The sequence below is a fragment of the Coregonus lavaretus genome (assembly GCF_964263955.1).
Source record: "Coregonus lavaretus genome assembly, chromosome: 4".
NCBI classification, from domain to species: domain Eukaryota; kingdom Metazoa; phylum Chordata; class Actinopteri; order Salmoniformes; family Salmonidae; genus Coregonus; species Coregonus lavaretus.
Window position 1 is genome coordinate 76,820,351 of NC_139991.1, and position 72,089 is coordinate 76,892,439.

A 72,089-nucleotide genomic window follows, 5' to 3' on the forward strand; every position below is an offset into this window, starting at 1 on the left:
CCCCCTCCCTCTCCCTCCTCTAATAGCCTATCCCCCTCCCTCCTCTAATAGCCCACCCCCCTCCCTCTCCCTCCTCTAATAGCCTATCCCCCTCCCTCCTCTAATAGCCCACCCCCCTCCCTCCCTCCTCTAATAGCCCACCCCCCTCCCTCCCTCCTCTAATAGCCCATCCCCCTTCCTCCCCCCTCTAATAGCCCATCCCCCCTCCCCCCCTCCTCTAATAGCCCATCCCCCTCCCTCTCCCTCCTCTAATAGCCCACCCCCCTCCCTCCCTCCTCTAATAGCCCATCCCCCTCCCTCCTCTAATAGCCCACCCCCCTCCCTCCCTCCTCTAATAGCCCACCCCCCTCCCTCCCTCCTCTAATAGCCCATCCCCCTCCCTCCCCCCTCTAATAGCCCATCCCCCCTCCCCCCCTCCTCTAATAGCCCATCCCCCTCCCTCTCCCTCCTCTAATAGCCCACCCCCCCCCCCCCCTCCTCTGATAGCCCATCCCCCCCTCCCTCCTCTAATAGCCCACCCCCCTCCCTCCCTCCTCTAATAGCCCATCCCCCCCCCCCTCCTCTAATAGCCCACCCCCCTCCCTCCCTCCTCTAATAGCCCATCCCTCCCCCCCTCCTCTAATAGCCCACCCCCTCCCTCCTCTAATAGCCCATCCCCCCTCCCTCCTCTAATAGCCCACCCCCCTCCCTCCTCTAATAGCCCATCCCCCCTCCCTCCTCTAATAGCCCATCCCCCCTCCCTCCTCTAATAGCCCATCCCCCCCCCTCCTCCTCCTCTAATAGCCCATCCCCCCTCCCTCCTCTAATAGCCCATCCCCCCTCCCTCCTCTAATAGCCCATCCCCCCCCCCTCCTCCTCCTCTAATAGCCCATCCCCCCCCCCCTCGCTCCCTCTATTAGCCCATCCCCCCCTCCCTTCCTCCCTCTAATAGCCCACCCCCCTCCCTCCTCTAATAGCCCACCCCCCTCCCTCCTCTAATAGCCCATCCCCCCATCCTCCTCCTCTAATAGCCCATCCCCCCTCCCTCCTCTAATAGCCCATCCCCCCCCCTCTAATAGCCCATCCCCCTCCCTCCTCTAATAGCCCATCCCCCCTCCCTCCTCTAATAGCCCATCCCCCCCCCTCCTCTAATAGCCCATCCCCCCCCACCTCTAATAGCCCATCCCCCCCCCCTCCTCTAATAGCCCACCCCCCCCCCCTCCTCTAATAGCCCATCCCCCCCTCCCCCCTCTAATAGCCCACCCCCCCTCCCTCCTCTAATAGCCCATCCCCCTCCCTCCTCTAATAGCCCATCCCCCCCTCCCTCCTCTAATAGCCCATCCCCCCCTCCCTCCTCTAATAGCCCATCCCCCCCTCCCTCCTCTAATAGCCCACCCCCCTCCCTCCTCTAATAGCCCATCCCCCCTCCCTCCTCTAATAGCCCATCCCCTCCAGATGTAGGACTGGGTTGCTGAAGATCTTTGATGAAATGATGCAAATGTTTTCATGTTGTCCATTTTATTAGATTTGATGGAAGACTTGTGGTTAATGTTGTATTCCAGTAAAAATATATGACAAATAAATAAAACAACCACAAAAAAAATGACAATGATGTAACATGAAGTGGCATCTCATACATATACACATCATATCTGTAAGGGATAATCAACGAGGGCTAAGCGATCTACGGAAAATAACGACGTGGAAGGTGTGTTCCACGACATGCTAGCAGAGTGGAATTAACCTTCAACAGAGTAGCATTATTTCTCAGAGAACGCAGAGAGCCGAGTTGATTATCCCTTTTATACCATGGCTCAAATTTAACACATTTGCCAGTAGAAATGTGTTCAACGTCCACCGACATAGCTAGCAGGTTTACTGGATAGCTACAGTAGTTGCCGTGGTAACCAAACAAACAGATTTCCTCCTTTAGCTAACCAAACCATCAGTTCTAACTTGCTATTATGAAAATAGAATTCAACACTGCCAATGTTTTAAAATCGACTTTTGCTTTCAAAAGCAAACTCAAACATATAGAACATGTAAGAATGAACTAAAGCCATTGAATTCTACCGTGCTGATACGCCATGCGTTATAGGGAAATAATGCACGCTCTAGAATGTCCTTCAAGCCAAATCAGACACGAGTATTCAACAATGCCATTGTATAATGTCTTATTACACTATGGTATCCACACATCTAAAAACAAACCTCAATTCGTATACATCAAGATTCTTCAACATGGCTGATGACTTCTTAAATACATTAGAATCTGGATTGTGTTCAGCAGGCACGTTAACGGAAGAATATGCCCGAAACAGAGGCGTACTCTCCGAACTTGCCCAATATGAAACACTCATTTTCTTGTTTAGTTACGGTGTGCCCTGATGAACACGACCCTGGTAATTATCACATTTTAGTAAATTACATATAAAGCACAGAGTTGAATCCATAATGTTCAAAGAGAAAGTGTAAAAAAGGCACGTTATGACATGTTACTCTGAGTGCTTGACCGACCGAGGACAAAGGAGAAGCATGCTAGTCGCTAAGCGTCTGTCTGTGTCTGTCTAAACAGCAGCCGCTATAACACAGTGCTATCAGCTCAGGTTAGGTGGACAAGGCCATGGAGACCATAGTTAGACTTTGACCGGTAGCAGGTTCAGAGCTGAGAGGCGAGGTGAGAGGCCGGCCGGGGAGAGACAGGGATGGAGGACTCTGCAGGACCGAAGCAGGGAGGTGAGAGGCCGGCCGGGGGGAGACAGGGATGGGGGACCCTGCAGCACCGAAGCAGGGAGGTGAGAGGCTGGCCGGGGAGAGACAGGGATGGGGGACTCTGCAGCACCGAAGCAGGGAGGTGAGAGGCCGGCCGGGGAGAGACAGGAATGGGGGACTCTGCAGGACCGAAGCAGGGAGGTGAGAGGCCGGCCGGGGGGAGACAGGGATGGGGGACTCTGCAGCACCGAAGCAGGGAGGTGAGAGGCCGGCCGGGGAGAGACAGGGATGGGGGACTCTGTAGCACCGAAGCAGGGAGGTGAGAGGCCGGCCGGGGAGAGACAGGGATGGGGGACTCTGCAGCACCGAAGCAGGGAGGTGAGAGGCCGGCCGGGGAGAGACAGGGATGGGGGACTCTGCAGCACCGAAGCAGGGAGGTGAGAGGCTGGCCGGGGAGAGACAGGAATGGAGGACCCTGCAGCACCGAAGCAGGGAGGTGAGAGGCCGGCCGGGGAGAGACAGGGACTCATGCAGGGGCAAGATGTGCAGCAGCACTTTGTAGAAGTGGTGCCAGGGGTGATGGTGCCCTATAAGAGATTAGAGGTCAGAGGAGGTTGCTGGGTGGGAGAGGTAAGAGCATCGACTCTGGATGAGAGGCTCTACAAGGATGGATGCAGGGATACTCTAAAGACAGAGAGGAGATACTAGAGGGTCTCAAATCAGGGGACAGTCCTCCAGACACCAGAGAGGGTCTCAAATCAGGGGACAGTCCTCCAGACACCAGAGAGGGTCTCAAATCAGGGGACAGTCCTCCAGACACCAGAGAGGGTCTCAAATCAGGGGACAGTCCTCCAGACACCAGAGAGGGTCTCAAAGAGACACTGGATGACATACCAGAATGGAGGGGGAGCACGCTTCACAACTGTCCCAGAGCATTGGCGTACAACCAACTGGACAAGCACCAGGTGAGAAAGGATACAGTTTCTCTTCATCTTTGAAAGGATTCTAGTTTTCCAGGGATTCAACGGATGGAATGTAAGCGAGCGGCGGGGGGACAAAATAAGTGCAACTCCTCTTCTCGTCACTGTGCGTACTGACAGCTTGTTTACTAGTTTGTCTGCTTCTTCTTATGGTGGTTCCTTAGAAATGTGTGCTCTGTCCCGTAGTAACAGTTGGATAGAGAGTAGGGTGCCACAATTCTGGTGACTTTCTCAGAACTCCCAGCTTTCCCAGAAATCCCGGTTGGAAGAATCCAGGAATCAGGAAGAAATAAACAGGAAATTCAGAATCATCCAAGTAGGATTTCAGGGAAACCAGGACTTTTGAGATAGTAACCTGCAGTTTGCAACACTAGTAGATGGTTTGAGGAGGAGGAGGGTCATTTCTGATTGGCGAAGAAGGCTTTGGTTGCTCCGCAGGTGGGGTTGATACACAGTGGGCAGCGCAGGGTGAGCTGACGGGAGCAGGACTCGCCTGACTTCAGGTGGGTTTGGACCAGGTCAGCAAGAGCCTGAGAGAGGAAAGCAAGGGTCAATGTTTGGTTTATTTGTCATATATATATATATATATATATATATATATATATACAGTGAGGGAAAAAAGTATTTGATCCCCTGCTGATTTTGTACGTTTGCCCGCTGACAAAGACATGATCAGTCTATAATTTTAATGGTAGGTTTATTTGAACAGGGAGAGACAGAATAACAACAGAAAAATCCAGAAAAACGCATGTCAAAAATGTTATAAATTGATTTGTATTTTAATGAGGGAAATAAGTATTTGACCCCTCTGCAAAACATGACTTAGTACTTGGTGGCAAAACCCTTGTTGGCAATCACAAAGGTCAGACTTTTCTTGTAGTTGGCCACCAGGTTTGCTCACATCTCAGGAGGGATTTTGTCCCACTCCTCTTTGCAGATCTTCTCCAAGTCATTAAGGTTTCGAGGCTGACGTTTGGCAACTCGAACCTTCAGCTCCCTCCACAGATTTTCTATGGGATTAAGGTCTGGAGACTGGCTAGGCCACTCCAGGACCTTAATGTGCTTCTTCTTGAGCCACTCCTTTGTTGCCTTGGCCGTGTGTTTTGGGTCATTGTCATGCTGGAATACCCAGCCTTGATTGATTGCCTTCATTGACAAGATCCTCCCGTGTAGTTCTGGGCTGATTCCTCACCGTTCTCATGATCATTGCAACTCCACGAGGTGAGATCTTGCATGGAGCCCCAGGCCGAGGGAGATTGACAGTTCGTTTGTGTTTCTTCCATTTGCGAATAATCACACCAACTGTTGTCACCTTCTCACCAAGCTGCTTGCCGATGGTCTTGTAGCCCATTCCAGCCTTGTGTAGGTCTAAAATCTTGTCCCTGACATCCTTGGAGAGCTCTTTGGTCTTGGCCATGGTGGAGAGTTTGGAATCTGATTGATTGATTGCTTCTGTGGACAGGTGTCTTTTATACAGGTAACAAGCTGAGATTAGGTGCACTCCCTTTAAGAGTGTGCTCCTAATTTCAGCTCGTTACCTGTATAAAAGACACCTGGGAGCCAGAAATCTTTCTGATTGAGAATTAAATTAAAATGCAAATCAATTTATAACATTTTTGACATGCGTTTTTCTGGATTTTGTTGTTGTTATTCTGTCTCTCACTGTTCAAATAAACCTACCATTAAAATTATAGAGTGATCATGTCTTTGTCAGTTGGCAAATGTACAAAATCAGCAGGGGATCAAATACTTTTTTCCCTCACTGTATATAAAAAAAATACATTGAATTGCTTACCCATAAGCAACTTCACCATAAACAAAATGAAAAAATAAATACACATTATAAAAACATAGTACACAGAGTAGCCTAGAGAGTACACAGAGTAGCCTAGAGAGTACGCAGAGTAGCCTAGAGAGTACACAGAGTAGCCTAGAGAGTACACAGAGTAGCCTAGAGAGTACACAGAGTAGCCTAGAGAGTACACAGAGTAGCCTAGAGAGTACGCAGAGTAGCCTAGAGAGTACACAGAGTAGCCTAGAGAGTACGCAGAGTAGCCTAGAGAGTACACAGAGTAGCCTAGAGAGTACGCAGAGTAGCCTAGAGAGTACACAGAGTAGCCTAGAGAGTACGCAGAGTAGCCTAGAGAGTACACAGAGTAGCCTAGGGAGTACACAGAGTAGCCTAGAGAGTACACAGAGTAGCCTAGAGAGTACACAGAGTAGCCTAGAGAGTACACAGAGTAGCCTAGAGAGTACACAGAGTAGCCTAGAGAGTACACAGAGTAGCCTAGGGAGTACACAGAGTAGCCTAGAGAGTACACAGAGTAGCCTAGAGAGTACACAGAGTAGCCTAGAGAGTACGCAGAGTAGCCTAGAGAGTACGCAGAGTAGCCTAGAGAGTACACAGAGTAGCCTAGAGAGTACACAGAGTAGCCTAGAGAGTACACAGAGTAGCCTAGAGTACGAAGAGTAGCCTAGAGAGTACACAGAGTAGCCTAGAGTACGAAGAGTAGCCTAGAGAGTACACAGAGTAGCCTAGAGAGTACGCAGAGTAGCCTAGAGTACACAGAGTAGCCTAGAGAGTACGCAGAGTAGCCTAGAGAGTACACAGAGTAGCCTAGAGTACACAGAGTAGCCTAGAGAGTACGCAGAGTAGCCTAGAGTACACAGAGTAGCCTAGAGAGTACGCAGAGTAGCCGAGACAGTACGTAGAGTAGCCTAGAGAGTACACAGAGTAGCCTAGAGTACGAAGAGTAGCCTAGAGAGTACACAGAGTAGCCTAGAGAGTACGCAGAGTAGCCTAGAGTACACAGAGTAGCCTAGAGAGTACGCAGAGTAGCCTAGAGAGTACACAGAGTAGCCTAGAGTACACAGAGTAGCCTAGAGAGTACGCAGAGTAGCCTAGAGTACACAGAGTAGCCTAGAGAGTACGCAGAGTAGCCGAGACAGTACGTAGAGTAGCCTAGAGAGTACGCAGAGTAGCCTAGAGAGTACGCAGAGTAGCCTAGAGAGTACACAGAGTAGCCTAGAGAGTACGCAGAGTAGCCTAGAGAGTACACAGAGTAGCCTAGAGTACGAAGAGTAGCCTAGAGAGTACACAGAGTAGCCGAGAGAGTACGTAGAGTAGCCTAGAGAGTACGCAGAGTAGCCTAGAGAGTACACAGAGTAGCCTAGAGAGTACACAGAGTAGCCTAGAGAGTACACAGAGTAGCCTAGAGTACGAAGAGTAGCCTAGAGAGTACACAGAGTAGCCTAGAGTACGAAGAGTAGCCTAGAGAGTACACAGAGTAGCCTAGAGAGTACGCAGAGTAGCCTAGAGTACACAGAGTAGCCTAGAGAGTACGCAGAGTAGCCTAGAGAGTACACAGAGTAGCCTAGAGTACACAGAGTAGCCTAGAGAGTACGCAGAGTAGCCTAGAGTACACAGAGTAGCCTAGAGAGTACGCAGAGTAGCCGAGACAGTACGTAGAGTAGCCTAGAGAGTACACAGAGTAGCCTAGAGTACGAAGAGTAGCCTAGAGAGTACACAGAGTAGCCTAGAGAGTACGCAGAGTAGCCTAGAGTACACAGAGTAGCCTAGAGAGTACGCAGAGTAGCCTAGAGAGTACACAGAGTAGCCTAGAGTACACAGAGTAGCCTAGAGAGTACGCAGAGTAGCCTAGAGTACACAGAGTAGCCTAGAGAGTACGCAGAGTAGCCGAGACAGTACGTAGAGTAGCCTAGAGAGTACGCAGAGTAGCCTAGAGAGTACGCAGAGTAGCCTAGAGAGTACACAGAGTAGCCTAGAGAGTACGCAGAGTAGCCTAGAGAGTACACAGAGTAGCCTAGAGTACGAAGAGTAGCCTAGAGAGTACACAGAGTAGCCGAGAGAGTACGTAGAGTAGCCTAGAGAGTACGCAGAGTAGCCTAGAGTACACAGAGTAGCCTAGAGAGTACACAGAGTAGCCTAGAGTACACAGAGTAGCCTAGAGAGTACACAGAGTAGCCTAGAGAGTACGTAGAGTAGCCTAGAGAGTACGCAGAGTAGCCTAGAGTACACAGAGTAGCCTAGAGAGTACACAGAGTAGCCTAGAGTACACAGAGTAGCCTAGAGAGTACACAGAGTAGCCTAGAGTACGCAGAGTAGCCTAGAGAGTACGCAGAGTAGCCTAGAGAGTACACAGAGTAGCCTAGAGAGTACGCAGAGTAGCCTAGAGAGTACACAGAGTAGCCTAGGGAGTACACAGAGTAGCCTAGAGAGTACGCAGAGTAGCCTAGAGAGTACGCAGAGTAGCCTAGAGAGTACGCAGAGTAGCCTAGAGTACACAGAGTAGCCTAGAGAGTACACAGAGTAGCCTAGAGAGTACGCAGAGTAGCCTAGAGAGTACACAGAGTAGCCTAGAGAGTACACAGAGTAGCCTAGAGAGTTCGCAGAGTAGCCGAGACAGTACGTAGAGTAGCCTAGAGAGTACACAGAGTAGCCTAGAGAGTACGCAGAGTAGCCTAGAGTACACAGTGTAGCCTAGAGAGTACGCAGAGTAGCCTAGAGAGTACGCAGAGTAGCCTAGAGAGTACGCAGAGTAGCCTAGAGTACACAGAGTAGCCTAGAGAGTACACAGAGTAGCCTAGAGAGTACGCAGAGTAGCCTAGAGAGTACGCAGAGTAGCCTAGAGAGTACACAGAGTAGCCTAGAGTACACAGAGTAGCCTAGAGAGTACGCAGAGTAGCCTAGAGAGTACGCAGAGTAGCCTAGGGAGTACACAGAGTAGCCTAGAGAGTACACAGAGTAGCCTAGAGAGTACACAGAGTAGCCTAGAGAGTACACAGAGTAGCCTAGAGAGTACACAGAGTAGCCGAGAGAGTACGCAGAGTAGCCTAGAGAGTACGCAGAGTAGCCTAGAGAGTACGCAGAGTAGCCTAGAGAGAAAGAAAGAGGGGGAGAGACAGAAAGAGAGCGAGACGGCCTTGTAGGAGCACTGAGTGGGGATGGAGAGAGGGATGGAGAGGAGGGCTAGGGCAATCCCTTTCTTAAACAGCTGTTCCCCGGGGCTTTCTTCCCAGCTCAGCTAGCTAGCTGGGGTCTGGTAGTGCTGCTCAGACCAACCACCCACAGTCCCCCTCTCTAAACGAACCCCTCACAGAGAGTTAGAAGTCAGAGATCAAGGAGGGGCTGCTGCGTCAAACGGCTCTCCGAACTGAACATCTTTGATCCCAGCACCAATGTTTAAGTCTCACCATCTCTCCGAGTCAGAAGCGAGAAGCAGCACATGCCTCGTATTTGCTTGGATCTTACACTGGGGATATTGAATGAGCAACACTGCAACACTGACTGACTGCTTTATCCCATGCTTGGGCTGTCTAGCCATCCATTTTAAAACACACGTCGCTAGAGCCATTTTGATGTAAGAAATAAACTGTATTCACCTTATTTTGGCTGATTTATGAGAGATATAGAAATGTATAGAAAATTATTATTATTGTAGAGGAATGTATGTATGTAAACTTCATTATGTTAAATATGTATATTAGAAGGCTTTTACAGATGCTATTGTGACACCCGGTGGAAACCTATGGTTTACCTGTAAGAATATAGAATGAAGGGTTTTGGGTAAAGATGGTGTCAGTAACGCATGAGGACAGCTGATTGACCTGATGGAAGACACCTAGCAGAGCAACAGTTTTCTACCATTTCTTTTGGATTTAATTTGCACGTTGCTACTTATCATTTTGTACTTTGGGATTTGACCCTTTTGCCGTTCATACCACTTGGAACCCGTTTAACATTTTACATTTACATTTTAGTCATTTAGCAGACGCTCTTATCCAGAGCGACTTACAGTTAGTGAATACATATATTTTTTATTTTTTTTATACTGGCCCCCCCCTGGGAAACGAACCCACAACCCTGGCGTTGCAAACGCCATGCTCTATCAACTGAGCTACATCCCTGCCGGCCATTCCCTCCCCTACCCTGGACGACGCTGGGCCAATTGTGCGCCGCCCATGAGTCTCCCGGTCGCGGCCGGCTGCGACAGAGCCTGGATTCGAACCAGGATCTCTAGTGGCACAGTTAGCACTGCAATGCAGTGCCTTAGACCACTGCGCCACTCAGGAGTACAATGGATTACAATGCAGTCTTTTACCACTTACCAACCTGGAATCTGTGTGACACACAACGGACAATTAACTTGAGTGAGTAATAAATACATTTGAACTGCAACAGCAAATCTCCTTTCATCTATGGAAACGTGTAAAGGAACCAAACCTGTATTAAGGCGTTTACAGAAGAGGCCTTTCAGCATCTGGACCCTCAGTCACTACGTTAGATAACGCTACAAATCCTTTAACAGCTTCTAATTGAAGGCGGCAGCGGTTAACGGAATTAACAATCTGAGAATGACCAAGACTAAAACCACCTGGAGTAGTTTCCACAGAAGAAGATTTACATGTAGGACCAGGCAGGGCTGGGCAAGTTCACAAAATGTAAGTTGGTGCTTTTGATAAGGACGCTTAGGCCCCCCTATGTACTGTGAAGAAAGCATTTCAAATATGTCAGTTTCCTCTCTTACCTGGAAAAAGATTGGGTTTCCATTCAGAGATTCAGCCCTTCGGATGTTTTCCACACCACACTGTGAGAGAACATAGGACTTGGTTAACTCAGCACCACAACAAGCAGGAAGGTAAAACAACAGTCAGACATTGAATTCTCCTGTACAGTCAGTAATATTCTTGAGACTTTAGCCTGGTGGACGGGACAGTCTACTTTAAACTTCTATAGTGGTAGAATAAGGGTCCACAGACAAACACAACTCAATTCAACCTACAGAAACCATGTCCTCCTTTAATGACTCGGAAGAGTACCGTATTTTCCGCACCGGAGTATAAGCCGCAGCAGCTAAATTGAATGATATTGAATGATGTTGACATATATAAGCCACAGTGGACTATAAGCCGCAGGTGTTTTAATGTTTAATTACCATATGTAAGGGTTCGTGCACAGAGGGGATTGTCGGGAAAGAGACAAACTGTCTCGCTCTCGTAATGTCTGTCTGTCTTGCTCTCGTTCTGTCTCTCGTACCACTCTTGGTTCCACTTTTACTTTTGCGCGCGCTACCTGTCTCACTCTTTTCCGGCCTCCAGCTTTTCCTGCTGGAGCCCGCCGCTTAAAGGTGGGGGGCGCGGACCGGTCATAGAGCCCATAGAGTTAAAGTTGGTGGACTGTAACCTGTAAAATCCATAGATTTAGGAGGTCTTCTAGTGGCCGTTAGCTGTAAAAATCCATAGATTAGCCGCACCGTTATATAAGCCGCAGGGTCGAAAATTTTGAAAAAAGGCGCGGATTATAGTCCGAAAATTACGGTACACAGTCTACTGTAATATCAGTGACAGGTCTGGGATCAGTCTACTGTAATATTAGTGACAGGTCTGGGATGAGTCTACTGTAATATCAGTGACAGGTCTGGGATCAGTCTACTGTAATATCAGTGACAGGTCTGGGATCAGTCTACTGTAATATCAGTGACAGGTCTGGCTACATCCAGGGGCTCTGAGATCAGAAGCAGAGATAAACAACAAGTGGCTCCAGCTTTAGGGTTGGCCCTCAGGGAGGATGGGGTTCAAAAACCACTAGCTAGTCAAAGGAGAAGAGAGCCCTAGCAGGGACATCGCAGAGACTGATGACGGGGAGAGAGAGAGACGGGGAGAGACGAGAGACGAGACAGAGAGAGACGAGAGAGAGAGAGAGACGGGGAGAGACGAGAGACGGGGAGAGACGAGGAGAGACGAGACAGAGAGAGACGAGACAGAGAGAGACGGGGAGAGACGAGACAGAGAGAGACGAGACAGAGAGAGACGAGGAGAGACGAGACAGAGAGAGACGAGACAGAGAGAGACGGGGAGAGACGAGACAGAGCGAGACGAGACAGAGAGAGACGGGGAGAGACGAGACAGAGAGAGACGAGACAGAGAGAGACGAGACAGAGAGAGACGAGACAGAGAGAGACGAGACAGACGAGACAGAGAGAGACGGGGAGAGACGAGACAGAGAGAGACGGGGAGAGACGAGACAGAGAGAGACGGAGAGAGACGGGGAGAGACGAGACAGAGAGAGAGAGACGGGGAGAGACGAGACAGAGAGAGAGAGACGGGGAGAGACGAGACAGAGAGAGACGGGGAGAGACGAGACAGAGAGAGACGAGACAGAGAGAGACAGAGAGAGACGGGGAGAGACGAGACAGACGGGGAGAGACGAGACACAGAGAGACGAGACAGAGAGAGACGAGACAGAGAGAGACGGAGAGAGACGAGACAGAGAGAGAGACGGGGAGAGACGAGAGACGGGGAGAGAGACACGGGGAGAGACGAGACAGAGAGAGAGACACGGGGAGAGAGAGGAGAGAAAGCCTAAAATGAACACCCGCCAAATGCAGGTAGATTTTGGCATTGGCAACGTCTAATTCACCAGTGGTCACACTAAGGGCTCTACAGTACCAGCATTTTATAAAAATAGTCAAAAGTCAAGTATGGGCACATGCGCGAGTAGTGATTTATACCTAAATAAATCCCGCAGTAGCTGTTTTCAAAGTATTTCTGCCATTTTGTTTCATATCTGGTAATGCACAAAGAAATAGCAATCCTAACGTTATAGCTACCTACCCCACCTCCCCGCAGCAACACTGACTGGCTGGCTGACTGGCTGGCTGGCTGGCTAGGGGGCTGGCTAGGGGGCTGGCTGGGGGGCTGGCTGACTGGGGGGCTGGCTGGCTGGGGGGCTGGCTGACTGGGGGGCTGGCTGACTGGGGGGCTGGCTGACTGGGGGGCTGGCTGACTGGGGGGCTGACTGGGGGGCTGGCTGACTGGGGGGCTGGCTGGCTGGGGGGGGGGCTGGCTGACTGGGGGGCTGGCTGACTGGGGGGCTGGCTGACTGGGGGGCTGGCTGACTGGGGGGCTGGCTGGCTGGCTAGGGGGCTGGCTGACTGGGGGGCTGGCTGGGGGGCTGGCTGGCTGGGGGGCTGGCTGACTGGGGGGCTGGCTAGGGGGCTGGCTGGCTGGGGGGCTGGCTTGCTGAAGTAATGTGCACAGGCATAAAAGTTGGTCAAACGAAGAGACTTTATTGTCCTGTTTATTGAATAAGTTATAGGTTGTTTTTCAATGTTTGAGTTTCCTTCCACTGCTAGTGAAGAGAAGCGACGTCGTCGGCCTCTACTGTTAATATTATACCAGTTATACCTCAGGGGCCTCTACTGTTAATATTATACCAGTTATACCTCAGGGGCCTCTACTGTTAATATTATACCAGTTATACCTCAGGGGCCTCTACTGTTAATATTATACCAGTTATACCTCAGGGGCCTCTACTGTTAATATTATACCAGTTATACCTCAGGGGCCTCTACTGTTAATATTATACCAGTTATACCTCAGGGGCCTCTACTAGTCAGACTCTCACAGGCACAGTGGCCCCATTACCACAGTAACCTTGAAAAGGGGGCAGCTGAAAATATGGGTCTTATATTTTGATTAAAAAGACTCGGGATACAAAATATGAAATTGAGAAATATACCACATGACTTCTTACTAGTAATATATTCCTTGTTTTAGAAACATTACTAAGCATGCTAGGCACCACTCCTAACTGATCTGTTGTTAGTATGGTGGCTATAGTCCTCCTGTCGCACGCGCACACACACACACACACACTCTTCAGGACACTCTACTATTCTGCTTATATGTCAGAATCTTTGATGTAAGGACACTCTTTTCTAGATAACATCCGTCACGTATAATCTTCACTTCTCAGTTTTCCACATCATAATAACGCGGCGGCAGGTAGCTTAGTGGTTAAGAGAGTTGTACCAGTAACCGAAAGGTCGCTGGTTCTAATCCCCAAGCCGACTAGGTGAAAAATCTGTCGATGTGCCCTTGAGCAAGGCACTTAACCCTAATTGCTCCTGTAAGTCGCTCTGGATAAGAGCGTCTGCTAAATGACCAATTAATTAAAAATTAATTAAAATTTAATTAATTAACTGACCTCAAGAGGGAGTCTAGCTCACACATACCTCCTCTCCCAGCACCTGAGAGTACTCGATGTCCAGTTCACTCACACCTCAGTACAGTACCACATACCTCCTCTCCCAGCACCTGAGAGTACTCGATGTCCAGTTCATGCAGCGTCTCGATGTGGTCGCTGGTGAAGGCGATGGGGACCAGCAGAAGGTTCTTCTTCCCCCGCTCACACAGACCCTTGATGACATCGTCTGTCTGAGGGCCCAGCCATGGCATAGGACCCACCTAGGGAGGACAGAGACACAATCAAGTCAGATTTATTTGAAAAGGGTTGCGACACCTAGAATTTCTCACGTATGTGGAAGCTAGGTGAATTTGCAACAGCACTAGGCTGCATTCAAAACATAATCTCCCCCTCGCCCACTTCTCTGTAACATGGTGGAGACTGACGCTCGAGCCTTTAACTTTCGGTTTTGGTCCACCAGCTTCAAACAGCAGGAAAAACTATATTTTGTGTTATTGAAAATATATTTCACAGCAATTTAGATGGTACAATGATTCCATATACTATTCAGTGTTTGTTTTCTCACAAACTGAAATTGAGCGAACAGTGAAACATTTTCACAACCAGGAAATGACAGAGCGATTTCTACATTGGCCACTTGACCCGATTTCTACTAGATAAACACAGCTAAAGTTGAAACATCTTTTCCATTATGACAACAGACACCGCTCCGGCATCTGTTGTCATAGAAATCAATAGGCGAATATTACAGCCAATCACAACACTGGTGGGTAAGTAATACTGTGAAACACTATCATTCCACTATCACTGCAGATATATTACAGACATTTTCTGAAATGACAACGCAAAAATTAAAAATTCACCTAAGTGCATTTCACATGGGTCACAACACACTTTCCATAATTAAAAAGGAATTAAATAATTCAGGCTTTTCAATTAAGACAGAGCATTATATCTGTGAATACATTAAGAGTTCTAATCAAATTGATAATATAGTATTTAGAAGATCCTTGCTGTTAAACTGCTGTGGCTGACCTAATTATTATGTGATGTGTCAGTTATGAAACCTGGTGAGGCCCAGGGTTAGGGTTAGGGCCAGGGCCAGGGTTAGGGCCAGCGTTAGGGCCAGCGTTAGGGCCAGCGTTAGGGCCAGCGTTAGGGCCAGCGTTAGGGCCAGGGCTAGGGTTAGGGCCAGGGCCACCACATATAGACTGGCATTACGTACTGATCACCACAGGTTCGGGTCTACATGTATCACTTCAGATGCTTTCGGTCTGCTCTGTCTCAGCCCTGCGTTTAAACATCAATATCAATGATCTCAGCCCTGCGTTTAAACATCAATAATATCAATGATCTCAGCCCTGCGTTTAAACATCAATAATATCAATGATCTCAGCCCTGCGTTTAAACATCAATAATATCAATGATCTCAGCCCTGCGTTTAAACATCAATAATATCAATGATCTCAGCCCTGCGTTTATACATCAATATCAATGATCTCAGCCCTGCGTTTATACATCAATAATATCAATGATCTCAGCCCTGCGTTTATACATCAATAATATCAATGATCTCAGCCCCGCGTTTATACATCAATAATATCAATGATCTCAGCCCCGCGTTTAAACATCAATAATATCAATGATCTCAGCCCTGCGTTTAAACATCAATAATATCAATGATCTCAGCCCCGCGTTTAAACATCAATAATATCAATGATCACTACCCGGGTCTGTAGTGACGCCTCTATGGAGACTGCTTTTGAGACGACATGTAGCATTTTCATATTTTAGTACACGCTTTTCATACCAATTCAAAACTCCTGTTCTTTTTTCGAAGATTCCTCACAAAAACAAGCGCATCTCTGAAAATGTCAACGGAGCACTGAGCGTATAACCAAGCTTTTATTTTCAAAGCCTTTTACGTTTAATTCAGCTTGTGTCATGCTCATTTCGCTTTTTACGACCCGCGGAAACAACTTTGAAGACGACGACCGCAAAACGTAACATTCGTCTTGGTAAAATGTATTTCATAACAAAAGGAAGTACGACTTCATCACCAAAGCGCCTTTTCACTCATTCTGGGTTGAGTGGACACCCTACACAGTGTTGTATCATGGATGGAGATGCCTTTTCACCACAAGATCACTACAGCACAACAATACAGTCCTGAGCCATTGGCTCCGTGTGGTAGAGGTAACCATGAGGGTAGAAGTCATCTTAGCTTTGGGGCTGTAATTCTCTGCACCACAGATGAAAGACAGCATAGTGTGTGTGTGTGTGTGTGTGTGTGTGTGTGTGTGTGGGGTCCTTACCCTGGACTGCCAGACCAGACGGTAGGGGTTACAGTGTGTGGGGTCCTTACCCTGGACTGCCAGACCAGACGGTAGGGGTTACAGTGTGTGGGGTCCTTACCCTGGACTGCCAGACCAGACGGTAGGGGTTACAGTGTGGGGTCCTTACCCTGGACTGCCAGACCAGACGGTAGGGGTTACAGTGTGTGGGGTCCTTACCCTGGACTGCCAGACCAGACGGTAGGGGTTACAGTGTGTGGTCCTTACCCTGGACTGCCAGACCAGACGGTAGGGGTTACAGTGTGTGGTCCTTACCCTGGACTGCCAGACCAGACGGTAGGGGTTACAGTGTGGGGTCCTTACCCTGGACTGCCAGACCAGACGGTAGGGGTTACAGTGTGGGGTCCTTACCCTGGACTGCCAGACCAGACGGTAGGGGTTACAGTGTGGGGTCCTTACCCTGGACTGCCAGACCAGACGGTAGGGGTTACAGTGTGTGGTCCTTACCCTGGACTGCCAGACCAGACGGTAGGGGTTACAGTGCTGTAGTCCTTACCCTGGACTGCCAGACCAGACGGTAGGGGTTACAGTGCTGTAGTCTTTCCATGACTCTCTGCACCGTGGCTCCAACCTCCTGAGGGTACGGATCTCCCCTGTTCACCACCTAGAGAGAGACAAGAATGAGACGGAAAACTAGCCTGGTTGACCATCTACACAGACAACTAGCCTGGTTGACAATCTATACAGACAACACTGAAAACTAGCCTGGTTGACCATCTACACAGACAACACTGAAAACTAGCCTGGTTGACAATCTATACAGACAACACTGAAAACTAGCCTGGTTGACCATCTACACAGAAAACTAGCCTGGTTGACAATCTATACGGACAACACTGAAAACTAGCCTGGTTGACCATCTACACAGACAACTAGCCTGGTTGACAATCTACACAGACAACACTGAAAACTAGCCTGGTTGACAATCTATACAGACAACACTGAAAACTAGCCTGGTTGACCATCTACACAGAAAACTAGCCTGGTTGACAATCTATACGGACAACACTGAAAACTAGCCTGGTTGACCATCTACACAGACAACTAGCCTGGTTGACAATCTACACAGACAACACTGAAAACTAGCCTGGTTGACCATCTACACAGACAACACTGAAAACTAGCCTGGTTGACCATCTACACAGACATTTACATTTACATTTTAGTCATTTAGCAGACGCTCTTATCCAGAGCGACTTACAGTTAGTGAGTGCATACATTTTCATATTGGCCCCCCCCCCGTGGGAAAGGAACCCACAACCCTGGCGTTGCAAGCGCCATGCTCTACCAACTGAGCTACAGGGGAGTACAGACAACAACACTTCTTTCTCAAGGAAAAGTTGAAAGGAAAATGTATCAAATAAAATAAAATATATTTATGCATCCTTTTTCACGTCAACATAAAGTGCTTTTACTTAATGTTAATTTTTAGTAAAACACGTATCATGAGTCTTCAATGAAATCCTCAATTAGTACTGTCCTGATAACGTCTTAGAGGAATATGTATTCTACGAATGGTCAGTACTGTACTCACGAATACAGAGAGTACAACAAGACTGAACCATCAGACCTTTCTACTACAAAAAGTATCCATGTTTAATCTCCACTGATAACGTCTTGCATAAGAGTAGCTCCTCCCCCCTAGTAGGTCTAGCGTACAACAAATGGTGATGTCATGAGTAATGCTGATGTCATGTGGAATGCTGATGTCATGTGTAATGCTGATGTCATGTGGAATGCTGATGTCATGAGTAATGCTGATGTCATGTGTAATGCTGATGTCATGAGTAATGCTGATGTCATGAGTAATGCTGATGTCATGAGTAATGCTGATGTCATGTATAATGCTGATGTCATGTGTAATGCTGATGTCATGAGTAATGCTGATGTCATGAGTAATGCTGATGTCATGTATAATGCTGATGTCATGTGTAATGCTGATGTCATGAGTAATGCTGATGTCATGTGTAATGCTGATGTCATGTGTAATGCTGATGTCATGAGTAATGCTGATGTCATGTGGAATGCTGATGTCATGATTAGATGTCTGTCCTTAGCATGTAGAAAACAGGATTCTTTTTTCTAATTCACTTGAACATGAATGGTCAGTAGTCCTGTACTCACAGACATGGGTAGTGAGTGAGCTGAGAACAGGATCACCACATCGTCCCTCTTCTCTGGGGGAAACTTCTTCAGCTCGTTGAGGACATGCTGGGAGAAACACTGCAGGAGACAATACAGATACATTATTAGATATTTATATGTCGTCATCAATAAAAAAGGTGCAGCGTGTTCAAATTGGCTGCTGAGGTGCAAGGAGACCCCCAGCTCCGCTAAACCATTGACAACTACGTGCCGTTTTTCAAGGGATTGTTAAATAAATGTTATAACTATTTGGTTTTAATATCATCACCTCTTTAAGAGTATAGTCAGAACTACACATTTCAGATTATTCCACATTTAGCTCTAACATCAGAATTATACAGAAAGTAACAGCATGCTTTTCATGACCAGTAAACATCAATTGATCATGTATTTTCAGACACGTGAGGGAAGCCAGATCCATTTGGCATGTACAGTGCCTTACGAAAGTATTCGTAGCCCTTGACCTATTCCACATTGAACCTGAATTCAAAATTGATTAAATATGTCCCCCCCACCTCCCCTCCCCCATCTACAAACAATAACCCATGATACCAATGTGAAAACATGTTTTTAGAAAATGTGGGGAATTGAAATACAGAAATCTCATTTACATAAGTATTCACACCCAAGTCAATACTTTGGAAGCGATTACAGCCGTTAGTCTTTCTGGGTAAGTCTATAAGAGCTTTCAACAACTGGATTGTGCAACATTTGCCCATTATTATTATTTTCAAAATTAACCAAGCTCTGTCAAATTGGTTGTTGATGATTGCTAGACAACCATTTTCAAGTCATTCCATAGATTTTCAAGTATATTTAAGTCAAAACTGTAACTCGGCCACTCAGTAACATTCACCGTCTTCTTGCTAAGCAACTCCAGTGTAGATTTGGCCTTGTGTTTTAGGTTATTGTCCTGCTGAAAGGTGAATTCATCTCCCAGTGTCTGGTGGAAAGCAGAGTGTAGCAGGTTTTCCTCTAGAATTTTGCCTGTGCTTAGCTCCATTTAGTTTATTTTTCATCCTGAAAAAACTCCCCAGTCGTTAATGATTACAAGCATACCCATAACATGATGCAGCCACCACTATGCATGAAAATATGGAGAGTGGTCCTAAGTAACGTGTTGTATTGGATTTGCCCGAAACATAACACTTTGGTATTCAGGACGAAAAGTGAATTGCTTTGTCACATTTCTTGCAGTATTGCTTTAGTGCCTTGTTGCAAACAGGATGCATGTTTTGGAATATTTTTATTCTGTACAGGCTTCCTTCTTTTTACTCTGGCAATTAAGTTAGTATTGTGGAATAACTTCAATGTTGTTGATCCATCTTCAGTTTTCTCCTATCACAGCCATTAAACTCTAATTGTTTTAAAGTCACCATTGGCCTCATGGTGAAATCCCTGAGCGGTTTCCTTCCTCTCCGGCAACTGAGTTAGGAAGGACACCTGTATCTTTGTAATGACTGGGTGTATTGATACACCATCCAACGTGTAATTAATAACTTCACCATGCTCAAAGGGTCAATGTCTGCTTTTTTAATTTTGACCCATCTACATTGTAGTCATTTAGCAGAGGCTCTTATCCAGAGCGACTTACAGTTAGTGAGTGCATACTTATTTTTATTTTATTTTAATCTACCAATAGGTGCCCTTCTTTGCAAGGCATTGGAAAACCTCCCCGTTCTTTGTGGTTGAAATTCACTGCTCGACTGAGGGACCATACAGATAATTGTATATGTGGTGTACAGAGATGAGGTAGTCATTCAAAATTCATGTTAAACACTATTATTGTACACAAAATCTAATTTGATTGGTCCCATACACATATTTAGCAGATGTTATTGCGGGGTGTAGCGAAATGCTTGTAAGAGTGAGTCCATGCAACTTATTACGTGACTTGTTAAGCAAATATTTACTCCTGAACGTATTTAGGCATGCCATAACAAAGGGATTGAATCCTTATTGACTCAAGACATTTCAGCTTTTCATTTTTTATTAATTTGTAAATATTTCGAAAAACATAATTCCATTTTGACATTAGGGGGTATTATTTGTAGGCCAGTGACAATAAATGTAAATGTAATCCATTTTAAATTCATGGCGTAACCCCTTTACATTTCCCACATGATGTGTATGAACACTTTCTGAAGGCACTGTAGCTAGCTAGCTAGCTAGCTAAGCAAACAACGTGTCATTTAGCTAGCTTCATCAGAGATCACGCTTTTGGAAAGAGCTTGACGTCGCCAAATCCTCATCCGACTGGCATCTTTACCAGGACTACTGTCATCAACACTATAGATGGCAAGCAAATCAAACAATATTTAGATATAGCCAACTAGTTTATCCCCTGAAAGTTAGCTCGTTAACTAGCCATATTGAAGTGATTGGTTATCTAGCTAACCAATTTGACGTGGTCCATCAATCAATGTAGCCCATCATGTCTGTCAGCAGCAATCGTGATTAAACACTTAAAGACAATGTTGAAAAGGGGATAAAGTTAGCTAACTTCGCTAGGTAGCCCTACGTTGGTTGGAGAACAAAGTACATTAGGTCTACCCAACTGTACAAAGTTTCTACCGGAAGCTTGCAACGTAAACATTATCGGCAAATGCGCCCTTCTGCTGCTTGACAGGCAGAGCCCACAAAGGATGGGAAACTGACCTAAACCACTCATACTTGTCAGGGATAGTTCATTTTTATTTTCTATCACTCAAATATCCAATTAATGTTGGCCGATATTGTGAGGCTACCGTCACGCATCTGAAATTAAAAGATCAATTGATGTTTACTGATCATGAAAAGCATGCGGTTACTTGCTGTTGTGTAGCCTATAACTCTGATGATGATGATGATGATAGAGCTAAAATGTGAGCAATTGCGTTGCATGGAAAAATCTGAAATGTGTAGTTCTGACTACACTCTTCAAGAGGTGACGATATTACGACCAAATAGTTATAACATTTATTTAACAATCCCTTGAAAAAACGGCACACAGTTGTCAATGGTTTTAGCGGAGCTGCAGGTCTCCTTGTCCCCCCCCCAGCAGGCAAATCGAACGCTCCGCACCTTATTGTGACGTTTTATTGATAACGACCTATACCATGAGACAATACAGATACATTATTAGTCAGACATTTATACCAAGACTCTCAACGGTCAGTCTGCTATTAGCACAGTTGTCTGTGTCGGATTTATTAGTGCACACCGTACCAAAACGTTTTGCAACGTAGAAACATGTTGGACAAGTTCTGGAAGTCCCTCATTGTTTCAGTCTGTTTTCTTCCCATTTGGTGCCTAGTGAACACCTTTCTGGCGTAGGACGAGATGTCCTAGAGATGCTCTTTTTAACCTCGCTCGTTAATTCGGACTCAGTTTTCACTTTCGTTTCCACTAGAACAGAAACTGAGTCTGTGAAATAGTTACATGAACCATCTATACTAGGACTGCCTCGGACTTCACGACACCGGGCTGATATCTGGAGAGAACAGGTGTATGTCACAAATAGCACCCTATCCCCTACAGTGCATTACTTTAGACCAGAGCCCTGTTGACCCTGTTAAAACTAGTGGACTATATAGAGAATAGGATACCATCCCGGAAGCAAGCAACATGGCCGCCTAGCGACTGCTTTTGACCAGAGCCCTATGGGTACCATGTACGGAATAGGGTACCATGTACGGAATAGGGTACCATGTACGGAATAGGGTACCATGTACGGAATAGGGTCCCATGTACGGAATAGGGTCCCATGTACGGAATAGGGTCCCATGTACGGAATAGGGTCCCATGTACGGAATAGGGTACCATGTACGGAATAGGGTACCATGTACGGAATAGGGTACCATGTACGGAATAGGGTTCCATTTCAGACACAGCTAAATTACAAGGCAGGAAGGGAATCACATTATTGTCCAGATATATCCATGACATCATGTTCTGTTCTGGCCTTAAAAATGCTGCTTTAACTGCGACTACAGTTCAAATTAACCTAGAGTAACATCATGGACTTAAGTGCAGACTCTTCAATGAGGGCAATGGGTGACTCCAGAAATAGCAATGCGTCTTCCCATTTAGGAGTTAACCCTGATTCAAGTTAGTCGTTGTTCTTTCTTAACCTCAGAGATTACAACATTCTGATAACTTGAGTGGATTTGCCATCCAAAATGTAAAAGAAAAAAAAAAAACACATTGAGGTTATCAGTCAGAGCGAATTGAGACCCCTGCAACTTCCGTGCGGAATCATTTTGAATGTTGACAGTTAGAGTGTCTCACCTCGACCAGCAGGGGGTGTGTGGGCCAGCGGTCGATGACGCTCCACCTCATCTTAGGCCTGTCTGCTCTGCCGCTGTAGTACCGGTAGATTGCATTCAGACTACTGCCTGTTAGATACAGAACACACCATTCCAATGAGATTACATATGTTCACTGCGACCCTCTGTTCACTGCGACCCCCTGTTCACTGCGACCCCCTGTTCACTGCGACCCCCTGTTCACTGCGGCCCCCTGTTCACTGCGGCCCCCTGTTCACTGCGACCAAGTCAGAGAATGGGGAAAGGGCATAGAGACAAAACGTCGGTTGAGAAATCAAATCAATCACATGTATTTATAAAACCCCTCAACAGTTTTACACAGTACTTTACAAAAGGAATACTAAGTGGATGGGATGCAGGGTGTGGCGTGTTCAGTCACCCTGTGGTCTTTTCGTATTGATAAGAACAAGACTAGGTCAGCTTATCAGTAACTCCCAGGCCAAGACTAACTGGCGTGAGATGTGAGAGGGGTGACAGGTCCAGAACAGGGACCGTAGTGGATGAGATGAGATGCCCCTTGACAATGTGAAGCACTATGAGGACATGGAAAAGAGCTATGTAAATCAAACTTATATTAGGGAAGGTGGGGCCCAGTCTTACCTGTGGTAGAGCAGCTGTACTGTGGGTACTGGGTGAAGGAAGGTGGGGCCCAGTCTTACCTGTGGTAGAGCAGCTGTACTGTGGGTACTGGGTGAAGGAAGGTGGGGCCCAGTCTTACCTGTGGTAGAGCAGCTGTACTGGGTGAAGGAAGGTGGGGCCCAGTCTTACCTGTGGTAGAGCAGCTGTACTGGGTGAAGGAAGGTGGGGCCCAGTCTTACCTGTGGTAGAGCGGCTGTACTGGGTGAAGGAAGGTGGGGCCCAGTCTTACCTGTGGTAGAGCAGCTGTACTGGGTGAAGGAAGGTGGGGCCCAGTCTTACCTGTGGTAGAGCGGCTGTCCTGTGGGTACTGGGTGAAGGAAGGTGGGGCCCAGTCTTACCTGTGGTAGAGCGGCTGTACTGGGTGAAGGAAGGTGGGGCCCAGTCTTACCTGTGGTAGAGCAGCTGTACTGGGTGAAGGAAGGTGGGGCCCAGTCTTACCTGTGGTAGAGCAGCTGTACTGTGGGTACTGGGTGAAGGCCACTGCTCTCTCAACCCCATCCTTCTCCATCTCCTCAATAGCCTCTTCGGTCAGAGGATGCACGTAGCGGAACCCTATGTAGAACTTGTGAGGAGCTGTAGACACAAACAAACAAAACAAACAAACAAACATAAGCGAGTCCTGTAAAGTTGAATATATGGCAGCCCTCATTCCAAATCTACCATCTAAGCATTAGTCAAATGGATAATAGACTTCCACTTAGGGAATAGAATTTGAATTAGGCCATCTATGAACTATCCAAGTTACACAAGACCACTCTGTTTGGCCTAAGACGGGCCTACGTAAAGCCTTATCAGTAAGGTGTGGTGTAGGGGTGTGGAGAAACACACCACTCTATCTCCCCACCACACCCAGCCAGAGTCAACGACTGTTACGACACGACAGTGGTGAGACATAAAGGAACCCAGCACATCTTAACACTACAAAGTCAACTTCTCAGCCTGTTTGTTTTGGTGACTGTGGCCACTTGTGTAGCCCAGGGTCAGTGCTGCTACCTAAAACATATCAAAGCTAGCTAGCGGTGTTTGTGAGTTTGAATGTGACACGCTCTCCTTCCACTCACACCCATCTGCAGGCACATTATGGGACAGGCCAGGTAATCATCAATTATTTTAATTTTTTTAAGGGTGCGACCAATCAGCCACGAGCTCTGGGCATGCTCTGCCAAAGCATTTTTAATTTCCTTCATCACGGTTCTTTTAATTAGGCTTTAATTATTCTGTTGTATTTATTTAGCCGACCCCACCACTAATGATATGAGTCCAAGAAAAAGGTCACAGCCCGTTTGATTGATGGCAAGACAACCAATAAGCCCATGCAGCAGCACCAGAGACTTTGATTTCTATTTTACATTTTAGTCATTTAGCAGACGCTCTTATCCAGAGCGACTTACAGGAGCAATTAGGGTTAAGTGCCTTGCTTAAGGGCACATCGACAGATTTTTCACCTAGTCGGCTCGGGGATTAGAACCAGCGACCTTTCGGTTACTGGCACAACGCTCTTACCCACTAAGCTACCTGAGAAGTTTGTAACTGTACCTAAAGTTGCTCGATCAACTCTAAAATGTGAGCGCAACAGAGCCAGTTACAACTGAAGTATCTGATCATCAATAGATTAGAGAAAAACAAAAAGGTATTTTGTTTTTTTTTAAACACAGAAACTGCCTATCATCAGCTAGGTCCTTCACCTACGACAGTGTTCCCCAACTGGCGGCCCACGGGCGGTTTTATTTCGCCAAGTTTTCTGAGCAAAAATAAATACTTTACCAAAAACATTGTTGGACATAAAAGACTAAAGTAAACAGGAAGTCAGCACCAAGTGATTTTAATTTAGGAAATCTGTTCCAAAGTATTCCCTCGCATAAGAGAGAGATATGTGATCATATACAAACGTAAACAAGGTTTGAAAATATTGTTTTAGTCAAATATTATTTCTGTTTGGGCTTCTTGCAGTCAACAAGTTATTTGTAATTATGTTCCGGCCCCACGACCATCCACACAAGAAAATTAAAAAAAATCAGCCCGCGTCTGAATCTAGTTGATGATCTCTGGCCTACGACATGTTGGGTCAATGTTAAAGCTTCCTACGATAGCCTACTTCAAAACCAAATGGTATACAGTCACTAATGTAGATGGGGTGTTTATGAAATGATACTTTTAAATAAAACAATGTATGGAGCCAATTTGGATAGGCAGTTTCTTTTCCTGTGAACGCCGAGCGAATTTTAGCAGAGCAGGGGAAAGGACATTGAGCGTCGGAGCGATGTACAAAGACTGAGTGGGATTTCCGACTGCTCAACTCTGCTCACATACTCTGGACCAAATCATGTGCTGGTGCCACCAACTGAAAAAGTTAGCAGCACCAGAACCCTGGTTATGTATGGGCTATGAAGTGTTATGTATGGAATATGAAGTGTTATGTATGGAATATGAAGTGTTGCGTATGGGATATGAAGTGTTGCGTATGGGATATGAAGTGTTGCGTATGGAATATGAAGTGTTACGTATGGAATATGAAGTGTTACGTATGGGATATGAAGTGTTACGTATGGGATATGAAGTGTTACGTATGGAATATGAAGTGTTACGTATGGAATATGAAGTGTTACGTATGGAATATGAAGTGTTACGTATGGAATATGAAGTGTTACGTATGGAATATGAAGTGTTACGTATGGGATATGAAGTGTTACGTATGGGATATGAAGTGTTACGTATGGAATATGAAGTGTTACGTATGGAATATGAAGTGTTACGTATGGAATATGAAGTGTTACGTATGGGATATGAAGTGTTACGTATGGGATATGAAGTGTTATGTATGGATATGAAGTGTTACGTATGGGATATGAAGTGTTACGTATGGGATATGAAGTGTTATGGTCTGACCCGTTTCCGGACACATCTCATCCAGCAGTTTGACCATGCCCTCTCCCTGCATGGTGGTCCAGGCCTTGATGGGGGAGCCTCCTCCGATCCGGCTGTACTGCTCCTGGATCTTAGGGGTACGCCGTTTCGCTATGAACGGCCCCAGTCGACTGAGGAGGAAGAGAGAGATTCACATCGTCATAAATCACGTCAACTCTTGGAGTAATAAATGAAGCCTGGTCCCAGTGTGTATGTATGTACAGTGCATTCGGAAAGTATTCAGACCCCTTGACTTTTTCTACATTTTGTTACGTTACAGCCTTATTCTAAAATGGATTAAATAGTTTTTCCCCCCCTCATCAATCTACATACAATAAATGACAGTTTTTGCAAATAAAAAAACAAATAAAATAAATACTGAAATATTACATTTACATAAGTATTCAGACCCTTTACTCAGTACTTTGTTGAAGCACCTTTGGCAGCGATTACAGCCTAGAGTCTTCTTGGGTATGACGCTACAAGGTTGGCACACCTGTATTTGGGGAGTTTCTCCCATTCTTCTCTGCAGATCCTCTCAAGCTCTGTCAGGTTGGATGTGGAGCGTCGCTGCACAGCTATTTTCAGGTCTCTCCAGAGATGTTAGATCGGGTTCAAGTCCGGGCTCTTGCTGGGCCACTCAAGGACATTCAGAGACTTGTCCCGAAGCCACTCCTGCGGTGTCTTGGCTGTGTGCTTAGGGTCGTTGTCCTGTTGGAAGGTGAACCTTCACCCCAGTCTGAGGTCCTGAGTGCACTACAGCAGGTTTTCATCAAGGATCTCTCTGTACTTTGCTCTGTTCATCTTTCCCTCGATCCTGACTAGTCTCCCAGTCCCTGACGCTGAAAAACATCCCCACAGCATGATGCTGCCACCACCATGCTTCACCGTAGGGATGGTGCCAGGTTTCCTCCAGACGTGACGCTTGGCATTCAGGCCAAAGAGTTCAATCTTGGTTTCATCAGACCAGAGGATCTTGTTTCTCATGGTCTGAGAGTCCTTTAGGTGCCTTTTGGCAAACCCCAAGCGAGCTGTCATGTGCCTTTTACTGAGGAGTGGCTTCCGTCTGGCCACTCTACCATAAAGGCCTGATTGGTGGAGTGCTGCAGAGATGGTTGTCCTTCTGGAAGTTTCTCCCATCTCCACAGAGGAATTCTGGAGCTTTGTCAAAGTGACCATTAGGTTCTTGGTCACCTCCCTGACTAAGGCCCTTCTCCCCCGATTGCTCAGTTTGGCCGGGCGGCCAGCTCTAGGAAGAGTCTTGGTGGTTCCAAACTCCTTCTTCCATTTCAGCTTTACATTACAACTATTTTCTAAAAATGTTCTACAAACAAAATTCCACTTTGACATTATGGGGTATTGTGTGTAGGTCAGCGTCAGGTCAATTTAATAACATTATTAAATGAATGCTTTAACACAACAAAATGTGGAAAAAGTATAAGGGTGTCAATACTTTCTGAAGGCGCTGTATGTATGCATGCATTACATTTTGTTTGTAGAACATTTTAGAAATGAATTAAATATGTAAAGCTGAAATGTCTTGAGTCAATAAGTATTCAACCCCTTTGATATGGCAAGCCTAAATAAGTTGAGGAGTACAAATGTGCTTAACAAGTCACATAAGTTGCATGGACTCATTCCGTGTTCAATAATCGTGTTTAACATGATCTTTGAACGACTACCTTCTCTGTACTTCACACATACAATTATCTGCAAGGTCCCTCAATCAAGTCATGAATTTATGGGCACCTATTGGTAGATGTGTGTACCTTTTTATTTTTATTTTTTTACAAATATTTCCCCCCCAAAAAACACAACAGACATTGAATAACCCTTTGAGCATGGTGAAGTTATTAAATCAGGCTTTGGATGGGGTATAGGTACGCCCAGTCACTGCAAAGATACAGGCATCCTTCCTAACTCAGTTGCCGGAGAGGAAGGAAACTGTTCAGGGATTTCACCAATGAGAGTTTTATGGCTGTGATATGAAAAAAAACAGGGACGTAAATGAATTTGTGCACAACATTTGAGAGAAATAAGCTTTTTGTGCGTATGGAACATTTCTATCTATCTATCTATCCATGGCAAGACGGCACAAACAGATCTTGGGCCAGGCAAACATAAATGTACTTGAGCACTCAAAACCTTAATCCCAGGCCAAACAGAGCTGACAAAGATATCTGATCTCCCCTTTGCTGTACAATGATCTGCTTTGTGTTGTTGCTCTTGAATGTGTGTGTGTGTTTCTGTGAGTACACTTACTTCTGAACAGGAAGCTTCATCAGATCGGTGTCGGAGAAGAGGCGCAGCAGGAAATCATGAACATCGTCCAGTTTCTCAGGTCCTCCCATGTTCATCATCAGAATCCCTGTTTTGGGCTTTCTGCAAGGATATGTATAGTACTACATTAATACTGTATCATTATTTAGAATTGAAACAGCCATGCAGATATATATCCCTTGTATAACTCTGATATCTAGGCATGTATCCAGAAAGAGCTGCTGTGCCATTGGAAGACATGGAGCAAGGCCGTATGAAGGATCTACCACATACATAACCAACTGGTACGCATCAGTCTTTGTCCCAAAATTAGGCCTATACTACTATACTATACTGTGGACCAGAGTGGGGAGGCCTATACTACTATACTATACTGTGGACCAGAGTGGGGAGGCCTATACTACTATACTATACTGTGGACCAGAGTGGGGAGGCCTATACTGCTATACTATACTGTGGACCAGAGTGGGGAGGACTATACTACTATACTATACTGTGGACCAGAGTGGGGAGGCCTATACTACTATACTATACTGTGGACCAGAGTGGGGAGGCCTATACTACTATACTGTGGACCAGAGTGGGGAGGACTATACTACTATACTATACTGTGGACCAGAGTGGGGAGGCCTATACTACTATACTATACTGTGGACCAGAGTGGGGAGGCCTATACTACTATACTATACTGTGGACCAGAGTGGGGAGGCCTATACTACTATACTATACTGTGGACCAGAGTGGGGAGGCCTATACTACTATACTATACTGTGGACCAGAGTGGGGAGGCCTATACTACTATACTATACTGTGGACCAGAGTGGGGAGGCCTATACTACTATACTATACTGTGGACCAGAGTGGGGAGGCCTATACTACTGTACTATACTGTGGACCAGAGTGGGGAGGCCTATACTACTATACTATACTGTGGACCAGAGTGGGGAGGCCTATACTACTTTACTATACTGTGGACCAGAGTGGGGAGGCCTATACTACTATACTATACTGTGGACCAGAGTGGGGAGGCCTATACTACGGACCAGAGTGGGGAGGCCTATACTACTTTACTATACTGTGGACCAGAGTAGGTATTTCCCCAGGCACACACAAACTTCTAGTTTGTTCTTGCTCAGTCTTACATTTATTGAATCCAATAAAGCTCAGCGTGGCCTTACGTTTTGGCTGCTGCCTTTTTAAAAAGAGACCCCATCTCTTCATTGAACTTCAGTCTGCAATACTTTTTTTGGGTGTAATCAATGCAGCTCACATACACAGCTTTATGCATCTGCGTTTGTTTTGCTTGGTGCAGGGCTCCCGACCTCAATTTAGTCCTTTCATCGACATAGAAGAATAGGCTTGTGTCTACATGCAGAGGAGTTACTCACTCAACACATTTGGTTATGAATGATGACAGGGTACGAGAGATAACTTGAATCAAAGGGGATATTTAGTCCCTTTCTGTAGTCTATTGTACTGGACCTGCTTTCCACAGCTTCTGGGGTTGCGGTGGAGGCTGGCTGGGCGAAGGCTGCAGCGGTTGCAGTAGACTGTCTTCTGAGAGATGTCGTAACACACATCCTTATGGTATTACTGCACCTGGCAACTGAAGGGGAGAGAGGTGGCAAGATGAAAGTCAATCAGACGATTCAATTGATATGCTTCCTTCTAAGCCTATGGCTAAAACGGATAGGAAAAACATGACATTTTAGAATCATATTGAAAACATTATTTCGAGAATTATTTCTAGCCATTACCAACATGTATTATCTGTCAAGCTTGGGAGCAGCACCTTTAGTATTTGTTATTAAGAATAGCTTTAGTAGACTAACAGTAGCTACCACGGGGGACCAGTTTGAAAAAAACAAAAAATTACAAAAAAATATATATATGTATTCACTAACTGTAAGTCGCTCTGGATAAGAGCGTCTGCTAAATGACTAAAATGTAAATGTACCAATATACATTTATAATTGGCTGCAGTAACAATCAGAGGACGCTAAGTGGCGCATGGTTATGCAAGTTGACAAATGTCAGTTGTGTAACTTTGAATTGCATTAGCTAACGACAGCCTAAATTTTAGCCGAACCATGGTCATGAATAGCCTTTTTTTTCACAATTAAATAGTAACTCCAGTTAGAGCTCAATAATATTATATAAAACAGTTTGACAAAGGTTTACTAAACATTAGTTAGATGTGGTTAGTCCTCAAGCAAGCCAGCTACGGTTAGAAGCACTAACGTTACTAGCTAGTTAGCTATTGACTTGTCGACTGGGCATATTATTGCAATTAAATTAAATATGATTTACTTAAATAAATAGTGCTAGTGTAACGCTATATCTTGAGGCATCAGTGAAGTTCGGTCTCTCACGAAATACCTTACTCATTCACAACCTGAAGGTTAAAAAGGCAATGCTAGTTAGTGGACTAGCTAGCGAGTGTGGTAAAGGGCATGTTAGTGGGCAATAGAAGTTAGCTTGCTAGCATTTGGCTGTTAGCCGGCCAGCAAATGCATGTCAAAGACACTAGTAACTTTTGTTTGTGTTCATGTTTCTCGTGCTGCTGCTGCTAACTTGCTAGCTAACCAACAACTTCTGCATTACCAGTTAGTTATCTGTATAGCTAGCTCGCTAAAATTAGCAAAAAGTTGCTAGCTACCATCCACTTACGTTGAATGAGCCGACTCGCGCTTCCCAAAACTGACATCATGTTTCGTTAGCGTCCCTATTCACACGTTCAAATGGACGAGTGCTTTGATCCAGTCGGCGGATCCTATTTCTTGTCTTTCTAACAAATTGCGTGCTCGCTAACTAAAACAGCCTCTACACCCGAGGGTTGACACTAACAGCCCTCGTCATGCGTGTTTACAAGCTACGCCCAGTGCTCTTTTCCCCGCCCAGTTAAGCCAAAACCACGCCCCGTTATTCAGAGGGGCGTTCTACTACGCTCCCATTGGCTAGCGACAGCTGTTGAGCCTGTTGAGAGACAAGATAATAATAATAATAATAATAATATGACATTTAGCAGACGCTTTTCTCCAAAGCGACTTACAGTCATGCGTGCATACATTATTATTTTTTTTGTATCGAAACCACTACCTTGGCGTTACAAGTGCCGTGCTCTACCAGCTGAGCTACAGAGGACCACACACAAGGATGAACACACACCCATGAGAGACAGTGACCTTCCAAGGTAAGGATGGAGAGTGTCATTTAAACAATTAGCTGCCTACCGTACTGCAGGCCTATTATTAACAGCTTTGGTAACATTTGCCCATGTATTTATTTTCAGAGTTTCAATGATCAGCTAAGTTAACCTAGGCTACTTAATGTTACTAGCTCGGTATTTAAAGTTGTTATATTATCATTAGTAGTCTATTATCAGGTAAAAGCATATGCTTACTATTCATAATTTCTCAAGTATTTATTAGCTAATCATTTCTATAAAATTGTTTAAATTGCTCTGACTATAGCACACAACACATCAAGTTACATTGTTTTCCCATTTAGAGTTGGCAACCCCCTGGGTACAAATATAATATTTGTTCACTTGTGGAGAGACCTACCCAGAGAGACCACTCAACTTTTGAATTGAGCCTACGCCTGGGAGTGAATTCTGTTGAGGAGTTACAAGAGTGGCTTCTAAAGACTAGAGACACTGGAGTGACATGGAGGGTCCGCGTAACAAGACCCAGGAAAGGACATACACTTATTTTCAAGGTAATGATTGAAGTGGGTAAAATGATATTTAGTTGGTGGGATAGAGCAAATGTAAGGCATTAGACATTCAGATAATAAATACAATACACCTTCTGTTTAGGCTTGTTACAGGTGCCAACAGAAGATCCCCCACTGCGGACAATTTAATTTAATATGCCAAAGCGACTTGCAGTCATGTGCGCATACATTTTTACGTATGGGTGGTCCCGGGGATCGAACCCACTACCCTGGCGTTACAAGCGCCATGCTCTACCAATTGAGCTACAGAGGACCGAGGGAACATCAAACAACACATGCTGTCCATCCAAAATGAGAATCACTCTGATACGCTGTGTCACCGGAAAGGGGAGGCTGAGCAGGTGTGTGAAGCTCAGTTGGTAGAGCATGGCGTTTGCAACGCCAGGGTTGTGGGTTCGATGCCCACGGGGGGCCAGTATGAAAAAAAGAAAAGAAAAAAAGAATAATGTATGCACTAACTGTAAGTCGCTCTGGATAAGAGCGTCTGCTAAATGACGTAAATGTAAATGTAAAAAAATGAATGGTTTATTTACAAATACAAGCCTGCCCATTGTGGTTAATCGTTCTCTAACTTTGATTTAGCTGAAGACAATCAAATGTTTGTTCTAGGAGCAAGGACCCACATCTAACTATGTATCCAGCCATGGTGCGTGTGTCCAGACGCCGATGTCCACAACCACAATCTCTTTGTGGCTGATGCACTTAAACATTGGGATGTTGGGGCCAAAACCACAGACACATTGTCAAGGCTATTTGAGATTGGGCACTCCCCCTTCATCAGCTTTGGATGTGCTAAAAAGACAAAATGCTCAAGGGGAGTGGTTAGCACTGGCATAGAAAAAATATGTATATATTAAGGATTTAGGCAAATGTTATTAATCAGGTGACTGAAATATTTTTCAATCTTGAAATACAAGGGCAAATGTTATCAATCAGTGACAGAAATTTCGCGCTACGTGATATTCACTTCCGGACTTGGAGAGCGCTCAAAGCGTTGTAGAACGCCCCTTTGAATAACGGGGCGTGGTTTCGTTTAACTGCGTTGGGAAAAAGACAGACGAGCTCTCACGTAGAAAGCTGTGCGCTCCCATCCCTAGCCTTGCCGGACAGTAGCCCATGGTGTTCTCGTCATTTTTGGCAGTGGTGGAAAAAGTACCCAATCGTCATACTTGAGTAAAAGTATAGATACCTTAATATTAAGTTACTCAAGTAAAAGTCACCCAGTAAAATAGTACTTGAGTAAAAGTCTAAAAGTATTTGGTTTAAAATATACTTAAGTATCAAAAGTACATGTAATTGCTAAAATATACTTAAGTATCAAAAGTATAAATAATTTCAAATTCCTTATATTAAGCAAAGCAGACGTCACCATTTTCTTATTTTTACACTCCTACACTCAGACATTATTTACAAAAGATGCATTTGTGTTTAGTGAGTCCACCAGACCATAGGCAGTAGGGATGACCACATGTTATCTTGATGAGTGCGTGAATTTTACAATTGAACGAGTACTTTTGAGTTGTCAGGGAAAATGTATTGAGTAAAAAGTACAATATTTTCTTTAGGAACGTAGTGAAGTAAAAGTTGTCAAGAATATAAATAGTAAAGTAAAGTATAGATACCCCCCAAAACTACTTAAGTAGTACTTTAAAGTATTTTTACTTAAGTACTTTCCACCACTGTTTTTGGTGCTGTTCTGTTGTGTTCCATAAACCACCAAACTTTTGACTAGCAGTCAAAAGTTTGGACACACCTACTCATTCAAGGGTTTTTCTTTATTTTTACTATTTTCTACATTGTATAATAATAGTGAAGACATAACAAATATGACATAACACATAGGGAATCATGTAGTAACCAAAAAAGTGTTAAACAAATCAAAATATATTTTATATTTGAGATTCTTCAAAGTAGCCACCCTTTGCCTTGATGACAGCTTTGTACACTCTTGGCATTCTCTCAACCAGCTTCATGAGGAATGCTTTTCCAACCGTCTTGAAAGAGTTCCCACATATGCTGAGCACTTGTTGGCTGCTTTTCCTTCACTCTGTGGTCCAACTCATCCCAAACCATCTCAATTGGGTTGAGGTCGGGTGATTGTGGAGGCCAGGTCATCTGATGCAGCACTCCAGCACTCTCCTTCTTGGTCAAATAGCCCTTACACAGCCTGGAGGTGTGTTTTGGGTCATTGTCCTGATGAAAAACAAATGCCTTGAATTCTAAATAAATCAGTGTCACCAGCAAAGCACCCCCACACCATCACACCTCCTCCTCCATGCTTCACTGTGGGAACCACACATGCAGAGATCATCCGTTCACCTACTCTGCGTCTCACAAAGACACGGCGGTTGGTACCAAAAATCTCAAATTTGGACTCATCAGACCAAAGGACAGATTTCTACCGATCTGATGTCCATTGCTTGTGTTTCTTGGCCCAAGCAAGTGTCTTCTTCTTATTGGTGTCCTTTAGTAGTGGTTTCTTTGCAGGAATTCGACCATGAAGGCCTGATTCACGCAGTCTCCTCTGAACAGTTGATGTTGAGATGTCTGTTACTTGTACTCTGTGAAGCATTTATTTGGGCTGCAATCTGAGGTGCAGTTAATGCTAATGAACTTATCCTCTGCACCAGAGGTAACTCTGGGTCTTCCTTTCCTGTGGCGGTCCTCATGAGAGCAAGTTTCATCATAGCGCTTGATGGTTTTTGCGACTGCAGTTGAAGAAACTTTCAAAGTTCATGAAATGTTCCGTATTGGGGCGGCAGGTAGCTTAGTGGGTAAGAGCGTTGTGCCAGTAACCGAAAGGTCGCTGGTTCTAATCCCCGAGCCGACTAGGTGAAAAATCTGTCGATGTGCCCTTAAGCAAGGCACTTAACCCTAATTGCTCCTGTAAGTCGCTCTGGATAAGAGCGTCTGCTAAATGACTAAAATGTAAATGTATTGACTGACCTTCATGTCTTAAAGTAATGATGGACTGTCGTTTCTCTTTGCTTATTTGAGCTGTTCTTGCCATAATATGGACTTGGTCTTTTACCAAATAGAGCTATCTTCTGTATACCTTGTCACAACACAACTGATTGGCTCAAACACATTAAGGAAAGAAATTCCACAAATTAACTTTTAAGAAGGGACACCTGTTAACTGAAATGCATTCCAGGTGACTACCTCATGAAGCTGGTTGAGAGAATGCCAAGAGTGTACAAAGCTGTCATCAAGGCAAAGGGTGGCTACTTTGAAGAATCTCAAATATAAAATAGATTTTGATTTGTTAAACACTTTTTTGGTTACTACATGATTCCATGTGTTATTTCATAGTTTTGATGTCTTCACTATTATTCTACAATGTAGAAAATAGTAAAAAATAAATAAAAATCCTGGAATGAGTAGGTGTGTCCAAACTTGACTGGTACTGTACATAGTGAGAATTTCGATACATATTCAATTTTCTTTGGTGTACAAGGAAATGAATCTGTACAAAAACACAAGGAAGTCTAGAGAAGGAAGTTACTCAAGGAAATATCTGCCTTATTCTAACCCTCGTCTTTCACTTCCTTGTTTAACAGGATTATTGCAACAGTTGTGGATCAGTAATTTGTTACAATATACAAGAGATGTAACAGAATGCGTGTCCCCACTCTCCACAGAACATTTCAGACAGACATTGTAGCACACATACAGTATACATTTATTGGCAGACAAAATAGTATTTGCTGAACAGCATGAATTTCACAACTGAAAACACATTTCAAATCTTACATTTGCAGAGATTTGTTACTGTCGTTTCCTGAACGTAATTAAGTGATCTTAGTTCTCAAGCCTCGTATGTTGGCCACCTTGCAGTGCATTAGGATGATTACTTCTGGTTATACAGGGATAGCGCTCTGGTCAGAAATAGGTAGCCATTTGGGATGCAGCCTTGGTCTCTTGAAATGCAGGGAGCAGGGTGGTTAGTTGGTAGTTTAGGGTCGGCAGCGCTGGATGAAGCGGGGGTAGAGGCACACGTCTCTGATGTGGTGTCTGTTCAGCAGCCAGGTCAGGAACCTCTCCAGGCCCAGCCCGTAGCCACCATGGGGACAGGTCCCATACTTCCTCTGGAAGACACAACGTTGGCATTATTAAGGCAACACACAATCAAAAAAATCTACTAACAGATTCTCTATTTCTTTTCATAAAACACTTAGTTCCGGAAACGCTAGGGTGTCTAACCTATGACCCCAGCAGCCATACTAAAATCGCAATGAAGCACGCCCCCTTGTGTATTATTGCTTACATTAATAAGATCTACAGATCTACATACCTGGTCCGTGTACCAGTAGTAAGGGGTTGGGTAGATCTACATACCTGGTCCGTGTACCAGTAGTAAGGGGTTGGGTAGATCTACATACCTGGTCCGTGTACCAGTAGTAAGGGGTTGGGTAGATCTACATACCTGGTCCGTGTACCAGTATTAGAGGGTTGGGTAGATCTACATACCTGGTCAGTGTACCAGTAGTAAGGGGTTGGGTAGATCTACATACCTGGTCAGTGTACCAGTATTAGAGGGTTGGGTAGATCTACATACCTGGTCCGTGTACCAGTATTAGAGGGTTGGGTAGATCTACATACCTGGTCCGTGTACCAGTATTAGAGGGTTGGGTAGATCTACATACCTGGTCCGTGTACCAGTAGTAAGGGGTTGGGTAGATCTACATACCTGGTCCGTGTACCAGTAGTAAGGGGTTGGGTAGATCTACATACCTGGTCAGTGTACCAGTATTAGAGGGTTGGGTAGATCTACATACCTGGTCCGTGTACCAGTATTAGAAGGTTGGGTAGATCTACATACCTGGTCCGTGTACCAGTAGTAAGGGGTTGGGTAGATCTACATACCTGGTCCGTGTACCAGTATTAGAGGGTTGGGTAGATGTACATACCTGGTCAGTGTACCAGTAGTAAGGGGTTGGGTAGATGTACATACCTGGTCCGTGTACCAGTAGTAAGGGGTTGGGTAGATGTACATACCTGGTCCGTGTACCAGTAGTAAGGGGTTGGGTAGATGTACATACCTGGTCCGTGTACCAGTAGTAAGGGGTTGGGTAGATCTACATACCTGGTCAGTGTACCAGTAGTAAGGGGTTGGGTAGATCTACATACCTGGTCCGTGTACCAGTAGTAAGGGGTTGGGTAGATCTACATACCTGGTCAGTGTACCAGTAGTAAGCGGTTGGGTAGATGTACATACCTGGTCAGTGTACCAGTAGTAAGGGGTTGGGTAGATGTACATACCTGGTCCGTGTACCAGTAGTAAGGGGTTGGGTAGATCTACATACCTGGTCAGTGTACCAGTAGTACGGGGTTGGGTAGATCTACATACCTGGTCCGTGTACCAGTATTAGAGGGTTGGGTAGATCTACATACCTGGTCAGTGTACCAGTAGTAAGGGGTTGGGTCAATGCCTTCCCTCTTGTATCCCTCCAGCAGCTCCTCAGCATCCCAGATCCTCATAGACCCTCCTACGATCTCTCCAACGTTAGGCATCAGCACATCCACCTGGGGAGAGGAGCAGCAGGGACTACAATGAGGATGAGTTATTTCACTGGGGAGAGGAGCATCAGGGACTACAATGAGGATGAGTTATTTCACTGGGGAGAGGAGCAGCAGGGACTACAATGAGGATGAGTTATTTCACTGGGGAGAGGAGCATCAGGGACTACAATGAGGATGAGTTATTTCACTGGGGAGAGGAGCAGCAGGGACTACAATGAGGATGAGTTATTTCACTGGGGAGAGGAGCATCAGGGACTACAATGAGGATGTCTTTCAGGGAAAATATCCAAAAAGCCTCTCAGAATCAGCTCCCCACTGTCCACATTCTTATTCATTATGATCGAAAAGACTAAACTGATCAGAATTTTTTTTTGAATGAGGCCCTGGTAAGGGTCATGATGGCTTCTCTGAGGTGTGGTTTTTCCGGTCATGGTTTCCGTGATGTTTTCTTGGTCAGGGACTCACCGACTCAGTGAGGCGTCGGTCCTCAGGACAGCGCTGCATGTAGAAGGATTTGATCTCAGCAGGGAAGCGACACAGCAGGATGGTCTCACCGATGGCATCAGTCATCAGCCTCTCTGGCGCCTCTGGGATATCCTGAAACACAGGAGGGAGAGGGTTTCATAACGCACAGCCACAATAACAACAGGAGCTGGACAAAGAGAAGGTCCACTGAACAATACATCGATGGAGAAGGTGGAAAGCTTCAAGTTCCTTGGCGTACACATCACTGACAAACTGAAATGGTCCACCCACACAGACAGTGTGGTGAAGAAGGCGCAACAGAGCCTCTTCAACCTCAGGAGGCTGAAGAAATGTGGCTTTGCACCTAAAACCCTCACAAACTTTTACAGATGCACAATTGAGAGCATCCTGTCGGGCTGTATCACCGCCTGGTACGGCAACTGCACCGCCCGCAACCGCAGGGCTCTCCAGAGGGTGGTGCGGTCTGCCGAACGCATTACCGGGGGCAAACTACCCTCCCTCCAGGGCACCTACAGCACCCGATGTCACAGGAAGGCCAAAAATATCATTAAGGACATCAACCACCCGAGCCACTGCCTGTTCACCCCGCTATCATCCAGAAGGCGAGGTCAGTACAGGTGCATCAAAGCTGGGACCGAGAGAATGAAAAACAGCTTCTATCTCAAGGCCATCAGACTGTTAAATAGCCATCACTAGCACAGTAGAGGCTGCTGCTGCCTATTGAAATCACTGGCCACTTTAAGAAATGGAACACTAGTCACTTTAATAATGTTTACATATCTTGCACTACTCATCTCATATGTATATACTGTATTCTAGAATATTCTACTGTATCTTAGTCCATGCTGCTCTGACATCGCTCGTCCATATATGTATATTTTCTTACTTAGATTTGTGTGTATTGGGTATATGTTACCTCAACTAGCCGGTGCCCCCGCACATTGACTCTGCACCGGTACCCCCCCTGTATATACAGTGGGGAGAACAAGTATTTGATACACTGCCGATTTTGCAGGTTTTCCTACTTACAAAGCATGTAGAGGTCTGTAATTTTTATCATAGGTACACTTCAACTGTGAGAGACGGAATCTAAAACAAAGATCCAGAAAATCACATTTGTATGATTTTTAAGTAATTCATTTGCATTTTATTGCATGACATAAGTATTTGATCACCTACCAACCAGCAAGAATTCCGGCTCTCACAGACCTGTTAGTTTTTCTTTAAGAAGCCCTCCTGTTCCCCACTCATTACCTGTATTAACTGCACCTGTTTGAACTCGTTACCTGTATAAAAGACACCTGTCCACACACTCAATCAAACAGACTCCAACCTCTCCACAATGGCCAAGACCAGAGAGCTGTGTAAGGACATCAGGGATACAATTGTAGACCTGCACAAAGCTGGGATGGGCTACAGGACAATAGGCAAGCAGCTTGGTGAGAAGGCAACAACTGTTGACGCAATTATTAGAAAATGGAAGAAGTTCAAGATGACGGTCAATCACCCTCGGTCTGGGGCTCCATGCAAGATCTCACCTCGTGGGGCATCAATGATCATGAGGAAGGTGAGGGATCAGCCCAGAACTACACGGCAGGACCTGGTCAATGACCTGAAGAGAGCTGGGACCACAGTCGCAAAGAAAACCATTAGTAACACACTACGCCGTCATGGATTAAAATCCTGCAGCGCACGCAAGGTCCCCCTGCTCAAGCCAGCGCATGTCCAGGCCCGTCTGAAGTTTGCCAATGACCATCTGGATGATCCAGAGGAGGAATGGGAGAAGGTCATGTGGTCTGATGAGACAAAAATAGAGCTTTTTGGTCTAAACTCCACTCGCCGTGTTTGGAGGAAGAAGAAGGATGAGTACAACCCCAAGAACACCATCCCAACCGTGAAGCATGGAGGTGGAAACATAATTCTTTGGGGATGCTTTTCTGCAAAGGGGACAGGACGACTGCACCGTATTGAGGGGAGGATGGATGGAGCCATGTATCGCGAGATCTTGGCCAACAACCTCCTTCCCTCAGTAAGAGCCTTGAAGATGGGTCGTGGCTGGGTCTTCCAGCATGACAACGACCCGAAACACACAGCCAGGGCAACTAAGGAGTGGCTCCGTAAGAAGCATCTCAAGGTCCTGGAGTGGCCTAGCCAGTCTCCAGACCTGAACCCAATAGAAAATCTTTGGAGGGAGCTGAAAGTCCGTATTGCCCAGCGACAGCCCCGAAACCTGAAGGATCTGGAGAAGGTCTGTATGGAGGAGTGGGCCAAATCCCTGCTGCAGTGTGTGCAAACCTGGTCAAGACCTACAGGAGACGTATGATCTCTGTAATTGCAAACAAAGGTTTCTGTACCAAATATTAAGTTCTGCTTTTCTGATGTATCAAATACTTATGTCATGCAATAAATTCCAAATGAATTACTTAAAAATCATACAAATGTGATTTTCTGGATCTTTGTTTTAGATTCCGTCTCTCACAGTTGAAGTGTACCTATGATAAAAATTACAGACCTCTACATGCTTTGTAAGTAGGAAAACCTGCAAAATCGGCAGTGTATCAAATACTTGTTCTCCCCACTGTATAGCCTCCCTATTGTTGTTTTATTTTACTTCTGCTCTTTTTTTCTCAACACTTTTTTGTTGTCGTTTTATTTTACTTTTTTATTAAGAAATAAATGCATTGTTGGTTAAGGGCTGTAAGTAAGCATTTCACGGTAATGTCTACACATGTTGTATTCGGCACATGTGGCAAATAAAATTTGAATTGTTTTAATTTTGATTTGTTGTGAAATTGTTAGATGTTACTTGTTAGATATTACTGCACTGTCAGAGCTAGAATCACAAGCATTTCGCTACACCCACAATAACATCTGCTAAACACATGAATGTGACCTATAAAATGTGATTTAATTTGATTTAAACATTCCTTTTTTCTCTTTATGTCAGTTTTCTGGACACAGATTAAGTTATGGACTAGCATGTTCAATAGAGATTCTCCATTGAAAGTAATATGTAGTCCAGATCGACACTATCCAAATATTATTTCTGAGGGAGATAGTGATTAGATGGGAGTGATTATAATTGACTGCGGTATATGCCGACCCTAAACCATTTATCAAATGGCATTTATTCATAGTCAAATATACCTCTCCAAACTCATAGTAGGTCCCATCGTCCTTTTTGATGTCATGCTCCTTGAGCCAGACGATGGCATCAGAGTAGTTCATCCTCTTGAAGGGCCTCTTGGGGGGCTTGAAGTCCTGGGGTGGGTGGAGAGGAAAGCGACAGGCCACATTAGTACTGTGGTATCCTCATGTTTAGCCTTTCACCACAAAACAAGGATTTGAAGGAGGTATTTTGAATGAGCTCAAAAAAAGGTCAAGGAAACTTGAATCTCAAACAGGAAACATTATTTTGCGATAAAACCCTTAAAGAATACATCCACTTCAGTGAACAAGACTACGAGAGAGAGAGACCCAGTCAGAGACAGAGTCAGAGAAAGAGGGTCAGAGAGAGAGATACAGAGAGCGAGAGAGATACAGAGAGGGAGGGAGATCCAGAGAGAGAGGGAGATCCAGAGAGAGAGGGAGATCCAGAGAGAGAGGGAGATACAGAGAGAGAGAGAGATACAGAGAGCGAGAGGGAGAGAGAGAGAAATATAGAGAGACAGGGAAAGAGGGAGATACAGAGAGAGAGAGAGAGAGAGAGAGAGAGAGAGAGAGAGAGAGAGAGAGAGAGAGAGAGAGAGAGAGACATACAGATAGAGCGTGCAAGTGAGACGGCCAGACAGACATAGTGAGAACTAATAGCTGCCAATGAAACATCAGACGTACAGGGTTGACTTGGTAGAGGAGAGGAGCAGCAGGAGACTTCAGGACTCTGTCCACCACATCACACACCAGGTCCTCCAGCCTGCTCAGAAGGTCTTCATAGGTCATGAAGGGGCACTCTGCCTCTATATGAGTGTACCTATAGAGGTAGGGCACATAGGTTAATAGGGCACTCTGCCTCTATATGAGTGTCCCTACAGAGGTAGGGCACATAGGTTATTAGGGCACTCTGCCTCTATATGAGTGTCCCTACAGAGGGAGGGAGGGCACATAGGTTATTAGGGCACTCTGCCTCTATATGAGTGTACCTACAGAGGTAGGGCACATAGGTTATTAGGGCACTCTGCCTCTATATGAGTGTCCCTACAGAGGGAGGGCACATAGGTTAATAGGGCACTCTGCCTCTATATGAGTGTCCCTACAGAGGTAGGGCACATAGGTTAATAGGGCACTCTGCCTCTATATGAGTGTCCCTACAGAGGGAGGGCACATAGGTTAATAGGGCACTCTGCCTCTATATGAGTGTACCTACAGAGGGAGGGCACATAGGTTATTAGGGCCCTCTGCCTCTATATGAGTGTCCCTACAGAGGGAGGGAGGGCACATAGGTTATTAGGGCACTCTGCCTCTATATGAGTGTCCCTATAGAGGGAGGGCACATAGGTTATTAGGGCCCTCTGCCTCTATATGAGTGTCCCTACAGAGGGAGGGCACATAGGTTATTAGGGCCCTCTGCCTCTATATGAGTGTCCCTATAGAGGGAGGGCACATAGGTTAATAGGGCACTCTGCCTCTATATGAGTGTACCTACAGAGGTAGGGCACATAGGTTAATAGGGCCCTCTGCCTCTATATGAGTGTCCCTACAGAGGGAGGGCACATAGGTTATTAGGGCACTCTGCCTCTATATGAGTGTCCCTACAGAGGGAGGGCACATAGGTTAATAGGGCACTCTGCCTCTATATGAGTGTCCCTACAGAGGGAGGGAGGGCACATAGGTTATGTTCCCTCCCTCTGTAGGTAATCACATAGAGGCAGAGGGCCCTATACTATGTAGTTATGTTAAACACTAGAAAGTGTCTCTTGAAAAATAGGTTTTATGTCAGTGAAACTAACCCGTATCAATAAAAGTTAAATACAAAATAGAGGATTTCCTAAGGTAATGTTTTTGCTATTTGAAAACAGGAAGGGAAAACAACAGCAATTCCACTACTCACTCAGACAGATGCCTGCGGGTGCGGGACTGCTCAGCGCGGTAGGACTGTGCGATACAGAAGGTGTCTCCCAGGGCAGGGATGCAGGTCTCCAGGTAGAGCTGAGAGGACTGGGTCAGGAACGCCTCCTCCCCAAAGTAGTTCAGGTTGAACAGGGTGGAACCTCCCTCCACCTGGGTCTGCACCAGGGTGGGTGGGGTGATCTGTGGGAGAACCAAATACAAAAAAAAACAGAGATTTAGACAGAAGCGTAGACATACATGGAAAAAGGGTGAAAATATACAACAATTCAAGATTCAAAGCTTATCATGTTTCCTTCCAGTTTTTATACGACTATAGTCGTACCACATTTTAAAAAAAAGTCTCGATGTGCCCTTAAGCAAAGCACTTAACCCTAATTGCTCATGTAAGTCGCTCTGGATAAGAGCGTCTGCTAAATGACTAAAAATTTAAATGTAAAATGTGACAAATATATTCGACTGCATCTGTATATTACTATTCTATGTTTTATTTATGTGTTCAATTTATTTTTGTGGTTTTATGCTTCAAAGAGCTCAAACAGAGGACGTTTGTACAGTGTATCCGCTCTTACTGTACCTCATGGTATCCGCGGTTGAAGAAGTGATCCCTGAAGCACTGTGTGACAGTGGAGCGGATCCGGAGGATCTTGGACACGTTCTCCCCACGGATCATCATGTGTCTGTTGTTGAGCTGAACGTCCACATCAGACTCCTCGTTCAGCAGGTTGTCGGCTCCTCCAGCCGGGGCCAGGCCCACCAGCTCCCAGAAGTCACAGTGCAGCTCATGACCACCTGGGGCCTGGAGAAAGAGGAGGAAGAGAGGAGAGGACGAGATGAGAGAGGAGGGGAGAGAACATCCTAGTCAGTCATAGCTCTAATAATAAAATAACAAACAATCTAATACATTAATTAAATTAATAGTTAAAAGGGACAGTTTTCCCAGAACCAGATTGGGCCTATTCCTGGTCTAAAAATAAGGTTTGAGGGAAAATATCACGGTTTAATCTGGGCAATTAAAGTATGTAAGTAATTGAAGAATCTGTACCTGCTTTCCCTCGGGTACTTGCTTCACTGTCCCATACAGAGCCACTGTGCTTTCAGTGGACAGCACCAGGGCATTATAGCACTGACACTATAGTGGTGACAACAACAAAAAAGTATTAAAAAAACATTATTTTTTTAAAATAGAGGGACCATAAATAAATAAAAAATAGAATAAATGTGTTTTAAATACTAAAAAATAAAGAAGTACCAATTTATTGTTGAGAACACACTGCAGGAAACCAGTTCCATCTCTCAGCACAATGAACAGCAGGTTCTTTCCTAGCAAGAGAATGAGAATGTGTTCTCAGTCAACTTCCCTGGTAAAATAAATACTAAATAATGCTAACAATAAACACACTATGAGCCATGAAGCCCCTCTCTTCTCATCCAGTTGCCCACAAAGCACTCAAAATAAGTATGTTGTGCAGGGTTCCCTAACTGATGGACCAGTGGTTTTATTTGGCCCCCCAAGTTAGTTTTCGGGGTGGGGGGGGGGAATTTTCATTGTTGGACATATAAGCCTGTAATAAACACCAGGAAATCAGCTCCAAGTCATTAATTTTGGAAATCTGTTTCTAAGTATTCGCACGCATAATAGAGACGTGACTGTATCCAAATGTAAGCAAGGTTTTAAATATTTAGTAAAATATTATATCTGTTTGGGATTCTTGCGTTCAATTTGCAGTCTACAGATTATTTGTAATTATGTTCCGGCCCCCGACCATTCGCTCAAGAAAGAAATCCTCCCGCGGCTGAATCTAGTTGATGATCCCTGCTGTAGTGCACCATGTAAAGTAAATAGGAAACCCGGAGGGTGGTTTTGATTCTATCATGCATTGGAATCACGAGCGTAAACTGTTAAAAAAAAAAACTTGCATGTTATAAACTAGTTAAAGTGTTGTGGCATACTGACAACTGGTCAGACACACATTAACCAAACGTTCTACAATCCTCACCTTGTTTTCTCATTCGGTGCACCCAGCCAAACACCTTCACTCTCTCCCCCCGGAGAGGCTCCAGCTGATAGACTTTAACCTGTTGGGAAAGGGTTGATTCAATTTCAATATTTCAACACAAAGGAAGACAAAAATGATATTCTTATTTCCAAAGATGAGGAGTTGTTTTTAAACAGTACAAAACATACAAAAGATGAGTTTGACTAAAGAGAATATAGTGGATCTGACCGTTTTGGGCTCTGGAAGGCTTGAGTCATTCTCAATGGTGATTTTCTTAGCTTCTTCCAGGTTCTTCTCTCGTCTCTCAGAATCCTCTGCCTTTAAATCAAAGTTGAAAATAACTTACATAAATTGCAGCTAACATAGGCTACTGCTGCCTGTGAATATATTGCACTGATAGCCACAACTATTTATTGCCCAAGACGATATTGCGTGAATAATTATAAATGGTAGCATCCCAAATGGCATCCTATCCCCTATATAGTGCACTACTTTTGACCAGAGGTAGTGCACTATATAGGGAATAGGGTTCCATTCGGGATGCAGCAGCCTCTGACTATTTCCCCACACTGCCGCCTCTCCCACGCACCTCCTTTTTGTCTATAGAGTCGCTCTTCGTCTGCTCTTTAGCAAATAACTTCTTCACATTTTTCATCTGCGTCTTGGAGATCACTGCCCAACGCTAGAATAATAAGGGAAACAAAATCTGAAAGTGAACCCAAATGAAAGTGAAACCAAACGACTTAGTTTTCATTGCTTGTAACTGCGTACCTCTCCTTCCTTCTGAGAGTCCACATAGATGGTTGGGAATGGCTCCTTTCCAGCAAATGTCAAAGCCTTTGAAATCAAATAGTTGTTGTTATAGCAATTAACTTAACTGTGATTGATTCAAAAACGCCTAGACGTATCAGTTCTGTTGGATGGCGTCGTAATGAAGCAGAAATAGGGGTACACAACACTGATTCCTCTTACCCTCAATGAGGTCTTGAAAGGCTTCTGCGTTGTTCCATCACCACCCTGGTCATCCCCCTCTTTGTCAGACACATACAGCTCACCTGGAAAAAGTGAAAGCACTCAACACTTGATTTTGAATGTATGTTATTTCAGCTAGCTAAACCTAGTTTGACATGTTCATGGTCATTCATGATGAAAACTCCCGTATTCGACACCCCACTATGTAGCCTATTTCACCCACCCAAAAGTTGGAGATCTGATGGCATGACAGTGATTATGCTAGTTAGGCAAGATAAGGTCGTCGGCTAGATAACTGGAGCGTGACACAGACATTTTACCATATGCTTAGCTACAGGGATTACAGAAATGAAAAAAGCCCTAAAACAAAAAAAAAGCACAGAGCTCACACCGATGCGTAGTAAACTTAGCTAGCTTGTTTTAGCTAACTAGACAGTCAAGATAAGCTTGTGCTATGCAATGATTTATTTAAATGTCATCATTGGTGCTATGAAAGCTAGCTAGCAACTCCGGTCTGATGCAACACATCGCATGATTTCAATAGCTACAATGATTGTATATTAGCTAGCAAATAACACGAGCTAGTCATGTTATCTACTTACCCACTGAGAGTTGACCTATGGTTTTGGTTACCTGCTCCGCCATATCCACGTAGGAATTGTATAAAATGTGTATATTTTAATGGATTACTAATACTAAAATGAATCGTCCCTCACGTCCGTCGTTGGTGCTTGTGCTCGTGCGTAGGGTTATCTGTGCATACAACTTCCGGATAGATCGTGAACGGTGATTGGTTGCAGTGTCCAGCAAATTGAACGTGGATTAGTTCCCAGTCCCTGCCATTCATTGTAGTACCGCCCTGAAACGATGAAAGGACCGTTATGATGTGGTGTACGGAGCAAGAGATGTGGCGACATATGATTCATGCTTATTTCATTATTAATTCAACCCATTGCATCATGTAGAGCTCGCAAGTTAAGCATTTCACTGTACTGTTTTACACCTACTGTATCCTGTGCATGTGACAACTACAAAAGAAAAGACAAAAACGTTGCTTCCATTTTTAATCAATAAAAAATTTAATAATGCTTGAAATATTATAGAACCAATCTTCCAATGGAAAAATGCCTATGTGGCTGTGAAAAAATAATTCATCTCATAATTCATCCGCACTGGATGAATACATCAGCACTGGATCGCTTTGAGAAGTTCACATTTTTGGAATTGGTCTCCTTCATTTCAAAGTCTTCAGTCATGTGATCAGTGGGCTGTGGTTCAACTTTACCCTTGTGCAGTTTCTCATACAGCTGTATCACAAAAAGAAGAAAGAGTAGAATAAATCAGCTCAAGTATGTATTTCCTATCAGAGCCACCAGAAATAAACTCAGAATTTCAGTCAAATACATTTCCCCTTCTCGAAGCAACTGTTTTCATCATTAATAAAACATATCAAACTGCATTCATTAAGAAGAAGTACTTACAGTGACCCAAATGGGTAAATGTAGTATTCCATACACTACAACAAAGCAAAAGAAGAATGTTTCGATGTAGATGGTGTTTTCAAAGAGCATGGAGTACCTCAGCGGCATTTCATCTTCGTACTGAAATTTAGAAAAGTGAATGCCTTAGAAAGGGCTTACAATGTTTTCATAAATGCATCAGTTGAAAAGGCACTCGCACACCTGAGCTATCTTTGTTGCAGGTGCATGGTAACAGTTGAATAAGATGAGAAAAAAAAGAAGAAACCTGTACACTGCTCTTGCTAGTATCACTGCTCTTTATTAAGCTTTACGTATCGGCCTCAAGGCCTTCGTCAGAGCTTTTGTGAGTTAAAATAAATAAATAGCACCCTTACGTAGACATAGCTCCACGCACATCCGTTCAATGTATCGAATGGGATTGGATTCGAGGGAAAATAAGTGTTACCAAATATAACAATGTGCATTTCATTAATATTCTAATACAGTTTGTACATAAAACGTATTAAACACGTCTGTAAAACCACAATGAGGACATCGACCCATCAAGCAAGTTTTCATAAATAATTGGGTACAGCCCAAGAAAAACGTAATCTGAAATGGTGGCATTAATTCATGTTCACATTTACAACATAACATACAGTCTTGGTCAAAAGTTTTGAGAATGACACAAGTATTGGTCTTCACAAAGTTCGCTGCTTCAGTGTTATGAGATATTTTTGTCAGATGTTACTATGGTATACTGAAGTATAATTACAAGCATTCCATAAGTGTTAAAGGCTTTTATTGACAATTGCATTAAGTTTATGCAAAGAGTCAATATTTGCAGTGTTGACCCTTCTTTTTCAAGACCTCTGCAATCCGCCCTGGCATACTGTCAATTAACTTCTGGGCCACATCCTGACAGATGGCAGCCCATTCTTTCATAATCAATGCTTGGAGTTTGTGGGTTTTTGTTTGTCCACCCGCCTCTTGAGGATCGACCACAAATTCTCAATGGGATTAAGGTCTGGGGAGTTTCTTGGCCATGGACCCAAAATGTCGATGTTTTGTTCCCAGAGCCACTTAGTTATCACTTTTGCCTTATGGCAAGGTGCTCCATCATGCTGGAAAAGCCATTGGTCGTCACCAAACTGTTCTTGGATGGTTGGGAGAAGTTGCTCTCTGAGGATGTGTTGGTACCCTTCTTTATTCATGGCTGTGTTCTTAGGCAAAATTGTGAGTGAGCCCACTCCCTTGGCTGAGAAGCAACCCCACACATGAATGGTCTCAGGATGCTTTACTGTTGGCATGACACAGGACTGATGGTAGCGCTCACCTTGTCTTCTCCGGACAAGTTTTCCGGATGCCCCAAACAATCGGAAAAGGGATTCATCAGAGAAAATGACTTTACCCCAGTCCTCAGCAGTCCAATCCCTGTACCTTTTGCAGAATATCAGTCTGTCCCTGATGTTTTCCTGGAGAGAAGTGGCTTCTTTGCTGCCCTTCTTGACACCAGGCCATCCTCCAAAAGTCTTCGCCTCACTGTGCGTGCAGATGCACTCACACCTGCCTGCTGGCATTTCTGAGCAAGTTCTGCACTGGTGGTGCCCCGATCCCGCAGCTGAATCAACTTTAGGAGACGGCATTGGCGCTTGCTGGACTTTCTTGGGTGCCCTGACACCTTCTTCACAACAATTGAACCGCTCTCCTTGAAGTTCTTGATGATCCGATAAATGGTCGATTTAGGTGCAATCTTACTAGCAGCAATATCCTTGCCTGTGAAGCCCTTTTTGTGCAAAGCAATGATGACGGCACGTGTACTGCGACTGGATAATCCCTGTCGTTTCTCCTGATTGAACTTTTGTTAACTAATTCTCTGTTTGAGAGAACGAGAGGTTTTACCTACATAACACAGCCCACATGGACATTTAATCATGTCGATAACATGGGTGGTGGAACACATAATACTGTCATTTATTTGGAACCGTTTTCCTGTATGTGGGTGGCAGAAATATTCACACTTCATCATAATGTTGCACTGTGCGCAGCCTCTGCATTTATAGCTACAATTCGGAAGAGGGCGTAAAAGAGCCTGTCTCATTTTCTTTTGTGGCTGGCAGTTGGCATGGACCAATTTATCTCGTAAATTGTGACCTCTCCTATATACAATAAGTAGTGGATTCTTAAATTCAGCTGGCAAAGCTGGGTCCGATGATACAACATATAGAACATGCCAGTGTTTCTTGACAGCATCTTGTAGTGTCTGTAGTGTCTATGACTTTGCTGACGTTTGCAAAAAGTGTGTTAGAGGAACTTGGCTCTGCTTGCGGAAACATCTGGAAAGCATTACTACATAGGCTTCTTGGAATAGAGGATATGGGGAGATATGTGGAAAGCCAGGGATTGGTTTATTAAAATCACGCCATATTATGTCACATAGGATATAAATACCATGTCTTGAACAAAGGACTGGGAGAATAGCATATTACAGATCGGGTCCGGCTGTTCTCCAGATATCTGCAGATATCTGTAAATCGACGCTGTAACCCTTTGATATAAATAAACCTTTATAATCAAAGTACAGTGTCAGCGGACTTCTTATCATCACAGCATAATTAGCAGCATATTTTCAGACACAACAGAATGGCGACGAGGTATTGGGGTTTTTGCATCTTTTCTTTTCTCAGCGTTCCATTCATGGGCTACGAAGTGACTCCCGCTCAAGAGGGAACTGGGGATTGTAGAAAGATATATTCAATTGTATGTTACCTCTCGGAATATGGTTGACGAATTATATGTCCGAAGTAACCTCTCATTGAATGTCTACAACTCGAGGTAGCAGAAATTTAGAAGGAACAAGAGAAATAGGAGCGACGGTAGCATGCTTAGTGTATTGTCTGAACGGATGCATTCCTCTTGAACTGTGTGTGTGAGAGGAACGGAGCCTGTGTGTGTGTGTGTATGAGACGGAGAGAGCCGCTACATGTGTGTGCATGGAGAGGTCTCTGATGTGTTCCAGCTGTGTGTCGACTCATGTTAGGATAAGATCTATGTTAGAGATATATACATATATGTTTTGGTTGAGAACAGGGGTTTTAGTTTTTTGTAAGGAAATATGTAAGTTATGGTTAAAAATCTTATGAGTCTCTATAAAAAGAGAACGTTTATTAACTATTAAAAATAATGTGCCTACAGGGAGGAGTTTTTAAGAGTATATAGTGATGTTTTGTAATTGATAACAACATAACTATAAATCTGCAGATTACTATAAGTGAAGATAAGAAACTTCGAAGTAGGATTTGTGTTCTATGTTCTGTGTTCCGTGTTCGTTTGTGAGTTTTGTTAAGTGTTACTGTTTGTCTATGGGGGGAGAGAACGGAGCGACAGCGGGTCTGTCTACTCTGTTGTTTAGCTGGGAGAGAGCTGCTTGGGAGAGCTCTGTTCACTCTGAAATCGCATTGGTGACTGAACTACGCATGCGTGGGATTTTATGAGTTTAAAGTTATGTAGAACAAATGTGCCACTCCCCTGCCTACACTGAACTGCTGGCAGACGCAGTCTCAGAGCAGACAAAGAGGGAGGGGGAGACTTGCACGAATGTTCTGTTTGTTGAATTAACTGTTGCTTGGCTGTGGAACTGTTTGGTTGACATCGGTTGAGTTGATGAATGAGAGATATGTTGATGGATTAAAAAATAATAATAATTAAATAAATAAATAAAATAAAATGTTATTGCGCTATTTATAATATTCCTGAGTTAAGCTGTTTGCTTATTTCTTAGCGTGAATGTGAACATAAGTATGCATAAAATACTAAATTGTTGTCTGTTCCTTTGTTCTTCTGTCATGTGAGAGACGAGAAGGAGGAGACAGAGAGAGAGAGAGGAGGTGCTGACGAGTACATCAACATTTACATTTACATTTTAGTCATTTAGCAGACGCTCTTATCCAGAGCGACTTACAGGAGCAATTAGGGTTAAGTGCCTTGCTCAAGGGCACATTAACGTCATTTAGCAGACGCTCTTAGCCAGAGCGACTCACAAATTGGTGCGTTCACCCTATAGCCAGTGGGATAACCACTTTACAATTGGGGGGGGGGGGGGGTAGAAGGATTCCTTTATCCTATCCCAGGTATTCCTTAAAGAGGTGGGGTTTCAAATGTCTCCGGAAGGTGGTGAGTGACTCCGCTGTCCTGGCGTCGTGAGGGAGCTTGTTCCACCATTGGGGTGCCAGAGCAGCGAACAGTTTTGACTGGGCTGAGCGGGAACTATGCTTCCGCAGAGGAAGGGGAGCCAGCAGGCCAGAGGTGGATGAGCGCAATGCCCTCGTTTGGGTGTAGGGACTGATCAGAGCCTGAAGGTACAGAGGTGCCGTTCCCCTCACTGCTCCATAGGCAAGCACCATGGTCTTGTAACGGATGCGAGCTTCAACTGGAAGCCAGTGGAGTGTGCGGAGGAGGGGGGTGACGTGAGAGAACTTGGGAAGGTTGAACACCAGACGGGCTGCGGCATTCTGGATGAGTTGTAGGGGTTTAATGGCACAGGCAGGGAGGCCAGCCAACAGCGAGTTGCAGTAGTCCAGACGGGAGATGACAAGTGCCTGGATTAGGACCTGTGCCGCTTCCTGTGTAAGGCAGGGTCGTACTCTCCGAATGTTGTAGAGCATGAACCTGCAGGAGCGGGTCACCGCCTTGATGTTGGCGGAGAACGACAGGGTGTTGTCCAGGGTCACGCCTAGGCTCTTCGCACTCTGGGAGGAGGACACAGCGGAGTTGTCAACCGTGATGGCGAGATCATGGAACGGGCAGTCCTTCCCCGGGAGGAAGAGCAGCTCCGTCTTGCCAGGGTTCAGCTTGAGGTGGTGATCCGTCATCCATACTGATATGTCTGCCAGACATGCAGAGATGCGATTCGCCACCTGGTTATCAGAAGGGGGAAAGGAGAAGATTAGTTGTGTATCGTCAGCGTAGCAATGATAGGAGAGACCATGTGAGGATATGACAGAGCCAAGTGACTTGGTGTATAGGGAGAAAAGGAGAGGGCCTAGAACTGAGCCTTGGGGGACACCAGTGGTGAGAGCACGTGGTGCGGAGACAGCTTCTCGCCACGCCACTTGGTAGGAGCGACCGGTCAGGTAGGACGCAATCCAGGAGTGAGCCGCGCCGGAGATGCCCAGCTCGGAGAGGGTGGAGAGGAGGATCTGATGGTTCACAGTATCAAAGGCAGCAGACAGGTCTAGAAGGACAAGAGCAGAGGAGAGAGAGTTAGCTTTAGCAGTGCGGAGAGTCTCCGTGACACAGAGAAGAGCAGTCTCAGTTGAATGACCAGTCCTGAAACCTGATTGGTTTGGATCAAGAAGGTCATTCTGAGAGAGATAGCAAGAGAGTTGGCTAAAGACGGCACGCTCAATAGTTTTGGAAAGAAAAGAAAGAAGGGATACTGGTCTGTAGTTGTTGACATCAGTGGGGTCGAGTGTTGGTTTTTTGAGAAGGGGAGCGACAACAATCAAGTCCAATTAAGGCCAGTACTGTTCTTATCCACAAAACCACTCTCCCTTACAGGATATAATAGATACATTGTGTATGCATAGAATATTTCATGTTGTGACCATTTCGCAGGAACTTGGCAACAGACTGATGAATTGATGTAATTGATAATTGCACATTAGAGTTTTTGTGAATGACTTGTTTTGATTAGAGTTGTGTTGGAAATCCAGCACTGACATTATTCTGTAAAATTAAGGTAATTGGGTGATTATTAAGCAATTGGTTTGTGAGTGCTGTAGTGTTGCTGGATTACAGGTCTTTCCTTTTTGGATTGCTCTGAAGTTGACTACTTTCCTTTACTTTTCCTGATCGGATGTGGTAAGATTGCCACTAATCAATAATTTGGTAAAATAAAATAAATTGATATATTGATTAATTAATTAATTGATTAATTAATTATTTTTAATTTTAAAAAAGAAAAAAAAAAGAAAAAAAAGAGGGAAACATATAACAGAGTCGTTACAATGGGGAAAAAGGACATCAAAACTACAAAAGCAATTACTCCTCTTGATGTAGTACAGAATAGTAATCCTCTAGTTAATGGTATTGCAAGGTTATCTGAAAAATGGAATAAACGTTGGCCTGACATTGAACAACCATGGCCAGTGGAAGGGACTCTTAACCCAGACGTCATCAAGATAATGCAAGTGCTTGTATCCACGTATAAGGCAGATCAAAAGAAGGGGAAAAAAGGAGAGCAACGTAAAGAAAAGAGACAAAGAGAGCTGGGTGTTCTTAAGCTGTTTGAAAATGAAGGACAAAAACTGATAAAAGATACAAAAGATAAAAGAGACAGAGGTACAGAGAAAATGGCAAAAGAGGTGAAGGTAACAGAAAAACTAATGGCAGAAGTCAATACACCTTTCTCACATATGGATTCAGCAAAAACACCCCCACCTTATGAGAAAGAAGTAAAGTTTAAGGACGTCTATCCTCAGCTTCCAGTGATCATTCAGGAGGGTGATTATTGCATCAGAGATGAAGATGAACGAATAATAGAGAGAGGACAAGCAGAAACGACCATAAAGATGAATCCAAACTCCAAAAGTAGGAAGAAAACGAGATGTCTGGAAACTAAGGGTAGAGTGAGGTTCAGGAGGATGGAACTTGAAGATGATGATGATGATGATGATGATCAGAGTGATTCAGAAGAGATCATGGGTGGATATGACCCTGTCATCAGACAGAGGTTGGCCAGAGCGGAAAGAAGGGGTGATGGAAGTTGGAAGAAGAAGAATACAAGAGATTCGAGTTCTGATGAAAATGAAGATGGAGACAACGATGAAGATTTGGAGATTAAAGGTGCTTCATATTCAAGAGGATTTTATCCTACAATGACTAGCACAGAAGAAATAGAAAGAGATATAGACCGATGCGTATCATACCTGGATAAGGCCAATAATTTAGAAGAAGTAAGAGAACTGGAAGAACAACTCAAGAAGCTGAAGATACAGAAGAAAAAACTGCTGAAAAAAGGATCCCAAGAATTGGAGAAGAAGTATACATTGAGGCCAAGACAAGGGAGCACAAGTAAGAAGATGATGCCAGTGATCATTCGAGGACAAAACCTAGAATATAAGCCTTTGCAGAATACCGATATGTCAGATATACTTGAGAAGCTGCCTACTCTTCAAGATGGAGCATATCCTTGGATTTCAAAGTTGGAAGAAATTACGGTGGGAACACAGTCTGCCATAGGAGACATTAAGAGACTTTTGGCTAATCTCCTTGGGATTCCAGGCATGGAAGACATTTTTCAGAGAGCTGGACTTCATAGATATGTGGGGACTGCAGTGAATGACCCTGAATTGTTGGCTGCAAGTAGAAATCGGCTGTGGAGAGCACTGAAAGATACGTTTCCAACAAATGTGCATCCTGACAACATTCTGATTGACCCACTAGGACAACAAGAAAATCCGAGAGCCTATGTGTCAAGAGTTCATCAAGTGTGGAGAAATATTACCGGTAATGATCCAGATGTGAGGCAAATTGAGCAGTCAATTTTGAGAGCTAAACTACAGATGGGACTGCCCTCACCAGTAAGGAGCAAACTGGCAGAGGTGGTTGGACTTGGAAGCATGACAAAAGGTGTCTATACAGATCATATAGCCCATCAAGTTGATATGTACAGGAAAAAGGAACACAACCAGAAAGAACAGGACCAAGAAACTCTCAGAAAACTCAATCAAATACAACTGGTGCAGAATAAGACGGAGAAGAAACAAGCTTTGGTTATGCAGAATCAGTGTGCACCAAATCAACAATCACTGTCACAGCTTCAACCGAACCAGTTCCAACCGCCATTGTACCAGCCACCAATAGCGGTACCAGTTGTTTCATATCCACAGCCAGTTTCTGGACAGACACAGAATTGGAGAGGAAGAGGACGAGAAGGCTTAGAAAGAGGAAGAGGAGGAAGATTTAAGCCATACTTCCAGCAATCTTCAGAAGTGTGTTATAATTGTGGACAGGTTGGTCACTTTGCCCGTGAGTGTAATGGGCCAGGAGGAAACACCAGAGGGAATTTCAGAGGAAGATACAGGGGCCAGTCAAGATCATCTGGAGGACCGGTGAACCCTTATAGGGGCCCGGAGCAAGGATTCTAGAGGTGCCCAGAAGATCCGAAAGGGGGGTGTCAGCTGGTAGCATCAGGACCGGAAAAAGATCCAACAATTGAGGTGAAAGTAAACAAACGACCATTGGAAGTGATGGCGGATAGCGGAGCTGCTTTTACCTGTGTTCGGCCTGAAGATGCTACACATCTCCCTATGTCCAATCAACTAATTAGGACAATCGGATTTGAGGGAGTGAAACAGCTGATTCCTCTTACGGAACCAATTGAGCTCTGCTATGAAAATCGGAAAATTATAATACCCATACTGGTATCAGAACATACACCTATTGCATTGTTGGGAAGAGATGCATTGTGTAAATTGAACTGTACAATGAAATGTACACCAGACGGCTGTCTGGTAGAAGTGCCAAAGGAAAAGGTTTATCAATTGTTGATGACGACAGAGATGGATTCTTCTTCAGTATTCTGGATTGGAAACCTCAGTGAAGATTTTTTGAGGCAGGCTAAGATATGGGAGAAATTCATTGTAACAAACATGCCAGATGCGAGGCTTCCGGAATATCCATTTCATTGTACGCTCAAGTATTTCAAGAATGCTGCTCAATCGGACTCAGAGGAATGGTTGAGTCATCAACCAAAGAAAGTTCAACTCAGCTCATGTTGCATAATTTTAGGACCACAAGGAGCAGCTATGAAGATAAACACAGACGATTATCTGGATAAAGAATTTGAGATTGAGAAGAGTGTGCCACATTGTTAGTTTCGGAAGGCTATGAGCAGAAGCAAATAGGAGAAATGATGACAGAAGCAGAGAAAGCTGTTTTCGTACCGATGAAAGAGAATTTGGCGATTTGGAGGAGTGAAGATCATCGATTTCTCAAAATCATGATTTCGGCTCAAGGACAAGGAGAGCCACAAGCTGTACGGATGACACATGAATCTATTTGCAGTGTGAAGATGGATTCAGACCCTATGAAAGAGGAGATGTTGCAACAAGTTCCAGAATGTTTGTGGTCTCAACACAGTACCGATATTGGACTTGTGAAATCAGCCCAACCGGTGAAAGTTGAACTTCGACCAGGAGCCAGACCTCCTTGGAAGAATCAGTATCCATTGAAAGATGAAGCAATCCAAGGGATCGAACCACAAATTGAAGGACTTTCGAAAGCAGGTGTTTTAAGGACAACAAAAAATCCTCAGAGTAACACACCTTTGTTACCTGTGGAAAAACCAGATGGAACTTATCGTGTGGTTCATGATTTGAGAGCAGTGAATGAGGTAGTAACTGACTTTCCAGCAGAAGTGCCAGACCCTCATACCTTGTTAACCCAAATTCCTCCTGATGCGACACATTTTACGGTGTTAGACTTATGTGGTGCATTTTTTAGTGTTCCACTTAGTGTAGAAAGTCAGGGTTTATTTGGGTTCACATATAAGGGACAGTTATATGAGTACAATCGTTTGCCACAGGGCTACAGGCACAGCCCTCACATTTTCAATAAAGTACTGAAGGAAGATTAGGTAGGGATAGATCAGATATTGCAAAGCACTGTCATTCAGTACGTAGATGATATAATTATCTGCTCACAGGATAAGGAAACATGTCATAGAGACTCAATTAAATTGCTACAGGTATTGGCAGAAAAGGGACATAAGGTTTCACAGAAAAAGTTGCAATATTGCCAGGAGAAGGTTGTTTATTTGGGTCAGAAAATAACGCACGGACACAGAAGCATTTCGGATAGTCAATTGGAAGCTATTCGTAAGGCTCCGAAGCCTAGAACTGTCAGAGAGATGATGACATTTCTTGGTATTGCTGGTTATTCTTCAGCTTGGGTTGAGAGCTATGCTAGTTTGACAGGACCTTTGAGAGCTATGGTTAAGGATACTGGAAATGGTCAACTCCATAGCAATCTTTCCTGGACACAGGAAGGCCTTGTGGCATTTGAAACGATCAAACAGAGGTTGCAGGAGGCACCTGCACTCACACTACCAGACTACTCTAAGAATTTTTTGCTATATGTGTCTACTTCTACTGGAGGTAAATATGCATGTGCAGTTCTTTGTCAGCCGACAGGCACAGGGATGAATCCTCAGCCTATTTCCTACTACTCTACTGCCTATTCAGAAGTAGAACTAGGGCTACCACTGTGCTACAGAGCAATGGTGGGAGTATATTCAATGTATGACAAAGCATAATCTGTTACGATGGGTTACCCAGTAACAATTCTTACACATCATAGTCTCAGAAATCTTCTGAACTTTGGAAAATATACATTGACTATGCCTAGGCTCAGAGACTATCATAGGCTCTTAGAGCAGGAAGATGTCACCCTAGTGAGGTGTGATACAGTGAATCCAGCCGAGAATTTGCCAACTTCAGAGGATGGTGAGCCACATGATTGTGTCCAAGAAGCAGAGAAATACTCGAGACTTAGATCAGATTTGCAAGCCTTTCCATTACGTGAGGCAGACCTGGAGTATTGGACTGATGGGTCTTGTTATCGTGTGGGAGATAAATTGTGTGCTGGCTATGCAGTAGTTAAAGCCCAAGGAACTGGATTTGTTGTTGAAAAGGCTGAAGTAATACCACAGCCTGCGTCTGCACAACTTGCTGAACTTGTGGGGCTAACAGAAGCATGTTTGTTAGCAGAAGGAAAGCGAGTGACGATATACACTGATTCAGCATATGCACATAGTGTATGTCATTTGTTTGGAGCAGTGTGGAAAGGTCGAGGGTTTAAGAAAACGGATGGTTCCCCGATACAACATCATGCGCAAATAATGAAACTGTTGCATGCTATGATGAAGCCTAAAGAGATAGCGATAGCTAAGTGTGCAGCTCATAAAACAGATGTGTCAAAAGTCACACAAGGGAACAAAGCTGCTGATGAAGCTGCAAAAGCCGTCACAGGACAAATTGGGCAAAGTTTTTCTGGTCACTCATGGAGTGGACTTGGAAGACAAAATTACGCTTAAGGATGTGATTTTGATGCAGGAAGCTGCTTCTACGATCGACAAACAGTTATGGCTAGACCGAGGTGCCGTCAAAGATGCTACTGGTCTTTGGAGAAACCATGAGGGGTTGATAGTAGCGCCTCCAGACCTATTAGGTCTGATGATTCAGGAAGCGCATGGGTTAGCTCATGTTGCAAGGGGGGAGGTTAGGAGAAAGATCACAAAGGAGTATGGTTTTTGGGCACCATATTTGCTTGAACAGGTTGACTATGTCATAGGCAGGTGCACAATTTGTCTGAAAAATAATGTTCGCAGGGGTGTGACTGTTCTTCCTGGTCACATTCCTACACCGAGAGGTCCTATGCGTGAGTTGGTTATCGACTTTGTTGATATGATACAACCAGTTGATGGGAAAAGATACATGTTGGTGGTTGTAGATAGATTTTCACGATGGCCGGAGGCCTGTCCAACCAAGCGAAAAGATGCTCAGTCGGTTGCTAAGTTCTTGTGTAAAGAAGTCATAAGCAGGTGGGGACTTCCCGATCGAATATCCTCAGACAATGGGAAAGAATTTGTGGATAAATCAGGGAAATTGATGTTGCAAAAATTGGGAATTAAGCAACGTCTTGGAGCAGTTTATCACCCACAAAGTCAAGGGATTTGTGAAAAAATGAACGGTGTCTTGAAAAATCGCATTGTCAAAATTTGCCAGCATACGGGTCTGAACTGGATAGCGGCGCTTCCTTTAGCATTAATGGTGTGTCGCTCAAGTGAGTTGCGTGATCTACATATGACACCCCATGAACTGGTCACAGGAAGAAGGATGCCTACGCCTTGTTTGCAAACAAGCGGAAAGGGTCCAAGCTTGGCTCTTTTGGAAGATGAAATGAGAGCATACGTTACATATATGGCCAATTTTCATAAAAAGCTGTCCACATATGTTTCTGACAGGCAAAGAAAAGAAGAGGTGCAGGAGAAGCTTGATGAGCAAAAAAGGAGTACAGTGCAACCTGGGGACAAGGTGTTTGTGAAGGTATTTAGAAGGAAGTGGTATAACGAACGTCGTGAAGGACCATTTGAAGTTGTTCGTAGTACTGGAACAGCTGTCCAGGTTAAAGGGTCTCCAACGTGGTATCATTTGTCACATTGTGTTAAAGCGCCTGGAGAAGAGGTGCCACGCACAGAGAGACAGGATGTTGAAGGCTCAAGAGAGCAGGATAAAGATAGGGAAGAACAGGCGGAAGGAGAGATGCATGACAATATCCAGAGTCAAAACCCAGAAGGAGAGATTGTCCATGTTGTGGACAACGTTGATGATAATGTTTACACTTCTGATGATGCCAGAGATGACTCTGCAATGGATGGAAGGGAAAGGAGATTTGGGGACATTGATTTTCAATGCGTCCCAGAAACAACAGGGCATATTTCAGTGGAATGTGAAACAGCGGAGATCACCAAGGGCAACTCTGTTACAGGAGAAGCTGGTGATTCGGTTAGACAAAGTAGCCCCAGACCAGTTAGGAGAAAAGTCAGACCAAAACGTTACGAAAACTAGGGTTGAAGTAACTCTAGGAAAGTCAGCTCAGCTTCCATGCCAGTGCACGAGAGAGAACAGTGGTGAAGGGAAATTTAGAGTTCAGTGGGAAGATAGATATGGCAGGAGTTTAGATCTGTTAGGAGCAGTTGCATTGAGAAAATATGTGTTGCTGAATGATAAGAGAAGACTGAAGATTGAGGGTGATTGCAGTCTCTATGTGTACAATTCCCAGCAGGAGGATCAAGGTGGTTATAAATGTATTTTTTATAATCCACAGTTTGAAAGTGAGGGATTAGAGTTGGGACTGAGAGTTAATGTAGTGACACTAGTGGTGATAGATGGAAATACAAGTAAAGAGCTCCAAGTTGTAGGGAAAATAGATGAATCAACAACAATGACATCAACACTTCAGCCTAATACAACAACAGTGAGAAGCAATTCAACTCTTTCAACAGTAACAGTTTTTAAAGCTATAAATGTATCACATTTCATTACAATGGCGCCTCAGAAACTCGCTCCAACACCAATTTTACAAGAAAAAACTGTCATTAGGGTTAGGATGGGTAGTACAGCTCATCTTCCTTGTAGATGTGAGAGACAGAGTGGGGGTGGTGACATTCCTCCCACGTGGAGAGATAATTATGGAAAATAAGTGTTGTTATCAGGACCAGAAGTAGAAGCTGTGCCACCTAGTCAAAGGAAGTATATTTTGTACAACGATATGAAGTGGAAGAGGGTTATGAGTGATTGCTCACTTATTTTGCATAATGTTACATGGGAAGATCAGGGAGAATATACTTGTACTTATTTAGAGCCAGTGTTCAAATTTGTTCCAGTTAAGAATTACTGGTTAGAAGGCTATGTAACCCGTAAGGTGACGCTTATGATGGAAGATTTAAAGTTTGTTGAAGTTTCCACAGTCACCAAAGAAGTTCAGGAGCAGTATATTACAGTAGCCACTCCAACAGTAAATAATACACAGAGGACATCTGTAACTTTGCCACTGGAAACTATTAAGACTGTTAATACATCAACTAAAGCCACTATTTTAACAGTAACTTTGGAAGAAATTAATGTTACGACGGCGACAACACATGGTTGGCAGATAGCTTAGTGGTTAAGAGCGTTGTGCCAGTAACCGAAAGGTCGCTGGTTCTAATCCCCGAGCCCACTAGGTGAAAAATCTGTCGATGTGCCCTCGAGCAAGGCACTTAACCCTAATTGCTCCTGTAAGTCGCTCTGGATAAGAGCGTCTGCTAAATGACCAATTATTATTATTAATTATTATTTCGGAAATGTGACACAGACACCAACAACAACTTTTCTGAAACTAAAGGATGTAGTAAACGTGACTCAGAAGTCTATGATACAGATGGAGAGTGCTGTAGATGGTGGTAAGGATACTGTTGAAATAGGAGAGCAGATGGTAGCAGAGAATTATGTACATTCATCTGAAATAGTGCAGAATACTATCCCGGAGGTACAGGATGAGTTCTTTGATTTTGATGGAACACCAGAAGATATATCTGATCAATACCGCTCGTTAGGGAAGAGAGAAACTAAATGGAAGGCATATGGATTTGATTCTTCTGTTTTGCAAATTAAAGATGGATGGGCAGGTAGAAATCTATGGTTCCAGCAGTTAACTCATTCTGTAAGATCAGTGAGGAATCTTGAGGGTCCATGTCTGTTGAGAATTCCAGCACCAGGCACATGGGGTTCAATCTTAGAAACGGTGGCTCAACCTCTATCAACTGCGTGTCAATCTTATGCTTTATCGTGGTTGTTGTATCAGCAACAATCATTAACAGATACAATGATGTCGTTGTCAAAGCATTTGTTTAGGCCTAGGTTTAATTGTTCTTGGTTAAATGAATTACCCTATGTGAATTTGTTAGATCGGAAGGAAAATCAGTTAACAGCGATTCCTGAAGCATTGGAGGTGAAACCCGTGAGGGCTAAAAGCTGTTTTTGTTCAAATAAAACATATGATGGACCGGGTGTGTTTATGGGAATATCAGATTGTGATGATTATATGATGACTTTGGGTAAGCATGAACGTAAGGTTAGTGATGAGACATATAAAGTAACTTTTTATGTTCCATTTAGTAAGAAGAGCAGGACTTTGATGGTAAAAGATCAGCTTTTGCCTGGCAATGTGACTATTGGGAATTTTCGAGATATTTGGTGGGTTTGTGGTGATAAAGCATATATATTCTTACCCTATGGATGGACAGGATGTTGTTACATGTCGACGCTGAAGCTTCCATATGAGGTTTATACCATTCAAAAGGGGAAGGCACCGGACACTGCTAAATCTGATTCTAGGTCTGGAAATAGGGTGAAAAGGGAAATGGCGCAATTTCATAATTTGGAAGCCTACCATTGGAGGATAAGTCTAGGAGAGAAGTGGGGACTTGGTCTTTTCCATGGTATGGTGTAACATTTTTTGGCAGATCACATTGATAATATTACCTATACTTTGCAGGGTTTTGCAAATGAAACGATACGAGGGTTTAATCTTCTGTCAAATACTCAAAGAAGTCACAGACTGACGCTGTTGAAACATGACATGGCTCTTGACTATATTTTAGCCAAACAAGGTGGCTTATGTTTGGCTATGAATTTGACGGGGGATGATTGTTATACTTTGATCCCCGATAGTTCCGATAATATCACTAGTGTTATAGATGCATTGAAGAGTATAAGGGATGCGTTTGGTCGATCTGAAGGAGCTGGATGGTCAGCGAAGGCTTGGTTGCAAGATCAGTTAGGCCCAGTGGGAGCAGTGATAGTTCAGATTTTAGTAGCAGCTCTTATAGCGCTGTGTGTAATGTTTTGTTTTTGTACTCTGTTATTGACTTTTGCGAAGGCTATGATATTGAGATGGGTTGGAGTTGTGATGCCTGGGGACAACACTCAGATGCCGTTGTTAACTGTTACTGATCTAGAACAAGGAAGGTGTGGAAATGTTCAGATTCCATCATCGACGTCGCATTGAAAGTCGACACTGTGGAGGAGATGAAGTGTAGTGGACTACATTCCAGTGTTATGTTCTTTCTGTATTAATTTTTTGAAGAATTATGTTTTCTGTTGTTGGGTACATGTGGGGATCTCAGATGTTTTTGTTTATTTCGTTGAAGCTTAGGGATATTGGGTCTAGGCAGGGATAGAGAGAATCCACAGGAGGGTCCGATGGGTCGACCAGCTTGAATGTGGACATTTTTGATTGTATTTTGTTTGCTGGGGTTTTCATGTGTATTCAATTGCATCATAGCTTAAAATGCATTGATAAAGATTTATGAATTGATCTGGAGTACTTAGGTGGTCGCCTGGGGCAGAGGGGCCGTGAGAGAATTTGATTTGATTTGATTTGATCAGTCTTGATTGACTGATGGATATTTGGAATGAAAGCTGCCAGACAGGTTTTTCGCTCTTACACTCCATAACAATTTATTTACACTCCATAACAATTTATTTACACTCCATAACAATTTATTTACACTCCATAACAATGTATTTACACTACATACAAAAATGTGTCTATATAAACATGTGTTTACTCTCCATAAATGTTGGTTTATTGCTAAAGTTACTCAAGAACAAGAATTGATATTTGTCATAATCCTATTCTTTTTGTTTTCGAGACTTAATTAGTCTCGAAGGGGGGAAATATGTAGTGTCTGAGGGTCTATGACTTTGCTGACGTTTGCAAAAAGTGTGTTAGGGGAACTTGGCTCTGCTTGCGGAAACATCTGGAAAGCATTACTACATAGGTTTCTTGGAATAGAGGATATGGGGAGATATGTGGAAAGCCAGGGATTGGTTTATTAAAATCACGCCATATTATGTCACATAGGATATAAATACCATGTCTTGAACAAAGGACTGGGAGAATAGCATATTACAGATCGGGTCCGGCTGTTCTCCAGATATCTGCAGATATCTGTAAATCGACGCTGTAACCCTTTGATATAAATAAACCTTTATAATCAAAGTACAGTGTCAGCGGACTTCTTATCATCACAGCATAATTAGCAGCATATTTTCAGACACAACAATCTCCCACTTTACGCGAGTTAAAAGTATATGTGGTGGTGAACATTACAGTGTCCTTCAGCTCTAGTGGGTATTTTTGTAGGAGTTCATCCTACGTTTCCCTAATGTCAAATCAAGAGCTTCATCCACACATGGTCGAGAGTAGCCTCTTCTTAGAAACCTATTGCGCATCTCCTCTGCTTTTTCTAGATAGTCCTCTGCGGAGTGGCATACACGGCGCAGACTGAAAAACGGGCTTCTTGGAAGCCCTCTTTTTAATTGCTCAGGGTGGAAGCTGTCCCCCTGTAATAGAGTATTTCATTCCGTTTCTTTATTATACACGTTTTACAGACGTGTTTAATACGTTTCATGTACACACTTTATTAGAATATTTATGAAATGCACATTGTTATATTTGGTAACACTTACTTATTTCCCTTGACTCCAACCCCATTCAATACATTGAACGGATGTGGGAGGGTGCTATTTTTTATTTAATTTTTTTACTCACAAAAGCTCTGATGAAGGCCTTGAGGCCGATACGTAAAACTTAATAAAGAGCAGTGATACTAGCAAGAGCAGTGTGCGGGTTTCTTCTTTTTTTCTCATAAATGTATCACTAATAATAATAATTTGCCATTTAGCAGACACTTTTATCCAAAGCGACTTACAGTCATGTGTGCATACATTTTTACGTATGGGTGGTCCCGGGGATCGAACCCACTACCCTGGCGTTACAACCGCCATGCTCTACCAATTGAGCTACAGAGGACCACAGTAAAATGTACTTAACCCGGCTAAGTAGACCGCTAATCAGAGTGAGCAAAGAATCTACAAATGAAGTGTGTAATAGGCATAATTTAAAAATGAGAAAAAACGGAGTGTTTTCTAAGTGATAGAACATTTCAAAATGGTGATGCCCCATACTCAATGACAATATATGAAGCTCCCTACCAGCACTATGTTTTATATAGCCTAATTCATAACAAAGATGCCCTACAAATAACTTACACCACCGGCTTGCTTTCCTTTTACATTAGTTGCAGGATCCTTTTTAAGGAAACAAGGGAATTTCAACAACTCCTGTCTTTCTCCTTGCCACCTCTTCTTCAATTCTTGGACCTTTGGGTCTGTGAAACCAAAACCAAAAGCATGATGGATATTTGGTATGACACTGAACAACTTTTGAACAATGCAGGATGGTGATCGAAGGCATGATCTGTAATCTGTAAGATTCCCTGTTGTTCAATGGTCATTCATGTATGTGAAATATATACCCAGAAACTGTTTAACCCTATCATGACCTCGAAAAGTCTCAAGGTCAGACCAAATTAGTAAGGGCCTTTGATGGTCAAAATACATAGCTAGCAGTGGAGGCTGGTGGGAGAAGCTATAGGAGGACAGGCTCATTGTAACGGTTGGAATGGAATAAATTGAATGGTATCAAATAGCTCAAACATATGGAAACCACATGCTTGACTCCATTCCATTGATTCCATTCCAGCCGTTAAAATGAGCCCCTCCTCCTATAGCTCCTCCCATCAGCCTCCACTGATAGCCAGAGTCAAAAGCCAATTTACCATCATAGTCTTTGGAGTCAGTTGTTTTCGGAGGATCTGTTAGAATAGAATAGAATACTTTGACATGGAAAGCTTGGTTATGAGTATTTAGCTAGAAAACGAATCTAAGGTCAGCTTTGTCTTTGTTACTCCCTGGTTTCTATGGAACGCGTTTGGGTCTTTGCGTGCCAAAAAAGATTCACATCAACTAACACTATTTGATGCATCAAATAAGCTTGTTGACCGATCAGGACCTGAATATGACTGCAATTCACATAATAATTTAAGATGTTCATACTTTTTTTTAACGTAGTTATAGACGGGTTGGTTGTTTAGCAACAAAACCGACGTGTGTGCAATTATGGGGCAAAACAGACGGGATTGGCTTAGAATGTTGAAAACCTGTAACCGATATCTAGTCTCCAATGTTTATTGAAAACATAAATGTGCAACATGAGCACTTGTTGTCTCTCAAAGACATCGTTACAGTTGTTGTTTTAATGGCAGGAACGTTAGCTAGCTGGCTATCTCTACTTACCCTTTGCTCTCAGGTTCACGAAAACATTTGTTAAAAATACGAGTGAAATTAGTATTTTTGACACCTTCATCTTGACAGTTATCAAACGTGTTGAGCAGCTTAGCTTTAGCTAACTAGGTTAGCTGGCTAGCTATGCTGTGGGAAGAATACCAGTTTCCCAGCTGGCTGGTGTGGACTGAGAGGAAATAACTAAATAAAAATCCGTTAGCCAGTTACATTTTTTTTTTGAATGACAAGTCTCGTGTGGGACATTCGATCTGAATGTTCTGTAGACGCTCATGTGTTTTAGCTCTTTCTGGGTCAGATGGATTGGAAAATATGTAATAACTAGCCACCCGTTCTGTTTTTTTTAGCCAGATCCCGCACTTTCGATAGATTCACGTTAAGTAAAAACGGACATTGGTAGAGCATGGCGCTTGTAACGCCAGGGTAGTGGGTTCGATCCCCGGGACCACCCATACACAAAAATGTATGCACGCATGACTGTAAGTCGCTTTGGATAAAAGCGTCTGCTAAATGGCATATTATTATTATTATTATTATTATTATTATAAGTAAAAACTGACATTGGATCAGTACTTATTTGAGTGTGGAGTCACTTGACCACGCCCTGCTTGATTTTCATTGGTTAATGGCCAACTTTCGTCAAGGAACTCAGGAAAGCGTGTGATTCGAGAGAGGAGTTGAGTTTGGACACTGTTTTGTATATAATCGGACATAAATAAAATACATATTTACAGCTGTATTCTGTAAAATGGTCGGGGTAAAAGTAATCGGGAATGATTCAGAATTCCAACCTGAGTTAGCAGCCGCCGGCTCAAGGCTTGCGGTAGTGAAGTTCACAATGGCAGGGTAAGGTTCAACATATATTCCCAGGCCTTATGTACCGGTTAGCTAGCTAGATGGGATCGAAACTGAAATGGGTTATCCAATTTCATTGGCAAATGTATAGTTACCTAGTAGGTCAATTGGTGTCTGATTTCACAGTGTATCGGTTGTTGAATCCTTTCAAACAAGCTACTTAAATGCGGGAGAAAATAACTCTGACAACTCCACGCTGTTGTTAGCTACGCGAACGTTGGCTAACTAGCTAGTTAGCTTAGCCAGCTATGACTTAGCAATATCAGACAGGCTAAACTAGCTAACTCCACGGAAGAGTTGCGATACTTGGCAACCCATTAGTCTGATACTAGCTAGCAATACAGTCAAATGTTTTCTGTATAATTTGTGGTACAATGTTAGCTAGCTATCTATCTGGTGATTTTGATAGGCATCTACAATGTACTTCCATGTGAAGGGGACACATACATCTCTTTTAGCTAGCTAGCTCTGGGGTGTATTCATTCCGCCAAACAGTTGCAAACTAAAACGATCGTTTCTATTGGACAAAGTCAGGGGTGTATTCATTACGCACATTCTGTTAAAAACATTTCGTCTGTTCCAAAACGTGTAACACACAGTTTACTTCAAACGGAAAACGCAAAGAAGAGTTTCAATTGGACAAATTCATGTAGGCCCCTCCCCGGTTGTTCTGTTTGCTTCCGGTTTTGCGTAATGAATGCACTCCAGGGAGGCCTGTTAAGTTTGCTTCCGTTTAAGAAACGTTTTGCAACAGAAAAGCCTGAATGAATACACCCCTGGTGAAGAACCTTAGAATAGTAGTTTACCTAGCTACTATTTTAGCTTTAGTTAATCCATGTGTATGGTTTACAACTTTTGAGTTACAGTTTTGTTCATAACAGCCCATTTTGATGATCGCTAACGTCAAACTAAACTTCCAGTTTAGGCGACAATACCAGCTTCCCAATGAACTCCTTCTCTCCCCAGGTGTCGACCCTGTGTCAGAATATCCCCTGCTTTCAACATGTTGAGTAACAAGTACCCACATGTGATTTTTCTTGAAGTAGATGTACATGTCTGTCAGGTGAGGTTCTTTTTGCGTAAAGAGTTTTAATAATACAGCCTACCCTATCGTAATCAAAACACCAGGTACTCCATTGTTCATGTTGTCATAGGAGACGTTGTAAACAATACATTATTTATTTAAACATGTCAACATCCTCTCATGTAATTCATTGAGCAATACAGATACATACATCTGGTATGTGTGGGTAGGCATGTGACTTCAAAGTCAATCTCCCTCTTTTCTCTCTCAGGCAACGGCTGCCGCTAACAACATCTCTGCAACGCCAACATTTTTGTTTTTCCGTAACAAAGTGCGCATTGACCAGTATCAGGGTGCAGATGCCTCGGGTCTAGAGGAGAAGATCAAGCAGCATGTAGAAAACGACCCTGGAAGCAACGAGGATTCCGATATTCCCAAGGGATATGTGAGTATATGATGAATTGTATCCCTCAGATATTCCCAAGGGATATGTGAGTATATGATGAATTGTATCCCTCAGATATTCCCAAGGGATATGTGAGTATATGATGAATTGTATCCCTCAGATATTCCCAAGGGATATGTGAGTATATGATGAATTGTATCCCTCAGATATTCCCAAGGGATTTGTGAGTATATGATGAATTGTATTTTATGGATTCTGGAGAGGTCGTTTTTGAGATCAGTATAGCAATACAAATCTCCAGGGGGTGGGTGTGGCTGGTTTGGAGATGGCATAACCTTATATAATAATAATAATAATAATAATAATAATAATAATAATAATAATAATATTATACAGAAGCATGTCTCTTCAGACTCAGACAGCTGTGTGTAGCCTACTGTAGCTGCTGGTAAAGACTCAGAGAGCTGTGTGTAGCCTACTGTAGCTGCTGGTAAAGACTCAGACAGCTGTGTGTAGCCTACTGTAGCTGCTGGTAAAGACTCAGACAGCTGTGTGTAGCCTACTGTAGCTGCTGGTGAAGACTCAGACAGCTGTGTGTAGCCTACTGTAGCTGCTGGTAAAGACTCAGACAGCTGTGTGTAGCCTACTGTAGCTGCTGGTGAAGACTCAGACAGCTGTGTGTAGCCTACTGTAGCTGCTGGTGAAGACTCGGACAGCTGTGTGTAGCCTACTGTAGCTGCTGGTAAAGTATACTGAACAAAAATATAAACGCAACGATTTCAACAATTTTACTGAGTTACAGTTCATATAAGGAGATCAATAAATTCATTAGGCCCTAATCTATGGATTTCACATGACTGGGCAGGGGTGCAGCCATGGGTGGGCCTGGGAGGGCATAGGCCCACCTACTTGGGAGCCAGACCCAGCCAATCAAAATGAGTTTTTCCCCAGAAAAGGGCTTTATTGCAGACAGAAATACTCCTCAGTTTCATCAGCTGTCCGGGTGGCTGGTCTCAGACGATCCCGCAAGTGAAGAAGCTGGATGTGGAGGTCCTGGGCTGGCGTGTTTACACATTGTCTGCGGTTGTGAGACCGGTTGGACATACTGCCATGTTCTCTAAAACGACGTTGGAGGCGACTTATGGTAGAGAAATTAACATTAAATTATCTGGCAACAGCTCTGGTGGACATTTCTGCAGTCAGCAGAAAGGTCTATATTATCAGATGTGCTATTAGCAGTAAGCATCATCATCTGTAGCCCAACTGATGTAGCATAGTGGCTATAAAATGTACATAGGCTGAAGCATGGGGAAGTGAAGGAAAAGCAGCCAACAAGTGCTCAGCATATGTGGGAACTCCTTCAAGACTGTTAGAAAAGCATTCCAGGTGAAGCTGGTTGAGAGAATGCCAAGTGTGTGCAAAGCTGTCATCAAGGCAAAGGGTGGCTACTTTGAAGAATCTCAAATATAAAAATATATTTTGATTTGTTTAACACTTTTTTGGTTACTACATGATTCCATATGTGTTATTTCATAGTTTTGATGTCTTCACTATTATTCTACAATGTAGGAAATAGTAAAAATAAAGAAACTCTGGAATGAGTAGGTGTGTTCAAACTTTTAACTGGTAGTGTATGTACAAAATTATCCTCTTTCCCTAAAAGCATGATGCTTGTGACTTTCTTACATGAAAGGAGAGGTTAACAGCCCTAATGTTGGAGTCACATTTATTTTCCAAGCCATATTTTACATATAGCACGTTTTTAAGGATCAAACAGTTTGGTCTGCTTCGGGTTTTCATTTTTGCCATTTAATACAAAATACTGGGATCGTCCCCGCCCTACTTACTATGGCTTAGCTAGGTTGGACAACCACACATCTATCTTAAGATGAATGCACATAACTGTAAGTGGCTCTGGATAAGAACGTCTGCTAAATGACTAAAATGTAGATGGTCTCAGAAAAGGCAAAAGCAAAGCTAACCATCCACTACATAAGGATGCTCTATTTCTCTAAAGCAATGTCAACATTTCAGGTGGTGCTGCCTTCTGTGAAGCTGCTCATGGGCTTGTAATGTGGACTTAACATGGGCTTGTAATGTGGACTTAACATGGGCTTGTAATGTGGACTTAACATGGGCTTGTAATGTGGACTTAACATGGGCTTGTAATGTGGACTTAACATGGGCTTGTAATGTGGACTTAACATGGGCTTGTAATGTGGACTTAACATGGGCTTGTAATGTGGACTTAACATGGGCTTGTAATGTGGACTTAACATGGGCTTGTAATGTGGACTTAACATGGGCTTGTAATGTGGACTTAATATGGGCTTGTAATGTGGACTTAACATGGGCTTGTAATGTGGACTTAACATGGGCTTGTAATGTGGACTTAACATGGGCTTGTAATGTGGACTTAACATGGGCTTGTAATGTGGACTTAACATGGGCTTGTAATGTGGACTTAACATGGGCTTGTAATGTGGACTTAACATGGGCTTGTAATGTGGACTTAACATGGGCTTGCCTTGTCTGAATAATTGTGATACTGTGTCCGTGTGTTCAGATGGACCTGATGCCGTTTGTGAACAAAGCTGGCTGTGAGTGCCTAAATGAGAGCGATGAGAGCGGTTTTGACAACTGCTTAGTCAAGGACACCACCTACCTGGAGTCTGACTGTGACGAGCAGGTGAGTCTGACTGTGATGAGCAGGTGAGTCTGACTGTGACGAGCAGGTGAGTCTGAGGATGGGTGGACATCAGTGTCTCCTTCATTAGTTCAGAGCGATCTGAATGTGTTGAAATTGTTCACTTCGGTGTGCGTACTTCTAGTAGACCTTACAGGTGGGAACTTGCATCTGTTGTCCTTTTTCTATATTTACAAGGATAAAATCTCACTCACCTGGTTAAAACAATGTATTGTCTTTTTAGGGTAACTTTTTCATATCTACAGTTTAAGTCTGAAGTTTACATACACTTAGGTTGGAGTCATTCAAACTCGTTTTTTCAACCACTCCACACATTTCTTGTTAACAAACTATAGTTTTGGCAAGTCGGTTAGGACATCTACTTTGTGCATGACACAAGTAATTTTTCCAACAATTGTTTACAGACAGATTATTTCACTTATAATTCACTGTATCACAATTCCAGTGGGTCAGAAGTTTACATTCACTATGTTGACTGTGCCTTTAAACAGCTTGGAAAAGTCCAGAAAATGATGTCATGGCTTTAGAGGCTTCTGATAGGCTAATTTACATAATTTGAGTCAATTGGAGGTGTACCTGTGGATGTATTTCAAGGCCTACCTTCAAACTCAGTGCCTCTTTGCTTGACATCATGGGAAAAAATTGTAGAACTCCACAAGTCTGGTTCATCATTGGGAGCAATTTCCAAATGCCTGAAGGTACCATGTTCATCTGTTCAAACAATAGTAAGCAAGTATAAACACCATGGGACCACGCAGCTGTCATACCGCTCAGGAAGGATACGCGTTCT

At 43.9% G+C, this 72,089-nt stretch overlaps 3 protein-coding genes across 3 annotated transcripts in view; 1 reads left to right on the forward strand and 2 right to left on the reverse strand.

Moving 5' to 3' along the window:
* Positions 1-1,483: 1,483 nt before the first annotated feature.
* fech (ferrochelatase) lies at positions 1,484-31,163 on the reverse strand. Its single transcript, XM_084159548.1, has 11 exons — positions 30,980-31,163; positions 29,792-29,915; positions 28,292-28,411; positions 26,012-26,160; positions 23,564-23,698; positions 22,449-22,555; positions 18,159-18,257; positions 16,531-16,638; positions 13,776-13,940; positions 10,220-10,279; positions 1,484-4,201 (listed from the first exon to the last, which is right to left on the reverse strand). Exons 1-11 carry the CDS (start codon positions 31,017-31,019, stop codon positions 4,070-4,072), a joined length of 1,239 nt encoding a protein of 412 aa, XP_084015674.1. The 5' UTR covers positions 31,020-31,163; the 3' UTR covers positions 1,484-4,069.
* A 4,548-nt stretch (positions 31,164-35,711) lies between these two features.
* On the reverse strand, positions 35,712-46,861 carry LOC311127674 (asparagine--tRNA ligase, cytoplasmic-like). The gene is made up of 15 exons (XM_084159544.1): positions 46,695-46,861; positions 46,093-46,175; positions 45,892-45,957; positions 45,710-45,802; positions 45,349-45,438; positions 45,121-45,199; positions 44,373-44,443; positions 44,166-44,252; positions 43,698-43,919; positions 43,104-43,303; positions 41,891-42,026; positions 41,204-41,317; positions 38,036-38,167; positions 37,442-37,573; positions 35,712-36,135 (listed from the first exon to the last, which is right to left on the reverse strand). Exons 1-15 carry the CDS (start codon positions 46,735-46,737, stop codon positions 36,004-36,006), a joined length of 1,680 nt encoding a protein of 559 aa, XP_084015670.1. The 5' UTR covers positions 46,738-46,861; the 3' UTR covers positions 35,712-36,003.
* A 20,025-nt stretch (positions 46,862-66,886) lies between these two features.
* The window catches only part of LOC311127680 (thioredoxin-like protein 1), a 10,962-nt gene continuing 5,759 nt past the window's right edge, over positions 66,887-72,089 (forward strand). Inside the window, exons 1-4 of the mRNA XM_084159554.1 lie at positions 66,887-67,153; positions 68,129-68,225; positions 68,458-68,631; positions 71,159-71,281. Of these exons, the coding sequence (XP_084015680.1) occupies positions 67,056-67,153; positions 68,129-68,225; positions 68,458-68,631; positions 71,159-71,281 (492 nt within the window). The 5' untranslated portion in view covers positions 66,887-67,055. The remainder of the gene's footprint in view (positions 67,154-68,128; positions 68,226-68,457; positions 68,632-71,158; positions 71,282-72,089) is intronic.

Bases quoted from the DNA above. Each gene is read 5' to 3' on its own strand.
- fech (XM_084159548.1), bottom strand. From the start codon at position 31,019: ATGATGTCAGTTTTGGGAAGCGCGAGTCGGCTCATTCAAC. The intron at 28,412-29,791 runs GTCCAGTACAAT...ATATCCTTGCAG, and splicing joins CCAGAAGCTGTGGAAAGCAG to AAAGCCCAAAACAGGGATTC. The intron at 23,699-26,011 runs GTCAGACCATAA...TTGTGTCTACAG, and splicing joins TGAGATGTGTCCGGAAACGG to CTCCTCACAAGTTCTACATA.
- LOC311127674 (XM_084159544.1), bottom strand. From the start codon at position 46,737: ATGGCGGAGCAGGTAACCAAAACCATAGGTCAACTCTCAGTGG. The intron at 45,439-45,709 runs GTGCGTGGGAGA...TTTGATTTAAAG, and splicing joins ACTCTATAGACAAAAAGGAG to GCAGAGGATTCTGAGAGACG. The intron at 44,253-44,372 runs GTACTTCTTTAT...TCACCACTATAG, and splicing joins GTGTTCTCAACAATAAATTG to TGTCAGTGCTATAATGCCCT.